The sequence below is a fragment of the Aotus nancymaae genome, unplaced genomic scaffold, assembly GCF_030222135.1.
Source record: "Aotus nancymaae isolate 86718 unplaced genomic scaffold, 86718_ANA_hifiasm-v0.15.2.pri h1tg000062l, whole genome shotgun sequence".
Lineage (NCBI taxonomy): Eukaryota > Metazoa > Chordata > Mammalia > Primates > Aotidae > Aotus > Aotus nancymaae.
The window spans coordinates 6,659,610-6,731,698 of record NW_026988476.1 but is presented as its reverse complement, the minus strand read 5'-3'; the positions used below and the strand labels follow the sequence as shown (position 1 = coordinate 6,731,698).

Sequence of the window (72,089 nt, the reverse complement as noted above, 5' to 3'; positions counted from 1 at the left end):
TATATATGTTTTGCTTTGAACTCATATGTGAGTATATATGAAGTCTAATTCCTAGAAATGGAATTTATGAGTTAGAAGGTATGTGCTTTTTAACTTTTCAGAGATTTTATAAAATTGCTCTCCAAAGAAGTTGTGCTACGTTATGTTAACCTAAAATATACTATCAAATTTTCAGATCTTTGTCAATTTGATCCATCAAAAGTGAACTTTCACTGTTGTTTTAATTTATATTTCTCCTGTTATGAATAAAATGATCATTACTTAATGTAGTTTAAATACAATAAAATTTCAGTTCATAAAAATATAAATAAAAATGTATAATAAATATATGTATTTAAATTAAAATAAATAGTATCTAAATCTTATTAAAGTAATAAAAATAAAATAAGCATTACTTGATGTAGTTTTCCTCTTTTCTGTGAATTGACTGTGCTTTTCTATTTATTTTATTTTATTTTTGTTTTTTAAATTTTAATTTAATTTAAACTTTTTTAGAGACAGGGTTTCACTGTCATCCAGGCTGGAGTATAGTGGTGTGATCATGACTCAATGAAGCTTGAACCTTCTGGGTTCAGGTAATCTTCCAGCCTCCGCCTCCCAGGTAGCTAGGACTATAGACTTAAGCCACCATGCCCAGCTAACTTGTTATTTTTATTTTTTTCAGATTTAGGGTCTTGCTATGTTGCCCAAGCTATTCTCAAACTCCTGGCCCCAAGTGATCCTCCTGCCTTGGCCTGCCAAAGTGTTGGGATTACAGACATAGGCCACTGTGCCCAGCCATTTTCTCTTTATAAATGTCACTTTGGGCCAGGAGTGGTGGCTCATGCCTGTAATCCTAACACTTTGAGAGGCCAAGGTGGGCGGACCATGAGGTCAGAAATTTGAGGCCAGCCTGGCCAATATGGTGAAACCCCGTGTCTACTAAAAATACAAAAAAAAAAAAAAAAAATTATCCAGGTGTGGTGTAGTCCCAGCTACTCAGGAGGCTGAGGCAGGAGAATCACTTGAACTTGCGAGGCGGAGGTTGCAGTGAGGCCAAGATCATGCCACTGCACTCCAGCCTAGGTGACAGAGGGAGACTCCGTCTCAAAAAAAGAAAAAAAACTGTCGCTTTGTTGTTCTATTTCCTATTGATTTGTTGGCTACTTTATATATTAGGGAAATTAGTCCCTTAGGTGTTATACTATAGGTCTTACAAACATCTTTTTCCTTAATTTGTCATCATTCTTTTGATATTGTCTATTGTATTTTAATGTTTTTATTTTTACTTTTAAATATTTTAGTCAGAAAATTTCAAATATATACAAAATAGAAAGAATAGCTTAATAAATTAGTCCAAATACCTACCCAGAATTTCAAAATATATAAAAAACTTAATTCGTTTAATACCCATCTCCCCCCACCGCACTGCTTCTCTTCCTCTGCCCTGTTGGATTATTTAAAAATAAATATATCATTTTATATTATTTTTGTCTTTGATCATTATAGTCCTGCAGTGATTTTAATTTTGTGCAGTCAAATTTATTAGTCTTTGATTTTATGGTTTCTGGCATTTAGATCACTCTGAGAATATCCACAGACACGACAAACTTTTGAGGTGAGTAATGTGTTAAAATTGAGCCACAAAGAAGTTAGGGTAACTTGCCTAAGGTGGCACAGCTTGTAAAGGGTAGGAGTTAGGACCACACCCTAGAGTCCAATGCAGGGCTCCTTCTCCTGACCATCACACCATACCTCTGCCCAGGGAGGTCATAAGGGCCAGGCTAAGCAAGACAGACCTTAGGTTGTCACTCACATTCATTCATGACTGCTGAATGGTGAAATCATGCAGAAGCAGTCTGGCACAGTGGCTGCTTCCATAAGCCTTTTAAGTCAGTGCACTTTGGAGGGGGAAGGGGTCTGCACAGACCCTCTTTAGGATTTCATGAAAGCTCCTGGGTTCTGTCCATAGGACAGAATCTTATGCATATTTACGCATATAGACACAAAACACACACATGCACACACACATACACAGTCATACACCAGCCTGCAGGGACTTGCTTATCTTCATTCTGTCATTTCTGTATTAGGCAAGGAAATAGGCCTGGATTGGACACTTACTAGAGTTTTTTTGCCATTCAATTCCCTAGAGAACAGTGCAGTTTGATTATATTTGTATTTGTAGGCAGGTGAGGATGACCTATTTAATCAATACATCTAAGGGCTAAGAGATAAGCTATATTATTCAGATTCTGCAACAAAGCTTATGCTAATTTAACCTGACATGTAGCATGTTAGGTTAATATGATTTGGATTACATGTATCATTTTTAGAAATTGATGTTTATGTTGCTGGTTTCTCCTGACATCTTTGAACTATAATATGGAATGCAATACTTCTCCAACAAAGAAGGTAATTCTTCCCAGTGAAGGTAATTAATGGTTATTTGATCATATTACAGCACAGAAGTGATGTTTTTGTCACACAATAGGTTTCCTAATTGGTGATCCAAGGATGACCACGTTCATTTTCTGCCCATAGAGATTTCCCACTGTGCATGGCATTATCTCTTAATATTGTGATAGCAGCAAATAATGCTTATAGCCAGTAAGAAAATTAATTTACAATGCTTCAACAATCATTATAAAAGGCCTAATAATGCTAATTTAGGTGTAGGATGAGTCGTCTAATTAGTTCGTTAAATAGAACCGTGCTGCCAGTCTCCTACGATGGAGCACACTGTTGTAGGTGTTGATAGAGATGAGCAACACCAACGGAAGGTAAAAGAATACACACTGGCCCCCATAAATGTATGCAATGTTTATACTTACAAAAGCACAAGCAAAGGTCATCACTTTGCCCAAAATCAGAACCACACAGCCAATTTTTAAATAGTTATTTTGCTCTTATTTTATGAAGAAAAAATTTCGCTGGTCTATTTGTTAGCTTTATAACTCCCAAGAATGTTTTTAAATCTTGATTTGATTTCTCAACTCCAAAACACTATCATAAATTTATTACCCTTTGGTTTTTCTTAAAGAAAATAATAAAATCACTGCCATTTGGTGGAACACTACCAATGTCTCCATCTATTTAATTTTTTTTTAGTTGCAGTAACTTGTATCTAATTTATAAAACTTGTATGCACGTGTGGGCCATAAAAAAATGGGGGTTGCAAATTTTAATTAGCTTGTCTAGCTGGTGGTCCCACATAGCTTGGGATTCAGAGGTCCTAGTTATTTCTTCCCTTTCAGCTTTTGTTATTTCACACTAATAGGTTTTTGTATTTTTAGTCTGTCTTCATGTGAGAAGTACCCTATCCCTTCAGTGAGTTTAGCTGCTTTTTCCTAGGCATTGCCAGATGTCCTGATCCTCTTTGCAGGGAAGAGGGGGAAAGCATTGGTATTACCAGAAATCACATATTTCTCATTTGAATACAACGTAATTGCTCAGAAAGAACATCTGTCTCTACCAAGAGGGTGAAATGCTCCTTTTCTAACTGCCAGCTTGTAATAACTGATTTTAAATGTTTTGTGTTATAAAGTAGAAAATGTTTTCTTTTTTTAAAAAAAAGGTATTGAACATGATTACAATAAAAGCTATCTAATGATTGAATGGAAGTTCAACATTTTCTTGAAGAGTTTACAAAACCACAATAGATTTTCTTCCTGTCAATTCAAATATTCATAGGTCACACAGGCTGGCCTTCTGTCACAATATACCTATAATTCCTTATTTTAAAATACTAATTAACTTTTAAGCATAAGTCTTTTAGCTCTGGATACAGTACTGCCTACATGAAGGAAATAACATGACTAAGGTGAGAATGGTGTTTCTTGGAATAGGTATTGTTTGCCAAGCTGTATCCAAGAGCCCTACAGAAAGTAGAAAAAGACATTACAGAAGAGTAAGCAGACATTTTTACAAGGTCACTTCATTCAGACTGGAAAGTGGCCAGCACAATGTCATTATTTACAACAGGATCTGGGAACACTTGAGGAAATTACAGACCATTTAGTTTTGATTCCATTGTGGGGGTCAAAGTCTTAGGAAGTATTTTAGGAGATTAAATGGGGAACACTGAGAAAAGCACAGCTTGATTAAGGATAGCCAATGCAGTCTCTGGAATGAAAAAGTCATGCTTCGATAATTTTTTGACTTCTTTTAAGGAAGTAAATGCCAAGAAAATCAAATGAATGCCTCAAAATTCTCCATTCTAAATTTCCAGGAGGTGTTTGTTAAAGTTTTGCTTGACAAATTAGCACACACAAAGAAGTAGTTCTTAAAACTGGAGAAATGCAGGGGACAAAGATTAATTGTGCATTAAATTGTCTTTAAGATGAGAAGTAATCACAGGACCAAAAGAATTTTACTGAGACAAAGACATTATAATAGTCTGAGTATTTATGATCAGCATCAGCATCATGTTCTTGTGCCTTTATTGTGTAATTAGACATACCTTTCAGAAGGCAATAGAAAAAATGGAAATCTTTGACTTTCAAGAATACGTGGTCTAATAAAGATAACACTGATCCAGGTTTATCTAAGTAGGCAGAGAACTAGACAAACTAACAAAAATTTAGTAAGACTAACTCTTAGATGGCTCATAGTGAGGAAAACATGTTGGTTTTTAAAATTCAGGACAAGCATTCATAGAACTTCTTTTCAGGCAAGGGAGGCAAAGCTGCTATATTTGCTGGAAGGACAAACCTTGTAACCATCAAAGGAACAGCACAGCAGGGTCTTTTCTGGGCACGAGAGGGCTCTATCTAGAGGGTTATCCAGGTAACCAGTCTAGGTGGCTGGTAGGAGAAAGATAATCAGAAGTTAACTGAAAATGAAGAGGGCGTAGACCAAAAATGAGCAAACAAAATTAGGGCACTGGATTATAAGACATTTAAGTCCTTTCCTATTCTAAAATACTGTGATCTCCCAGGGGATCCTCAAAGAATCTTTTCAGTTTAGATAGGAAAGATTTGCTGCTGAATAAAGTGAACTAAGGATGTACATAAACATCCTCTAGAAGGCAAGATTGCTGATATAATAACAGGGGAGAAGAGTTCACCATATAGCTGACATTTATTGAGTACTTACTATGTCCCAGGTGCTTTGCTAAGTATTTAACAGACATTATCATTTACTTTAATCCTCTCTAAAATCCTAACAATATATAGGTACTATAATTATCCCCATTTTGCAGTTAAGGAAACTAAATTAGAGAACGGATGTAAGTTACCTAAGACTCACATGTGGCTGGGCACGGTGGTTCACACCTGAAATCCTAACACTTTAGCAGCCAAGGCAGGAGGGTCACTTGAGCCCAAGGGTTTGAGACCAGCCTGGGCAATATAGTGAGACCTCATTGCTGTAAAAAATTAGCCAAGTGTGGTGCCGTGCGCCTGTAGTACCAGCTGCTTGGGAGGCTGAAGTGGTAGGATTGCTTGAGCCTGCCAAATAGAGGTTGCAGTAAGCCAAGACTGCACCACTGCACTCCAGCCTGGGTGACAAGAGTGAGACCAGTCTAAAAACAAACAAACAAACAAACAAAGAAAAAGAAAGAAAAAAAAAGATTCACATGGCCAGTAAGTGTAAGTTACTGCAGCCAGTTATTTTAAGCCAGCATATGAAAGTGTTCCAATTTGCCTGATCATAAGACTTGTCTGAGGTGGTTGACAAAAAATTAAAAAGATAGTACAGGCCCCTCCCATGCAGTTTCTTTCCAGAATAAGGCCTGAGATTTAAAATTTTTACAAGCAACCAAAGTGGGTCTTATGATCAATCTTATTTGAGAAACAGTGCTGTAATAAAGGCCTCCCAGAAAATCAGAGTTGGATATTTCAAACCCTGGCAGATGCTGGCAGCTAAAGGCTATATGATAGAATGCATGGAGTACTCGCCCTCCAAGAGGGCCAGGAGCCTACAGCACCCACAGCAGCATCACTCTATGAGACTGCAGTCCTTCATTTGCCTGTAAGGCACACACAGCCTCCTGGCCTGATCCCATACAAGGAAACTCTCTTTGGCTTAAAACAGATCCTCTTGATAAACAACAGTTCAGAGAAACAGACCCCAACATTCTTTTTCAAATTCTTACACAAAGTCAAAACAATAAGAAAAGCAGAACCACGTGGAATTATCTAGGAAGGAATCATGTCTAATCAAAAGGAAAAAAAGGAATATGAAATAGAAGATCTTAAAATATCTATTTTTTGGTTGACTAGAATTGGTTATTATTTGGAACTCCTGTTATTTCTCATCTCTGGTGTCTTTGTTAACTGAACACTTAAACAGATGCATAGGTCTTTTTTTGGAATGAACAACGAATACATAATAATATGCAATCTATTTTCTTGGTACAAGAACTCTAAAAAGATAACACATTTAATTAAATGCAGCATAACTTCAAAGAGCTGCTAAGGTATCAACACACTCTTGAAGGGGTCCACGGGGAAACTACCAATTATACATCCAAATAAACACATTCATAGCAGACTCGGGCTTTTTAGTGTTTACACTTTAATCAATTCTACAAACATTTATTGAGCCCCCTACTATGTGTCACGCACTAGGTTTCTATGGGGAATACAAAAATGAATACAACAGCCTCTATCTTAAAGAAACTTACAATCTAAGACATGAGATAAAATATATACACAAATGACCCTAATGCAAACTCTATATGTGATGAAAGAATGTAAGCATTCAGTGAGTTCAGGTTGCTTCCAGTTCTGAAAATTCCTCAGGAAGGAAATGACATTTGCAAAAAGATTGAAAGGATGGGCAGGATTTGAGAGCTTGTAAGCTTCTCATTTTGAACCATTATGTTCTTAATTGTAAAATAAGGATAACAATATTAATACTTATCATCAGGAACTCTGCAGTACTGCTTACAGGGTCAATCGAATGTCAGGAACAGTTCATCAGCAGGAATAGTTACTGCTTAAGAAATGCGTACACTTGCTACCACCTATTGTTAATTCCTCCTTAAATGTTTCCAGTGTCACCTTTTAAAGGACTTCAGCATGATAAAGCATAAGCCTCATGGTGGAAAGGTTACCTTTTGTGAACCTCACAAAAGTATACTGTAAGTATGAATGTGCTGTGCACCTGCGTATGAGTCCCTGGTTATTTGTATGTTGACTCTGCTATGTGTTGAGGTGAACCAGGTAAGTAAGCTCTGTTCTGAGTACCCAGTAAAGAACCTTTCATCCTCTTGACTTGTTCAACAATATGCCTCTCACATCTGTCTTGACTTTTCTGGCACCACTGCCCTAGTTTGGTTCAGGCCCTTATCACTTCACCTCTAGAGTACTGTACATTTCCTTCAGCCTGTCTCTTGTGTCTAGGCCTTCCCTCTGCTGTTCTTTTACACAAACCACCATCAGGTTAATTTTCTTAAAGTGGTGCTCTGTTCACATCACATTGCTCAAAAGTCCTTCAGTGGCTCTCTCCTGCTCTCCAGAGAGAATTCAGACTCCAGGGCCTGCCATTCTGAACTCTACAATCTGGACCTAACACACTTCCCTAACCTTAAATCCCATGGCATTCCTATGTCTGTGCCTTTGCTTTTGTACCTCTTGCTGACCAAAACACCCAGTCTGCATCTCCATATGTCAAAATTTTACCCATCCTTCAGTGCCTGCCCTACTTAACTCTAGCCTTCCACCAGCTTTCTGTACAGATTGCTTGGTATTGTACATATTTGAATACAGGGCTATATTTATCAAGATAAGTAACATCAGATGCTTATAATACAATATACAATACAACATAACAATATTGTTTCCTGCACAGAACTTTGCCTACTTTAGGCACTCAATAACTTGTTTAATTGTACATGACATTTAATAATAATACTTAACATTTATGAATAACAATACTTAATATTTATTAACCATGTTTCAGGTGCCATTTAAATTCTTTACATGCATTACCTCATTTTATCTTCTCAATAACCCTCTGAAGTAGGTACTGTTATTATCCCCATTGAAGGCAGAGGAAATAGGTGCAAAGACTAACCTGCCCAAAGTTACATAACTAATAAGTTGGACTCAAGTAGTTTTACTCTTGATGTTCATAATGAATATGCAATGGGGACTGCAATGTTTTTAAAGGTCTTTTACAATCTATAAAACCTTATATTTACATGATTTTCATTTTATCTTCACAACAAATTAATGAGGTTGGAATGATTATCCTCACTTTCCAGAAGTGAAAACTGAGGTCTAGTGACAGGCCCAAAGGTATCTGTTGAGTCACAGAGTCAGGCTTTGGGCACTAAAGGTCATTCCTCCTCAGTGACGTTCTGGATCACAGCAACATGTCCCCACAATAAAAAGCAAGGATAAGTACATGCGAGTAACTACGAATGTGATCTAGATGCTTTTCAAGATCAGTGTGTGGCACTGGTGCATTCCTGGTGCCAAATGGCCATCTGGCAAAGTGACACAAGTAACAAAAAATGCCTTTCTAATCTCCCCTGCCATGTTCAAACTGATAGTGGTTTAAGAGAACTTATTCGTTCCTCAATTTCTGGGAAATGCCTCTGTCTTTCTTAGTTTGGGTTACTGCCTAAGAAGTATTAGGGTACAGGTAGTTTACTTGGGAGGTGATGCTGGGAGGCAGGAGTGAAAGAGTAGAGAGAGCAGGGCAGGGAAGTAGAAGCTATCGGTAAAAGGTTTTCAAGGCATTTGTGGGGCAAAGGTGGCTCCATCACACCTGGATCTTTGAGAAATACGTAGAATGCATTGAGAATGGCCTATCCAATGGCAGAAAGCCAGAGCATCTGCCCACTACCCTCATGCCTCACTGGTTGAGAGTGCCATGGAGGCATTCACTTGTCCATTTCCATGCTTCCCTTGCAAGTGGGTCCAGCAAGCTCCCATATCTTTGGAGAAGACTCTGGGGCAGAAGGCTGAAAAACATGTAGTACATGTTTGAAGTAGGACACTATCAGACTAAGACTGAACTTGCATCAGCTGTATACCACAGTCATGGCTGTAATCAGAGATAAGCTGAGCAGATACAACATGAGGTACCAGAGATTTCTCTTATACCAAATAAATTTAACTTGAAAAATTTTCAAATCCCCATAAGCCATTAAGGATTTAATTCTTTGGATTATAACTCTTTGGCAATATCCTAAATAATTCTCCCGGAGTGCTAATACTGTCTCTTTCTCATTTAAAAAGTGTAAGCAACATACCCTATACCAAGATAGCTCAGTCCTAAAGTTACCAGTATGGATATGTCAAGTTTATTAGATTTTATGATAAATGTCCAAGAATACTATTAAAAGATGATGGTTTAAAATACATATATATATATATATATTATATATTTATAAATACATATATACACATATATAAATATACATAAATGTATAATGTAGGAAGCAAAAATAAGTTAATCAAGACACTGAAAAAATTTCAATTAATTTTTTTTACATTAATATTTTTCATAACTGTAGACTGAATTGCATTATAGTAGTGTAGTAAGTATAAAGAGGACAAGTTTTAAAGTGAAACAGACCAATTAACTGAAAGTATGATTTTAAGCCAGTTTATCCGTCAGCTATTACTGCAATAAGATTGTGTAACAACTCCAAAGTTTCAATGGCTTGTGACAATAAGCATATATTACTCATTCACCAAGTCTTTGGGTGGATTGTAGTTCTGGGCTCAGCTTGGATTGGGTTGAGTTGGCTTGGCTTCAGGCTCTGAATTAAGTTCAGGTTTACTCCACATTTTTCCTTATTCTCCTCAAAATAGTAGCAGTGCAGGCATATTCTTTAAATGGTGAACAGCAGAAACACAGGATGAAAGAAGCTAATTCACACAAACATTTAATCTATGGTTCAGAGTATGTCTGCCCACATACACTTAGTCAAAGTAAGCTGCATGACCAATCTCAACATCAATGAGATGAAGAAATGGACTTCTCTTCTCTTGTGGGAAATACTGGAATGCCTTTTCTTGTGGGAAATACTGAAAAATCACATGGCAAAGGGAGGTGGTTAAGAATTGGGAATGAGAATCCTATCTACTTGATCTATAAAGGAGGGATAGTTACATTTATTTTAGCATGTGTTGTGAGGATTGAACTAGATAACTCATGTGACCTAGATATTACAGTTGTGGCACATAGTAACTCATCACCAAATATTAATTCCTGCTATCTTATCCCCCTCTCTAATCATTAGAAGGAAAGTAGAAGGAAGGAATGCTTAATTAGCTCTGTATATAGGATACATTATTTCTTTAATTAATCAGAGAAATGGTCAATCATATTGGGCAAAGTGTAGGAAGAAACACTTTCACTAAATATTTTTCATCCTTGAATACTTCTATGTTGCTTCCTGTCACATTTTACTCTACATAATTGCAAAACAACCATCAAAATCAAGAAAATAACATTAATATACTGCGACCATATAATACTCAGAACCCATTCCAGTTTTTCCAACTGTCCCAAGGATCCAGTTCAGAATAATTAAATACATTTAGTTGTCATATTACTGTAGTTTCCTTTAATTGGAACAGTTTCTCAGTCTTTCATTGACTTTCTAACTCCATTAATTTTCTATACTTCATAACAAATTGGCACAAATTTAGCAGCTTAAATTTATTATCTTAAAGTTTATTTGACATAAAATTTAATACACATTTATTATCTTAAAATTTCTGTGGATCAGGCTTGCCAGGGTTTATTCTTCAAAGTCTCACCAGGCTGAAGTCCCTGTGTCAGCCAATGCTATGGTCTCATCAGAATGTTGACTGAAAAAAGATCTGCTTCCAAGCTCCCTCAGCTTGTTAGCAGACATTTCTTTGCTGCTTCAGGACTGAAGTTTTAGTTTCCTTGTGGACACCACCCTCAGCTCATAGAAACTGTCCACATTTCCTTGTCATGTGGGCTTCTCCAATATAGCCACTTACTTCAGCAGCTTATTTCTTCAAAGACAATAAGGAGTTGTCTCTCTAGCGCCTCTGTTAGTAAGCTAGAGTTATATATATAACTGTAGAACTATATATATAACTTCCAAGTAAGGACTATATTATATACATATGCTGTAGGAGTTGAGTGCTTGGTGTTGAGGGTCAGCCTGAGGTCCTCTCAACTTGCCTGGCATGGATTCACCACTTCATATAACATCTCTATATATGTTATATCTATATCTCTATAGAGTTTTATACATATATATATTCAGGAATGGGATGTTAACAGTTTTAAAGCATATATATATATAACTCTAATGTATAAAATATGTATTATATATATATACATATATATATACATAAAACTTTTTATATGATTTTACATATATAAAATCATAATGTAATTATGGGAGTGACATTTTATCACCTATGCCATATCCTATTGGTTAAAAGCAAGTCACAGATCCTATCCAAACTGAAGGATAGGAGATTATACAAAGGCATGAAGATCAAAGGGCAGAAATCACTGGGACAGGTCAGGGAAGCAAGGAGGAAGGGAAGACTCATCATCTTAGGTTTTATCCACTATAGCGCCCTTGACATTTTTGAATTTTACCTTCTAGAATCTTCCTTAATTTGAGTTTCTGTAAAATGTTTCTCAACTTGGATTTGTCCAATGTTTTCTCATGATTCCTCATACCCAGGTAAAGATTCCTTTCCCAGAATATTATGAAAAATGTTTAGTTCTTCACACTGTATGGTGGCTTGTGATTTCAGTTTGCCCTATTATTTGAGTTTACATATTTCATTTAAATTAAGTATTATCTGCCAGGGTTTATTCTTTTTCTTTATGTAATTAATAAATGTTTGGTGGAAATGTGCTTTAAAACTGTTAACATCCCATTCCTGATCACACTTCCAATCCATCAATAAATTTATCTTGAAGTTTGGAAGATAGATCTGCTGAATATAAAATTTTTGGTTGACAGGTTTTCTGTTTTTTTTTTTTTTTTTTTTGGAGCACTTTGAATATGTTATCTCATTGCCTTTTGGCCTCCATTGTTTCTGCTGATGAATCAGCTGATAATCTTATTGCAGTTCCCTTGTAATCAATTCATTTATTTTATCTTCCTGCTTTCAAGATTTTCTTTCATGTTTAACTTTCAGCATTTTTACTGTAATGGGTCTATTTGTGAATCTCTTTGCATTTATCTTAATTTGATTGTTGAGCTTCCTGGATGCACAGGTTATTATTTTTCAATAAATTGAGAGAGCTTTCAGCTATTGTTCTTTGAAAATTTTTTTGTCTTTTTTCTCCTCTCCTGATATTCTCATGACTTGTACATTGTTGTGCCTAATAGTGTTCCACATTTCTTTGAAGATCTATTCATTTTTCTTCTTTTTTATCTGTTCTTGACCCTCTATAATCTCTATTAATCTCTATTCAAGTTCACAAATTCTATCCTCTACCAAATCAAATTTAAATCTACTTCTGAGCCCTTCTTTGAATTTCTATTATTAAATTTTTCAACTCCAGAATTTATTTTGTTCTTTTTTATAATTTCTTTATTGATATTTTCTATTTCATGTGACATTATCATCATACCTTCTTTCACTTCTTTAATCATGCTTTCCTTCTCTGGAACTGGGGGCAGGGAGAGAAAAATAGAGCTTCTCTCTGCTTTACACTCTTGCTGTAGGAGTTGAGTGCTTGGTGTTGGGGGTCAGCCTGAGATCTTCTCAACTTGCCTGGCATGGATTCACCATTTCAGGAGCCAGAAATAGGGCTATCAGGGTCCCAGGAGTCTCAGCATGCCACACATAAAGTAGAGCCTCTGTCTGTGAGAGAAAGTCCCCAGTTTTAAACTGCATGCCTAGAACTTAGCCTCAGCAACAGCTGCTGGGGAAATGATAAGGATAAGAAATGCCAAATCCCTGGTCCTCTCAGGATGGAAGCACTCTTCCTGAGAGAGAGAGCCCTGTGTTCTTGGCTGGAGTAGAGTCTCTGCCTCATTAATTAAGAAGAGGAGAGGGAGGGAGCAGTCTGTTCAAATACACAGATTCTCACCTTTCTTACCTACTTTTCATAGATTTTATTTATTCATTTTTCTTGACCACCATTGCATCTTTATTTTATTTCAATGTATTCTCTCTCTCTCTCTCTTTTTTTTTTTCACTTTTATTTTAAGTTCAGGGGTATATGTGCAGGTGTGTTACATAGATAAACTTGGGTCATGGGGATTTGCTATACAGATCATTTCATCACCCAGGTATTAAGCTAGTCCCCATTATTTTTCCTGATCCTCTCCCTCCTACCACCCTCCACCTTCCAAAAGGCCCCAGTGTGTGTTGTTTCACTTGATGTATCCATGAGTTCTCATCATTTAGTCACCACTTATAAGTAAGAATATGTAATATTTGGTTTTCTGTTCCTGTGTTAGTTTGCTGGGGATAATGACTTCTAGCTCCAACCATGTTCTTGCAAAAGACATGATCTTGTTCCTTTTTATGGCTGCATAATATTCCATGGTGTATATGTACCATATTTGCTTTATCCAGTCTATCATTGATGGGCATTTAGGTTGGTTCCATATCTTTGTTATTGTGCTGCAATTCACTCAAAACCACACAATTACATGGAAGTTGAATAACCTGCTCATGAATAACTTTTGTGTAAATAATGAAATTAAGGCAGAAATCAAGAAGTTATTTGAAACTAGTGAAAACAAAGATACAATGTACCACAATCTCTGGGACACAGCTAAGGCAGCACTAAGAGGGAAATTCATAGCACTAAATGCCCACATCAAATAGTTAGAAAGATCTCAAGTTAACAACTTTAATATCACAACTAACAAAACTAGAGAACCAAGAGCAAACAAATCCCAAAGCTAGCAGAAGACAAGAAATAACCATAGAGTTTATAGAGTATTTGCTTCTTTACTTGCCACTTGCCCTTAGGACCATTTCCAGATATTTTGACTGGCTGATTTTTTTGTTTTGTCTTAAAAATTTTAACCACTTTCACTGGAAAGTGGGTCAGCAAATCTCCTCATGCTATCATGCCAGTTGATTTTCCTGACTCAATGTTTAATGTCTCAACTGGCTGCATTCTTCTTAAGTAGTCATGGCCCATAGCCCATATACATTTCAGAGTTTCTAAATATCAGAGTTCTTTTGCATTATCCACAGTTGCAGGTTTTTCAGACCTTTGCATTGTCTCTTCTCTCTGCATAGAACTCCCTTTCCCTAGATAGTCACAGGGCTTACTCCCTCTCCTCCTTCACATGATTGCTCAAGTATCAGCTTTTTAGCAAGGCTTTCTCTTCCACCCTATTTAACATTGAACTGTATTTCCCAACTGGCATTCTTATCCTCTTTTGCTTTCTTTTTTCCTGCTCCACAACATTCATCACTATCTATGATACTGTATATTTACTTACTTGGTTACTGTCTTTCTCACTCCAGCAGAATACAGACTGTGTTTGGCCAGAGGCTTTTTTCCCCTAATCTCTTTTGCTCCCTGCTGAATCCTTAGCACCTTTAAGTGCCCTGCACATAGTGGGCACTAAAAATATATTCAATAAGATAACATTCTTGGTGCCTTACATGTATTAACTCATCTAATGCTCACCTATGATCACTAATAGTAACAACAATCAATGAAAATAATTATGAATAATGTTCCCTGCTCTTCAGACATGGAAACTAAGGTACAAAGAAGTTAAATACAGCCAGACTACAATAGAGGCAGGATTTGAACCCGGGCCACTTGACTATTAAATTTTCATTCTCATTCTCCTTACTCCCAGAAATGGGTTTCTTTTTCAGAGCACTAACTCAACTATTTCCAGTTTACATGTTAAGACATTGGTTGATATTAGTTAGGGTTATTAAGATTTCAAAGTACTCACATTTTAATAATTCAATCTTAAGAATCAAACCCCTTTAAATATCAGGTGAGTCTCTTTTTTTAAGTTATATGTCAGACAGGAGGTAAGGAGAATTATTTTTTAAAGAAAAGGAATTTGATTGATGCTTGTTAAATAAGCAGTGGCCTATTTGCCCTGCTCATGAGTATCCAGCAATTAAATTAAATGAGGTATAATAGCTGCAAAATATACAATTAGTGCTCACTCTTAGTTTCTAGGAATTATGTTAATGTAGCTGGATGTTGCATCAACCAATCTCAATGGAAATTATTTTTAAAAACCCTATAATATACTGACAAGCAACTCTTTGAATCTAAATTAGAATAGAAACTCTATAATGCATTAAAATCAACATTCTCATATTTGAAATAAGTAGAGAAATATAACTCGCTGGTATTACTGATCTACCTAATATAAATTAAAATTATAAGATTATACCATGAAATGGATAATAAATATTATCAACTGATATATGTGGATGATGGAATTATGAGTAATTTTTAAATTTCCATATATTTTATATATTTAAAATAAATGTATCTTCTCTGGAATCAGAAAAAATAGTGGTTAAGTGTTAGAAAACACTAAAGAGCTTTGTTTTCATGAGAAGAAGCTTTCATTGCTAAACATGTAAATAAACCCATTTACTGCCGTGTTATGGATGTTTCTGCATATGTAAATATTTTAACAACTTGTAGATTCATTTTACACAGGTACAATTAAGTGGATCTAGCACTTCTGAAACTTACTATATAAACAATTTAATATGATATATTACATATGGTAACTATACTTTCTCTTTAATTTTTTGATACTTAACAATTATACATATTTATGAAGTACATGTGATATTTTGTTATATGCATGCAATGTGCAATGGTCAAATGAGGGTATTTAGGGTATCCATCACCCCAAATATTTTCTTATATAAAGACTCCTTATTATGAAGTTTGAGTCTTTAGTACCAGAAAAGCAGAGGTTAAGAGCTTGGCCTCTAGGGCCACACACCTCAGGTTTTAAACTCTAGCTCCATCATTCTTGAACTGTGGGACAGTGGACAAGCTACTCAGAGTCTCTGTGGCTTAGTCTCATCTTTCATAAAAAGAAGGCAATAATTGCTCCTGTTTTACAGGATTGCTGTGGGCATTAAAGGAATTGACAAGTTAAACTTAGGGCAATGCCCTGACATGCATTTGCTAGCATGGTTATACTAAATTGTAAGCCTCTTAAAGTTAAGGGAAGCTACTTTATTTACTTCTGCTCCTTACACATGGAAAAACATCAATAAATGATTATAGGACAAATGATGGGATTCATTAATTTGAGAACTAAAATAAAAATGAGAATTACACAGTCACTAAAACAAAAATTAGAATGTTTTGTGGACTGTCACATGTGAGATCTCTGTCAGTATTTCTCTTTGGCTCCCAACTAAGAGTTCTAGGAAGAGAAAGTTCTAATTTTTCACTGTAAACTCTAGAGATTTTTCTGAAGTTAGACAAATAAGAAATCTAATGTTTTAAAGCCAGGACTTTATATGAAAGTAATAGAACCTCAATTCTAATTAGTTTATGTAACACAAAAAAGGAGATGTGCTTGGCTTATGTAGCTCCAACACAAGAAGAGAGGCACTGGAGCTGGTCTTTGGAATAACTAGAATCAGGTGTGTCCATCTACAAGCCGCAGAGCCCAGCTGTTTCTGACATGCTTTCTCTCTTGGTCTTGCTCCTCACCCTTTGCCTCTTGCTCTATTTCTCCCTTGCATGTTGGCTATGTTCTTTCCCACTGCAGGAAGTTTCTGTGTAGGATGGGGGTCATGGCTGCCAGCAGCCCTAAGCTCCATTCCCAGATGCTCTCAAAAAGAGAGGAGAGAAATCTTACCCAACATATCCCATCATAAAATGTGCCAGGAAAGGCTTTTTTGGCCCTGCTTTGGTATTTTGCCCATCTCTGGATAAACCATCATGTCTAAGAAGGAGGATCGCATAAGATACATACTTGTCTCCCTGCTCTGGGGTTTGTTATTGTTATTTACCTCTTCATTTGGACTGGCTAGATGATTTTAGTGAATTCCTTCCCGTCTATGCCCCAGTGTTCAATCTCTGATGTTGCTCTTCAGGGAGCACACCTCAGGGTATGTACACTGTTAGTCTTTCCATGACCACGCTCAGATGTTAAACTCCTCTAATGTCTAGAGGTGAGGAAGAAGTGGCTCCCCCAAAAAAAGTTACAGATAGATAGACCAGTCAGGCTGTTGCAGAAATGCCAAGTGATCGTCTCAATTTGTGCCTAGTATATGAAATAACTTAGATTTGGGGATTAGAGCCTATATTAAATTAAACAGCCTATATTAAATTATGGAATTACTAAGGTAGGACATAGAGGCTTAACTGAAAATATTCCAACGTAGAAATGTCTCAGCTCTCTATGAGGGTTAGGGCAGGATTTATATGATCTGCTAACCTCTCCCAGTTTTTAAGATTAATGATTATGGTTATATTACCCTACCTGGAAATATTCTTTCCAGGTAGGGTAATATAACCATAATCATTTCCAACAATATTTCCCAATATCACTTACTATCCCTGATTATTCCCAACAAATATTCCCAACAATATTTCCAACATCACTTACTATCCCTGATTTTCTATTAAAGCAAAAATATTTCATATTTTCTTATCAGTGCAAAACAAATGAATGCCTTTAGTATCTCTAATTCTAGAGTCTTCTTGGATTCACCTGGGAAGGAAGGCAGATTTAGATTAATTATTGTGTGAAGCATGGTAAGAATTGATGTACCAAAAGAATCCTAAGTCACAGTGAAGGCCAATTGAAACTGGATGGCTTAAATTGGAAATAGTTCAAGTCTAATGGCCTTTTCACTCTTTAAATGACCATATTAAAGGCATAGTACTAGTTTAAAAATATATACATAATACTTAAATGTGCATCAGAACTCTTGAAATGTATATCATTTAAATATATACCAGAATGCTTTCCACATAAGGGTTTAAATAATGGCCCCAGTAACCTTGGATATTTACACTGTGCTGCCAGGCACTACATTTTTTTTTTTTTCTGAGATGGAGTCTTGTTCTATCACCCAGGCTGGAGTGCAGTGGCACCATCTTGGTTCACTCCAACCTCCGCCTCCTGGGTTCAAGTGATTCTCTTGCCTCAGCCTCCCGAGTAGCTGGGATTATAGGTGTCCGCCACCAAGCCCTGCTAATTTTTTGTATTTTTAGTAGAGGTGGGGTTTTACCATGTTGTCGAGGCTGGTCTCAAACTCCTAACCTCAGGTGATCCATTTGCCTCAGCCTCCCAAAGTGCTGGGATTACAGGGGTGAGCCACCGCACCCGGTCCAGGCATTGAATATTTTAAGTGCAGTGTATAGATCCTATTTATACCAAAAATCTTATGGCTACAGAAGCCATCTGTTTTTCAATTAGATAAAAACTGATTGACTTCCTAGTTAGACTGAAAGATCTTATTTTACTCACGATTTAGTGTTTTACATGAAACTCTTGACTTTTACTTAAAAGTCTATCAACAAAATCTCAGACCTAGATGAAAAAAATTAAAAGTTTCATGCTAAAGTTATTTTCTTTTTTTTTTTTTGGCATTTTCCTTCTTTATGAAATTTTCTTAGAATCTGTAGCTTCAATTAAAATTGCACGGGTCATTTGATCCAGAATTTCCACTAGCACTAACAAGCAAATAAATAATCATAGACTTGGGGAAAAAAAACTCTAGCTACATGCATATTCATTACAGTGTCATTTATAGTAGCAAAAAAATTGAAAGATAAATGTGCAATAATAGGAAAGTCTAAAATATGACAGAAATAAAGTCTGGCATATTCATCCACTAGAATATTATGTAATCACTGAAATTGATGTTGAGGAAGAATATGTTCTAAAAAGATATTATAAATATATCATAAGATTTGTTTTAAAAGATTATAAAATAGTAAAATCCCATTGTTTAAATAGCAAAGCAAAGGTGTGTTTAAAAATAATCTTTTTAAATGGGATTTTATATGTATATAAATGGAGGGAAAAAACCACGATACACACCAAAGTATTAATAAAATGATTTGAGCCTAGGTAGTAGAAATGCGGACTGTCTTTTTTGTATTTTATATGTTTTGTAAATTTTCTATTTAAAAATCTTATATTTATGAAAGAAAAATAAGAAATAAAAATTATTATTCACAATTGAGACTTTTGGTGTTAAAAATACTTGAACATTACAAGAATGGGTACTATGAGGAAACAATTTGTCATTAGCAGATTACCTATGCTTCTTTGGAGTGATTTCTCTGTGACTTTTCACAGTATTTCACAATTCTGTCCAAGGCTTTATCAAAATCTATGGATATCCGATCAAAACAAAAATTAACAGAAATCTACAAAAGAGCTATTAGGGACATTACTTTTGTGAATAGATAGCACTCTGGGGACAGTCACTGTGTTATCTTTTTCATCTTAATTTCACTGCTAGGCTTAACAGTGCTTTGTGCCTACCAGTGCTCAATCATTGGATCAGTGTTGAATGACTGTTAAACTCCTTGATGTCAGAGCTAATTGCTGATAACACCCTACAGGGTTTGCTATGAGAGGTACATAAATTGCACCTGCCAAAATGAGAACCCAAAGCTGCCTCTGGGGATCAAAATTAAGGACAACGCACCTTTGCTTTGCTAGCTGTGAATTTGATTTAAAAGGAAAAACAAACAAGAAACAAAAAACCCAGAGTTGATTCCAGAACGGAATATGTGTAAAGAGTTCACATTTTTTGTATCTTAGTTGGTATTCCACAATACAATTTTTAACAGGTCCTTCATTTTGATCTCATCTGCTATGAACTAATGTGACTACAATAGGTCAGATAAACTGTCACTCTCCTAAAAGAATGGAGCAGTGTAGTACAAATGTCACTATTTTAAAGTAACATTCTTTTTGCCTAACCCATTGTCCAGTTGTATTTCAAGTGAAGACATATTTTCTAAATTAAATTTATCTTTTAATACTATAAGGAGTCCTTATCTCCAGGCATGCTTTTGTACTTACTATCACTTCAGTAATTTGAATCACCTACACAAGTTCAAGGAAAGCACTGTGAACATAACAAGTCCTTATGCAAGTCCAGGGTATTTTGTTCACCTAGTTTACTGCCTTACCATCTGCCCTTTACTTCTGGAGGACTTTCAATAAAGCAGGAGCCAAAGTAAATGCAGATACCCCACTGCTATCTATTTAACTTTCATTAAGTGAGTTGGTGCAGTGCTCAGGCGCCTTCTCAAAACCAGCCCATCATCTAAGAGTATTTACATAAGACTCTTTGCATTATATTCCAACCTCTGCAACACTAGTATTAACTACTGACATCTGCCAACTCTGACTGGTAAGTGCTTTACAGTATCAATTCATCCCAAGCAAAAAGCATTTCTGAGTGCTCCAGTGCTCTTGTTAATGCCAATAAGAAGTATCAAGGCTCATATGACACCTAGAAGAAATTAGTACCCACATTCAAAGAAAAGTCTTTGTTATTTCCCAGAGTATTATGTGGACTTTATTGAGATGACTGCATCTGACACCTGCTGTAATATAAAATGCAGCTATAATTAGCCAACTGATGCTCACTGCAGTTTAGGTCGAATCCCTTCTGTGGGAATTATGCTTTAAAATATTCAGAACTCCAAGTGGCTCTCATTACATTTAATTTTAACTTAGAATTAGGTGGTCTAGAAAAAAAATTTAGGATTGTAATAGCCCCCTGCTGAATGCCACACAGCAACGTGAAAACCCATAGGGTTTTTTTCCCCTTCTAAAAAAAAAAATGGGAACAGCAGACTACACTACAGCCTTCAATTGAAGTCTGGCTTTGCTTAATTGTACTTTTTGCACTCATCAGTCTCTCCTCTTCAGAGCAAGCTACAAAAATTGCCTGAATAGCCAAAGAAAAGTTTCCCACAGTCACTGGCCACAGAAAAACACTATTGTCCTTCCTCACAGTTTGATGGACAACATTTCTATAAATGGGTAGCCAGGCTGTCAATGGTACCCTTGCTGAAAAGGCAAAAGAAGAGAACAGATTCTGCCAATATCTGACAAAGCATGTTAACACATAATCAGGCATTCACTAGTCAGGCAGCTGCCCCTGGGACCTTCATCACACAGGTGCCTTTAAGCCATTTCCTATTCACAGATAAAGGAAACAAACAGGAGATACCTGGGAAAGGAGCAGTCTATTATAGTTTGCCAAATGTCCATCTTCTGGGCTGTGTGTAAAAGTAGAAAGAGAAAAAAAAAAAAAACCCTGTAGTTTCAACTGAGAAATCATAAAACAGCCAAACACTTACAAAACCTTTAAATTAAGCTGTGGAGGTTTTTCCCTTTCCTTTTCTCTATCTTTATTTTTGTGGGGGGGACGGGAGTGGTGTGTGGATTTTCTGTTTGTTTATATGGTATAGCAGCACTCAAGTCTAACAACAAAGGCCATCTTTTCCTTGGTGGCTTATCAAATGCATTTGCCCAATTCCTGTGAAATGCTAAGGCCAAAATAAATACTTACTTGGTCCAACTGAGTCACAAAAGGGTTTACTTTGTCACCTGAAGCCATTTTTCCTAAACACTCACACATTCTCTCACTCTTCGTTTCAAGATTTGGGGTCAGTAATGCCAAGGGGTAATGGGGTGGATGATTCTCCAGGAAAGCAGAAATTCTGGACTATTTCTTGAGGAACCACCAAAATAAAATGGTTAGCATTGTTTATTTCTTCATAAGTGCTCAGACTAAGGACATTATTTCCACATTGTGCATATCTATCCAGAGGAAATATCAGAACTCAACACTCCATTAAGCTAATGGCCCCATGACCATATATGACATTAAAACATGCATACTGGCAAATGGCTATTCTTAAGACATTTTCAAATTAAAATTTAATGATTACTACCTTTAAGTTGTTAAGTAAGAATTTCTATTTTCTTTCTTCATTTTCATTTTACTGATTATCATACTGTCAATTCTCCTATATTTAAAATGTGGTACACATATGAGGAAAGAACCAGGAATGCAATTTTGTGAGGTGATGAAGTTCTTAGGGATCTCAGATTGACTAAAATGTAGCTGTTAGGATACAATTTGAAAACTGGCACACTCAAAACCACAACTTTTAACCTAAAAGGCAAGTACTACAAAACTACTGGAGAAAAAAAAAATCAAGACAATAATTAATCCAAACCAGTGCCAAAAGTTGAAACTATTGCTTTTTCACCTAACTTTGTAAATAAGCAATACTTACCTTACATAGCTTCCTCATCTGCAAAATAGGAGTGCAATGCTTAACATTACTATTTGTTGAATACAATGCTCAACAAATGGAACAAAACCAATAAACGATCACAAATACCGTAGAAATATAACACTGTATTCTCTAACTTAAACTTTATTTTCTTCTTTATTTCTAACAATTTATTTAATAAAATATAAATAAAATTATGAGGTCAATTTTAGTTATTAAATAGATTGCAAATTAGGATTTATAAAGTTTATTATCCTTACAAACATAAACACATTAAGAAACCTTTCCTTAAATTTAATTCAATTGAATAATATTTAGAAACTGCCAATATATAATCATTGCCATTACTACCAGTATGCCTACTATGTGACAGTTATATTATGTGCATTTTATTATTTAATCCTTACAAGAACCATCTGAGTCAGGTACAATTATTTTCCCTATTTTACAGGTAGGAAACTGAGGCTTTGAAATATAAAATGAATTAAACTTCTCTATTTTTCTACTAAGTTTCAGAGCTTGGATTTGGACTCAGATCTGTCTCCTTATAAAGACCATACCTGTCCTATGAAACCATGGTTTATGTTTTAATAAGTAGAACAAAATAATTTTTTATTAATGATTTGAAAATGCAACATGCTCTTTTATTAGGTAGCATGTGTACATTTTCTATTTTATGATATATGTGTGTATTTTTGTCATTATGACATAAGTTAGAACAACATCTTATCTCCAGGTAAAATAATCAAAACATTTTTTGGATAGTTGAATTAGGATTTTATTTTTCTTAACTATTCAAAGTGAAAGAGTGTCTCTCCATGACCAAATTTACACTTGAAAATTTTTACTCAAAGACTAAACACTATCTTCCCAACCAGACTGAAGTTCTTTAAGGTTGAAAAGGAGCCCTGTTTTTAGCTTTCTCAAGATTTATGGTAAAACACACCCTCGTAGGAATCTCTTCTTTAGATGTAGCCCATAAAACTCCTACAGCTTAAAACACTCTGGCTTTGGTTGAATCCAGAGTTTGTAGCGTTGCCTACCAAATCCAATCTTTTCTAAACATCTAAACTTTTTAGCCTCATGTTTCAATTCATAGAAATCTTGCCACTTCAATTCTAATCTCATCCTCTCTCCAACTGAGCAAATCTCATCTCTCCTTCTTCCTTCTTCATTCCCATTTCTGGACTCTAAGTTACTGTGTTTCTGACTAGAAATACCCTCTTTCCTTCTATCAGTCTAAATCTAGTATTTCATGTCTATCTAATGGTGCACTTTCTCAATAAAATGTTCTTAACTCACTCCACTTACCGTTAAACTTTCATGTAATTTCATCTATCCTCTTTTTTTCTTTTTTGAGATGGAGTTTTGCTTTTTTTGCCCAGGCTGGAGTGCAGTGGCACGATCTCAGCTCACTGCAACCTCAGCCTCCCGGGATCAGGCAATTCTCCTGCCTCGGTCTCCTGAGTACCTGGGCTTACAGGCGCCCGCCACCATGCCCAGCTAATTTTTTTTGTATTTTTAGTAGAGACAGGGTTCCACCATGTTGGCCAGGCTGGTCTCAAACTTCTCACCTCAGGTGATCCATCCGCCTTGGCCTCCCAAAGTGCTGGGATTACAGGCATGAGCTGTCCTTATTTTTTCATTTATGTGGCCTATCACCTTTCACTTGATTGATATGATGGCTAGCCTCATCCTCTAATTGATTAATGGAGCCTAGACCTTTATTTTCTACCAAATTACATACTCCTTGGGGGCAAAAGAAAGACCATGAATCTATAAATAAGTGAATGAATGAATGAATAGTAAAACAGTTGACCCTAATGCTTTATATACTATTGTGTCATAAATCCTTGAAGAGGGTTATCATCAATTGATATACTCCTAGAGTTCTACAACTAGAAAAGGAAGAAATCTCACACTGATATCTGGCTTGAACTAAGAATGAGTTAAAAGAGTTGCCAACTCTAATCTTTCCTGTGGAAATTTCCTGTGGAAATCATTAAGGCCCGAAACATTCTGGCTTTTCTCCTTCTAGGCACATGAGGGGATTGCTCTTCTTGACCCCATTTGAAATTAACCTGGTGATTTGCTTTAATCAATTAGTGTGATCAGAAATGACAAATAGTCATTCTAGGGAGAAACTTTAATAGTCTGTGTGCTATTTGCCATTTTACTTTTTCTTTGCTGCAGTAATTGTGGAAGAACGAAGATGGAGTCCCCTCCTCAGCCAGGGTCCTTAAATAAGGAAAATGTAGAGCAGTGTCCCTGGCCAACTTATGGTCACCATGTAAAAGGAGTAAGAAACAAAGTTGTCCTGTTTTTTTGTGTGTTTGTTTGTTTTGAGACATTGATCAACATATGTAAGATGTACATTGATTCATTCTGCAAAGTTGCCCTGTTTTAAGCCACCAAGATTCAATACTGCAGCACAGCCTCTCCTATGCTTACTAATAACTTCTTAATGTCGAGGTGGGACACAGTATGCCAAAATGGGAGGAGACTGAAAAACAGAATGACTGGCTAAATTAAAGCATCTTCAAATATGATCCAGAAGTATATTAGATTAGGTATTTCATTTCTGAAACTGGTGGGTAAAGAATTAAGTTCAATACATCCTTCAAATGTCTTCTTACTGAGTTGTTCACAATTACATTTCTTTCTCCCCTTTGGTGTCCATTGTCCCTTCACGCTTGGCACATTATTTTGAAATTTTGAAATTTTATAGTAATCACAGACTTCACTAAAATCTTAACCACCAAAAAATTTAATGGTATATTTCTATAACTTTTATATGTAATATTTCTGATTTAATATTAAAATATCATTTGTGTCCTCATAGATGCAGCTGTAAAATCATATGCCTATTTTTGGCTTTATTTTGCTGTTGGTATGTCCAGGTAGTCAATATAAGAAATCACTGATCTGGCTCTACTGATCTATTTAAGAGTTATTTTTACCTATTTATGGCATAAATATATAAATGTTTTCACGTGTTTCAAAAAAGAAACATATATCTAAAGTTTCAAATATGAAATATGAGAACCTACTGACTATGCTTATTTTGTTTTTACTTTCATTCTCTTTTATATAACAATATGCTGACAGATACATTCCCCTATGACTACATTCTTCACTGTACATAAGTACTGTATAGTTATGAATAATGAAATGATTAAAAAGCATAATGAAAGAATGGCACAACTGTTTTTTTTTTTTTAATTTCTCACTCTTGAGGGCTCATTGCAATATTTCCTGCTCCATATTAAACTTGAGAGCTTCTGAGAAGTATTCTTAGAATTCTGATCTTTTGGAAAGAATAATGATTCAATTAGAGTTTTTTTAATCATGATGATTACTTTATGATAATGATCTTACATGGCTAAGACGTTGCACTTACATTGCACTTAGATGCAGCATTTCATTTTAGCAAATTCTAAGAACCATTCATGACTTCATTATTGTACCTGATTTTTACAAGTTCTTTATCCAAGAACCTCTTTATTTCTAGTCGAAATGGGGAAGCTATTTGAGAGGTACAGTGATACCAGCACCAACTGAAAAACATAACAAAATGAGGACCATCAGAACCATTTGAAAGCAAACCTGAAATTCTCATTCGTAGTCTTAAGTAGTATGTCTTGGAATTGGTTCAGAAACCAGTCTTTTAGAGGTCCTTTGAAATTGTCTTGGGGTTTTATTGGCTAAATTGAGTCTTCTGTACCACATTTTATATTATGACATTAGTTTCCTCTCACAATAGAAGGAGGGAGCTAAGATGATATCACCTCATCATTTCTAACAATGTCTTGCTAGCTAGGACTGAAACTAGCCAAATTTCTGAAACTTCGTTCATTCAAGTGGCAACACATGAATAGAAATGGCATTAAAAATTGTTTGTTGTAGTTATACAAAAATATTTATATTGTAAAACCTTAATAACTTTTTTCTTTTGCCATCCTCTTTTAAGGTATTCAGTTTATTAATGCTGATTCAACCAATATTTATTGAACCCTGATTATGTTAGGGAAACGAAACCCATGACATTGCATGGAAATAGAAAACAGATGCTATGTTTGAATGTCCCCTCCAAAACTCATGTTAAATTTTAATTGCCATTGTGATGGTATTAAGATGTGGGACCTTTAAGAAGTGATGACACATTATCACAGGAGTGGGTTAGTTATCACAGGAGTGGATTCCCTATATTAATAAAAGGGATGAGTTTGGCCCCTTTCCCGCTTGCTTTTGCTCTCACACTCTGTGCCCTTCTACCTTCCACCATGGAATAACACAGCAAGGCCCTCACCAGGTGCTGAGCAGATGCCAGTGCCAGCCTCCAGAACCATTAGCCAGATAAATTTTTCTTTATAAATTACCCAGTCTATGGTATTCTGTTACAACAACACAAAACAACTAAGACGGTAGGTAACGATATATGTCATAGGAATAGCACAGACCATACTGGCTCTCTTAAGGAAGCTTCCAGTTGTCAGGGGGTCAGAGAAAGCCTGGTGGAAAGGCTGAGTCTCAAGCTGAGTCTTAGAAAAAAATAGGGAGATTTTACCTATTATAAATAGGAATAATGAAGCAGAAGTAAAAATGCAGGGGGACAATATGAATGGCAAGGAAATGAGTCTACTGTAGAAACTGCAAACCACTTACACAAAGTAGAAGTGTGAAAATGGGATGTTTCCAGTCAACAGGGCATGGTAAAGTTTTAGTTGTTGAAGCTGGTGGTGGATGGTGTGTGAGCATATGTATTCAGGTATAATGAAGATGTCCTTCTTTGGGAGAGACGAATCAAGTTCACAGAGGAAGCATAAAGGGATGATATGAGTTTAGTCTTAGAAATAAAAAACACTTCTTCCTTTGAGACAGCAACAATCCTACTTTACCAAGAAAGAACATCTGAGGAGGTCACAACACTTATTGTGTGTTTCCTTACTTTCCCTCTCCTCTAAAGAAAACATCTCAGCCACTAAGTCTATTTTTTCATTCACAGGTACTTTCATTTTAACATTTATTGAACACACCTACTATGTGCTAGAAACTGTTCTGATGGGTACAAAGATCAATCAGCTACTTCACTCTTGGCATACCATTGCCTAGCATATGGTTGATGCTCGATAAATGTTTGCTGCTTTAAGATAGAGATAACAGAAATGAGAAAGTACACACTAGTTATCTGTGAATTTCTCAGTAAAGTAGGATGGTTATTATCTGGTGAGAATGGAAAGGGTAAGAAGTGAATTAGATGTGTGAGCAAGAAGAGATATGAAGCATCTGCTAAGGGAAGTGTGCTGGGGAATAAATGGGAGATCAATATCAAGATAGCCTAGCAGCAACAAGAACCCAGTTGGAATAGGAGAGATTGATTTTTGTAGTAGGACAGGGTACACATGGTGGTATGACTTTCTCCAAGAATACTATTTTGACAAAATTCTCTATCATACAGAAAAACGATCAGGGGAAACACATAGGTAGTGGTGGTGGAAGGTGAGAATTGGCCTGGAGAAAAGATAGGGATTTAATAAATGCAAAGTGGAGTTTTGCATTTTGCTAAAGGCAAGTCCTCTGTCCCCCAAATAGCTTGATGTTACATGATATTTCCCCCATATTCTTAACCCATAAAAAATGAATTACTGTCTTCTAAACTGTTCTATTCTAAATTGCATTTCAACATGATTTGTGAAATAGCTGTACCATTACTAAACCTGTTGTAGAATTCTCTATTTTTATCAGGATATCCACAAAAGTGTGTTTTCATGATAAAATCCTACCCTGAACTTTTGTAAAAGTATAGAAATGTTAAATGCAGGATCTTACAAAAATTAATATTAAAGTAATAAATAATATTTACTTCTTTCATTGTAAGATTGTGGAAATTCCACACAACAAACGCTATAAATTCCCTTTTTGAATAAATGAGACCCTTTCAGAGAACATTAAATCTGTAAAAATTAAAAAACAGCCTCCACTGATTTAGCTACTATGATTTTTATTTATGCTGTTTGTTATCTACTTAGATTTTACATATTTCATGTGTCTCCATATTTGAAGTTACTGTAAGAACATATGACAATATGGCATTAGCTCATTCAAAAATGACGTTATTGAATATAGCACAATTCTAAAACTCTTTATAGGAGAATTAGTATCTTTTATTTTAACCAATCTTCTGACACCAGGATTTTCCTCAGCTTAAATTGATTCCTAGTTTTAAATGAAAAGAAGCTGACTGACTCTGACTGTTCTCAATTCCCCTCTCTTAGAAAACCAGGTAGATAAGTCCATGTAAGTTGCTGTGAAGTTCTCAGGAAAATACCACTCAAGAGGACAAAAACTCAGAAGCTCTTCAAGCATCTGGAGTATCTTTTCCTTTAAAATTCTCAGGATGGGGCCGGACTCACACCAGACACTCGAATATTTGTGTGACTAGACTCTCTACAACCCTAGAGTAGGGCTGTATCTGACTTATTCACAGTTGAATCTCCATTGCCTACCAAAGCATCAGACATATAAAATTAATGTTGAGGAGAAAGGAAGCCTAAAGGCCCAAGATAGTTAGCTTCAGTTCTAAGTAACAACATTCTCCTAGACAGTATACTGAAAGGGTCAGGCACTGAACAAAACATCTGCACTTTAACAACTGTCTTAATAATAGCACATGTTATTAAACACCAAAGAACTTTTGGAACTACTCACATTAAAAAAATTTAGAAAATTGCATTCAAATTACAGGTAATTTACATATGAAATTGCTTGCAGTTAATGTGTTGCTTAATAGGCACACATTTGTTCGTATAAATTTTAGTATTTTCTTTGCCCATGATTTAACTAACTTACCTTCTCAAGAAAGTTGCTGTAAAACCATACTTTAAATCTCAATAGTTTTTGCTTTTTTCTTTGTAAGGGAGATGCTGCTGCTGTTTGGGTGTAAGGACAGGAGGTAAAGCCAGCTGAAAGGGGTTTAAAGCAATAACAAAGCAGATAATACCGTTTATTTTCTTCAGGGAGATTTTCCAAGTGTTTTGGAAACCTATTTGTATTGACAAAATAAATTAGATGAAATTGACAGAAAAGAGAGCTCTCATTATGAAAGTTCAAAATATGAACTATATTACCCTTCAGTTATTGATATCAAGAATTTACCTTACTGATGCTGGGGCTGTAAGGCGCGCGCAGTCAGCTGTTTGCGGTGCAGGGAGCACGCCGGGGCTTGCTTTCTCTCCTCTGCCGCCGCCGCCGCCATGATTCCGGTGTCGCTGGTGGTGGTGGTGGTGGGTGACTGGACTGTCGTCTACCTGACCGACTTGGTGCTGAAGTCATCTATTTTAAACATTCTTACGAAGACTGGCTGGAAAACAGTGGATTGAGCATCTCCCCTTTCCACATAAGAGGGCAAACTGCTGTTTTCAATCGTGCATTTTACAGTTGGGGACGGCGGAAAGCGACGATGCTTTACCAATGGTTCAATTTTGGAATGGTGTTTGGCGTAATTGCCATGTTTAGCTCATTTTTTCTCCTTGGAAAAACGCTGATGCAGACTTTGGCGCAAATGATGGCTGACTCTCCCTCTTCTTCCTCCTCCTCTTCATCCTCTTCCTCTTCGCTTCACAATGAACAGGTGTTACAAGTTGTGGTTCCTGGTATAAATTTACCTGTCAATCAACTGACTTACTTCTTCGCTGCAGTTCTTGTCAGTGGTGTTGTACATGAAATTGGACATGGGATAGCAGCTATTAGGGAACAAGTTCGATTTAATGGCTTTGGGATTTTTCTCTTCATTATTTATCTTGGAGCATTTGTTGATTTGTTCACCACTCATTTGCAACTTATATCGCCAGTCCAGCAGCTAAGGATATTTTGTGCAGTTGCCTACAAACTGCAGAGGAGCCAGTAGCTAAGGCTGCTACCTAACTTAACTGTCAACCATGGCCTCAAACGAAGATTTCTACATCACACAAGACCTGGAGGGCCCGGTAGATCTCAACGACATCAATGTGGAGCCCCTTCCTATGGAGGACATGCCAATGGAAAGCATTCAGTTCGAGGAAATCACTGGCAATTGGGTCCACGGAGGCCACAACCACCCGCCTCTGCTCGTGGTGCAGCCGCTCTTCGGGAACACAGGCTATGGCGACCACGACCAGGAAAGGATCATGGTGCAGACACAAGAGGAAGTGGTGGACTGCTGCGGTTCAGGCAGCGTGCCAGGCAGTGACTCCGAGGACCAGTTGGTCATGCCGGATAGCAGTGAAGATGAGCGCTTCCGGCAGACCCTGGCCTCTCTGGCAGGCTCGGCGGCGTTGACATCAACCCAGAGCCGCAGCAGAAAGCGCAGCAGAAAGCCCAACCAAAAGGCCAGCGACAGCTGTGCCTCCAGCACTGAGGCCAAGCCGGCAGGCAGCAGCCCCAACGAGGGCAGCAAGAAGTGGGAGCAGAAGGAAGTGCAGATCAAAACGCTCGGGGGTGAGTTTTCCCTGACTATGTGGTCCCCTGGTGATAACAATGACAGAGGGAGAGTGGGTGAAGGCTGGGCTGATAACTCACCTGATTATTCGAGTACTTGAAAGGGAATAAACTTCCTCCTGAAGGATTACCAGGAATCAATCTCTCAGATCCCAAACAGCTGGCAGAATTTACTAAAATGAAGCCCAAAAGGTCCAAAGAAGAACCTCCCAAAACAGTCCCTTGCGCTCATATTGGCTGCGGAAAGATGTTCAGGGATTACGGCGCCATGAGAAAACATCTCCACATCCACGGGCCCAGAGTCCACGTATGTGCAGAATGCGGCAAAGCTTTTATTGAGAGCTCAAAGCTGAGACGACATCAGCTGGTTCACACAGGCGAGAAACCCTTTCAGTGCACGTTTGAAGGTTGCGGGAAATGCTTTTCCCTTGATTTCAATTTGCGCACACGTGCGTATCTGTGCGTATCCACACCGGCGACAAGCCCTTCGTGTGCCCTTTTGATATTTGCAATAGGAGATTTGCCCAGTCAACCAACCTGAAAATGCATATGTTAACGCATGTGAAGAACAAAAACAGCCAGTGAAAAGGAGAAGACCTCTCTCAGACTTGGGAATCATCTTCCAGGCTTCCAGGACTGTGGTAGGGAATAAATATGCCTCTCAAAGCTTTATATGTTTTTCTAAGAGTTTTAAAAAATGAATGCTACACACCTAAGGTTTGTGTTTTCTTAGAGTAGTAAAAATGCAATTTAAAAGTTTTTTAAAAAGTAAGACTTGACTAAGATAATATTGCTAAGATGCCGTAGCTTGTTCTGTAACAGTGTTTTTGTAAAGTTTGGTCCCAACAGGAGAAAAACTTGTGGACTTCACATCAAGAGACAATTCTTACAAACTGTGTTTAAAATGGGACTTTTCACATTCTTAGAAATAGGAAGTTCGTTTATTGTTTACGATGTTTTAAAAAAAATATTTTTAATTTAAAATTTTCATGTTTATACTTTTAGGAAAATGCTTAATGAGTCTGGTTTTTCTGGAGGTTGATAACTTTGGGAAAGATTTACGTTAAAGGAGTGAATAATTATATGCATACACGAAATATTTTCCTGCTTAAAAAAGTTATATAGGTGTTGCTGGTTTTAATTTTGGTTGTATTCTTGGATGTTAACATATTTTGCATTTTAGCTGTATTGGGTTAAGTAGTATTGATATTAGGGGATTTAGTAGTACTACTTTAAACCTATTTTAGTCATTGTATTTTCCCCCAAATAGTACCAGATGTTGTTGTTTAGTGTAATTTCTTTGCCTGTTCAATTAAAGTAGTGCCCAGTTGTAGAATAAAAAAAAAAAAAAAGAAAGAATTTACCTTACTATTTCAGTTTATAGTTTACAACATGCTTTCACATACTCTATCTCAATGGATTTGAAGAACTAATAAGTTGTCATGCAGCTAATATTTGCCCATTAAGTTTTTCCATTTCCTTGATTATTCAAGCAATTCATAGTCATTACAGAAAGTTAAAATATGAAGAAACATACAGAAATAGTTCATTCTAAACCAATCACAATACTTTGGTGAATTTCTTCAGTCTTTTAAAATGTACTCTTACTACATTTTAGTTAACAGTCTATGTACAGTTTATTATTCATCTTCTTCTTTTGACAGTATAACAAGCATTTTCCCACTTTGAGTGTTCAAATATCATTTGAATAACTGCATATTTGTAGTTTTAAACATGCATAAATAGAAAGATATTGTGGATATCTTTATGCTAAAAAGTTTTTGTATTTCAGAATATTTTCTTAAATAAATTAAAAGATTACATTTAGCAAAGAGTAGAATCAACCGCAGAATCAGAAAAGTTTTGATTTTATGTAGCCAGTCTTAATGCCGTTGAGAATAATTTTATTTTTGCCTTCCTTAAAAATCTATAGAAAATTTTCCTTCCATCTCATTAAAGACAGGATTTAATTCAAATCACAGTTCGCATTATCTCTTCTCATTATGTTCTCCAGTAAAGAAAGAAAACATCTAGTGCTATCTTGGTATAAAAATATATTTAGGCCAGGTGCAGTGGCTCACACTTGTAATTCCAGCACTTTAGGAGGCTGAGGCAAGCAGATCACAAGGTTAGGAGTTTGAGACAAGCCTGACCAACATGGTGAAGCCCCAGCTCTACTAAAAATACAAAAATTAGCTGAGCATGGTTGTGCATGCCTGTAATCCCAGCTACTCAGGAGGCTGAGGCAGGAGAACTGCTTGAACCTAGGAGGTGGAGGTTGCAGTGAGCCAAGATCACGCCACTGCACTCCAGCCTGGGCAACAAAGTGAGACTCTGTCTAAAAAAAAAAAAAAAAAAAAAAAATATATATATATATATATATATATATATACACACACACACACACACACACACACAGACACACACATATATCTATTTAAAGAATATCATCAATATTTATATCATTCTCTTTTCAAAATGTTTTTTTCTTAAATCTTTCTCCATATGTTGTTTTCCCATTGTTTTTGAGGGTTTCTTGTGCATGAACTCTTCTGCATGATTTATTACATAACAAAATGCAATGCTTAAACTATGATAAGTACTATGATTTCATTATTTTAAAATAGATTTATAAATAGTAAATTTAAACATTGAAAAATTTCAAGAAACAGAAAAAAATCTGAACATTAAAACTATAGATAAATATGATAATAATAATGATAGCAGCCAACTTAACTGAGAACTCCTTATTTATCTGGCAGAGTATGCTAGCATTTTACATACATTAACTCAGTAGAGATAATGACATGATTGAGAAAAAGAAGATAATCACTTCAACAACTAGGAGTGAACCAACTTACCATCATGGAAAGTATGTTTAGCCTTCCCTTAAATACATGTATATAGAATATTAAGAAGAACTTCTGCTAGTCAACAAAGAGATATACAAAAAGATACTTTCTGATCTTGAGGGTTGCTGTAGCAGCTATACTTAGAGTCTATTTAAAATGCAAAACAATTGTCAGAAGGAACGTGACTACTAAGTACACCTTTCCTTTCTTTTTAAAATAATAGGTGGCTGAAAATAAAAGAGTAACAATGGGAATATAAATGAGGATGATGGCCAGGCACAGTGGCTCACACCTGTAATCCCAGCACTTTGGGAGGTTGAGGCAAGCAGATCACAAGCTGACCAGCCTGGCCAATGTGGTGAAACTCCATCTCTATTAAAATTATAAAAATTAGCTGATGTGGGGTTGTACACCTGTAATCCCAGCTACTCAGGAGGCTGAGGCTCCAGAAACGCTTGAAGCTGAGAGGTAGAGATTGTAGGGAGCTGAGATCATGCCACTGCACTCTAGCCTGGGTGACACAGCAAGACTCTTTCTCAAAAATAAAAATAAAAAAAGAGCTGGGTGTGGTGGCTCACACCTGTAATCCCAGCACTTTGGGAGGCTGAGGTGGTGGATCACTTAAGGTCAGGAGTTTGAGACTAGCCTGGCCAACATGGTGAAACCCCCTCACTACTAAAAATACAAAAATTAGTTGGACGTGGTAGCAGGTGCATGTAATCCCAGCTACTCCAGAGGCTGAGGCAGGAGAATCGCTTGAACCTGGGAGGCAGAGGCTGCAGTGAGCTGAGATTATGCCACTTCACTCCAGCCTGGGTAACAGAGCAAGACTGTCTCAAAAACAAACAAACAAAGAAATAAAAAATAAATAAGGATCAAAGAAAGGGAAACAATAAAATGTCTTGGAAAAAGTGATTAAAAATAGTAGGCTTATTATATGTGCAATCACTATGCTGCGAAGTTTTTTATGTTATCTAATTTTCACATTCACAATGCTATGAAGTAAGCAAAATTATTCCCACATAAACCAGGGAAGAAACTGACCAGTAAATGCATTATGGAGTGTAGAAGTCTGGGTTGGGAAGGGGAAAAGATGGCTGGGTAAAAGTGAGATAAATGGATATATGAAATTTTTATTAAAAATAAGCAATTAAGGGAGCACTAAAAAGCTAAGCAAACAGAAATAAATCTGTCTTTAAAAACTGAATAAAATATAGAAAGCCATGAAAATTGTTTGACCTTACTTAATACCTGTTTATTGTACGAGTACTTTTTTTTTCTTTAACTCTGGTAGTCACCATGGAAAAAGAACAACTGAAAAAATGACATGATCCCTGATGTTATACATCTACAATCTTTTAGAGAAATAATAAAAACAATTATTTACTTACTTAATTGCCCACTATTATACACACATCTCATTGAATCCTTAAAACATCTCTCTGAGGCAGGTCTTATTGCTCCAATCCAAATAATGGGGAACCCGTCCCTTAAAGAGACTAGGTAAAGTTCCTAAAGTCACATAGGAAGTTAATGCAAGAGCCAGGACTCTAATTTTAAAGCCCTCAAACACCATTAACTGTCTTCTAGAAGAATTTCAAATGTGAAATATTTAGAAAGGAAACAAACACAAAGTAGAAGATGAAATACATCATATTCATTTATATCCTGTCTTGTTCCTCATGCAATCTGATAAGACAAAACAAACAATATAAATAATAAGTTATTTTGGTACATTGCAAAGGCCCGTAAGAATTAGTTTCTTCTTATATATGGACCTTTAAAAGGATTGCAAGTCTTGGATTGGAGAAGAGTGGAACATTCAAGACTTCAGGGCACAGCAGAAAGAAAGTCCCAAAGAGGAAAATAAAAGAAAAGGAAAAGAAAAGAGGGGAGAGGAGGGGAGAGGAGGGGAGGAGAGGAGAGAGCAGGCAGGCACAAGCAGTTCAGTCAAGCTACACTTGCAAAAATATTTTGAGATAATGAGTGTACAGGAGGGTACTTGAAGATTGGGTTGGAATGGCACTAGCAGTAAGTCAAAAATGCCACAGGCTATGCTTGTCTGGGCAAAGCTGAGAAACTAAATGTATGACATCCATGGTTTATTAATGGCATTACCAGTCTATAGAAGCTAATGTATTTTACTAACAAAAGATGGCCTGAGACAAAAAAAAAAAAAAAAGTCATACCATGGTTAAGCCAGTGGACTTGAAAATAAGTGTTTTTAAAAATTGAATGTCATATCCACATAAGATTTTCTTAAATTCTTTTAAAATATGAATTTATTTTCATGCCGTAAAAAGGATATGCATAAAAAATGTGAAGATTAAAATGTACATACATAAGTTAGCTTCAGATTCAAATATGCAAACGTGAATCAAAGATAACCTACACATTTAGAGGAAAATCAATCTATCTTCTTAATTGAACTGCTAGTCAGTTCCTTGGTGCCACTGCTCTGCCCTTACTGATGTGCACCATTAGGAGTTGCAGGAATGAGAGACAATCAGGGGTCTGGTGGGTGAAAGATAAAGTATGTTGAGTATTGAGGCTATATTTAGGGGGAAAAAAAGAGATGACGATGTACCTAGTAGGAGTAAAGATACCCATTATGTACTGTGTTGTTTTATAGTAAGATTAGTGGCAAATGGGGACTGTGTTAAGGCGACATTTACCTATACCCAAAAGGAGCTGGCTAGAGATCTGAGGAAAAATCAAGAGGAAGAGAACAACCAGGTCTGAAACTGAGCCTGTCTTCTGAACGTAGGTAAAAGGGGAAACTTCTATAGTCACATCTAGACAAGGATAAAGTACTGTGTTGGCAACGTAGAGTTCTCATATCAAACCAAATGCCTTCTGTATATTCTCTGTCATATCTAAATCCTCAGGCAATGGCTTCAGGAGAGAGAATTGCAGAGCAGAAAAAATACCACTTTTACTACCTGAAAGCAGGACCTCTCCTCCACATGGTCATTTACATGTATTAGATGATGCACAGACAAGGTTAGGGCTGAATAGACTAGGCAGATGTTTAGTGCTTAATAAATGTTATTTTATTGTTATTATTCCCCAGGATTACCACAGTGATTTGGACCAATGCATTTGAAGGACCTGTCAGGTGACTTTTTTTTCATCACTAGGACTAGCATGCCCACAGAAACAAGTTATGGCTCCAAGATTTAGGGGAGTGACTTTGCCCTATGTTCTTTTGCTGATATAGCAAGCTTAGCTTCATCCCATCCTTACCACTGTCACACTAATCACATCCCATAATGAGCACACCCCCTTTACATATGCTCCACCATCCTTAATATTCCAGGCAAGATTTTCCCAGGATGGCCATTGCCTTGAAGACAACATCATTCAACACATTCTACCTAGTGAACTCTGTGATAAATTCATGATTAGTTTCCACTGCTATTTTGCTTGGTTCCAGATATCTTTTGCTCTGAAAATACACACCATGCTTAACCTGTACAATTCCTTTCTTTATCTACCTAGAAAGATTACTAATCCCATAAAGCAACCCTAATCAGATATGACTTCAATTGCTACTCCCTGCCAGATGAACTTGTGATTGCTGGTCTAATTACCAACATATTTTACTCTTCTATCAGAAAATTCTTTCCCCAACCTTAACTATGATTAGTCACATATATCTTAAGAGTTCTCCAAGAAGGAAACAAAAAGTCACAGCTTTTATTGGTGATTTTCGTGCAAAGTGTTAGTTTCCTAGGTCTGTTGTAACAACTTACCACAAACTGGTAGCTTAAAACAATATAAATTTATTATCTCACAGTTCTGGAAGCCAGAAGTCCAAAGTCAAGTTGTCAGCAGGGTTGGTTCCTTCTGGAGATTATGAAAGAGAAACCATTCCATGCCTTTTGTCAATACTTGGCATTCTTTGGTTTGTCGCTGTATATCTTCAATCTCTGCTTCCTTGTTTACAGGACTGTCTCTCTCACTGTCTTCTCCTTTTCTGTTCCTTATAAAGATACTTGTCATTGGATTTAACACTTGCCCTAATCTAAAATAATCTCATCTCAAGATCTTTACCTGAGTTAGATCTACAAAGACCCTTATTTCAAATAGGGTCACATTCTGAGGTTCTGGGTACACATCTCTTAATTCAATCCACTACAGTTAGACTGTATTTTTCACTATTAACTGCTGTAACAAACAACCATAATATCTCAGATGCTCAACCAACGAAGACTTATTTTTTGTTCACATCACAAGTCAACATGGGTGCTATGGGCCCCTGGGCAGTCTGGTGAATCCTTTGGACTTGTTCTCAGAATAATTTTTTTAAAAGTATAAGTAAAATATAGATAATACATAAGATTACAAATAAGATACATAAAATTATAATGAAGAAAACATTTAGGATTACAAATGAAAACAATTTTATTGAAATACAATTATCAAAGTAACAAAACTGCAATATATGCTTCTTTATTAAGGTATTGCAATAAAGTAATTGAAATAGAAATGAATTGAAATAAGGGTATTGAAATAGAATTGAATCTTGTGATTATGATAATTTCAAATAAGTAATGAATAAAAATGATCTACAACTTGTAAGGCCGGTAGCCTCGCAGGGAGCATGGACACAGACCCACCCTTCTTTTTTCCAAAGCCCAGACGAGCTTGGGCAAGCTCAGACATGCTCAGGCATGTTCCCTTTTCCCATGCTTGCACAGCCTGACATTCCCTTAAAAAGCCCAGTATGCAAACAAGGTGCTGCAATACAAGCCTCTTTCTAGTCAATAGCAGCCAAGTCTTAACAACCAATAGCAGCCGAGTCTTAACAACCACTAGCAGCCGAGCAATTTCAACCAACAACAAGCCAAGTCCTAGGTAAAGGCTTGTAACTTACCCAATAGCAGTCTTGCTCTCCCAGAACCAATCGAGCTCCTTCACTCCCTATAAAAACCCATGTCTGAGGGGAGTCCGTGCGACTTCTCCGGCCCCTCCTGTTGGACCACAGAACCTCGTCCAGGAGCCTGAATAAAACCCTTCGCATTGGATCTTCTTGTGCTGGCCTCAGTTTCTTTACTTTAAACTCGGCGAGAACAGACCTTACACAACTATCCTGTGATTAAGAGAATCTGTGAATTCTGTTGATATCAAAGTCATTGGTACTAATTTGGTGGTTTTTGCCTTCAATCATGATTGAAGATAATGCTAAATTTCAGATAAAAGGTAGTGATAATAAATATGTGATTTTTCTTCCATAATCAAGTTTATGGACTCCCTGATTTCTATCTGTAAACTGTTTAGCGGGGGGTCTGTGGATCCTAGAACAGAAGCTCCTAAACTGGTGGCTGTGGCATTTCTTATACCTCAAAGTCCTGCCCTGGATTCTCTACATCTTATCAGCAAACAGGGAAGAGGAAAACACATCATGTAGCAAGTTTGAGGAGCCAGGCCTGGAAAAGGTGCACGTCACTTCTGCCCACATTTCACTGGTCAAAACTCAGTCATATACCCACACCTAACTGTAAGAGAAGCTGAAATGAAATCTCCAATACTGGAAGAAGTCCACATGTCCAAAGTCTGATAATATACCTCCGCCTTTTTCCCATGCAAGATGGGGCTAAATCCCCTGAGAGACAACTGAGTTTTCACAATTTTTTTGGGAAAAAAGCTGTTAAAGCAGATGTCTTCACAATCAGAGATTATTTCACAATCAAAAATAGAAGACCTAGGGCTGGGTCCTGTGGATCACTCCTGTGATCCCAGTACTTTCAGAGGCCTAGGCCTAGAGTTCAAGAGCAGCCTGGGCAACATAGGAAGACACAGTCTCTTTAAAAACCTAGCCTGACATGGTGGTACATGCCTTTAGTCCCAGGTGCTTAGAGTCTGAGGCAGGAGGATCACTTAAACTCAGGAGTTTGAGGTTACAATGAGTTGTGATTGTGTCACTGAAATCCAGCCTGGGTTGTACAGCAAGATCCTGTCTCTAAAAATAAATAACCCAGTAAAATCAAAGTACATCAGCAATCACATACAAAAAGTCCAGTTAAAAAAAAATAGAAGACTAATATCACAAAAAACAAATACATTTAGTAAATAGAAGAACTTTCTTCAGGAGAAAGGTAATTCTCTTTTCCCCTTGAATTTGAGTTATTTTCTTTTAGTAGGTTTAGTCCACTAAAATTAGCAATTCACATACTGTCTTTCTACTATTTCTACCAATTACTGAGAGAAGAGTGTTACAGTCTCCAAATATATAGGTGGAGTTGTATATTCCTCCTCTTTCAGTTCTATCAATTTTTGTTTCAAGTATTTTGAAGATCTGTTGTTGATGCACATTTAATATTAAGTTTCCTTTGGTGAATTGGTGAATTAACTCTCTAACATTATATTATGCTCTTCTGAAAACTACATTGTCTAATATTAAAATGTTTACAGTTTTATTTTTACTGGTGTTTGCATAGTATATCTTTTCCATCTTTTTATAATATTTTTAACTTACCTCTGTCTTTATATTTAAAGTGGGTTTCCTTCAGTCATTATAGAGTTAGATCTTAATACTATACGTTAATTTTAACATAACGTGGCAATCTCTGTTGAGATCATTTACATTTAATATAACTACTGATATGGCTGGATTAAAATCTACTTTCTTTTCTATTTGTTCCATCTCTTTCTGTTTCTATTTCTTTTTCTGTTTTCATTTCTTTTCTAATTCTCTTTTTCTGTTTTTTTTTTTAAATAAACTAAGTATTTTTGTGATTCCTTCTTATCTCCATTATTAATTTATAATTTGTACCTCTTTAAAAATATTTTTAGTTACTCTAGGTCTTACAATATACATCTTTAGTTTATTAAACTACCTTCAATTAATATTATATTGCTATATTGTAGAAACCTTACAACTGTGTGCTTATAATTCCTCCCTCCCAATTTGTGTGCTATGCTGTAACACATTTCTTTATGTAAGCTATAAATCCACAATAATTTGCCACTATATTTGCTTTAGACAATCAATTATCTTGACTGGCAAATAAAAATAAAAATAGATATCTGTGTGTCCCTTTATCATAACCATTTCTTAAGATTTTTGTTTCATTATATAGACACAGATTTTTTTTCCTTGTATCATACCCCTTTTGCTTGAGTAAGTTCCCTTAACATTTCTTACAGGGCAGTTATACTGGTAATACATTGTATTAGTTTTATTTTGTTTTAAAAATCTTTATTTCTCTTTCATTTTTGAAATGGAGATGTGAAGTCTAATTTCCATTCCCTTGAGTGTCAGCCAGACACAGTTATTTGCTCCCAACAAATAGAATCCAACAATGTGTGACTTGAGAGACTAGGTCCTAAAAGATATTATGGCTTATGTCTTGTGGGGTTTTTTTTCAGAGTGGGTTATAGAATACCAAGCAAAGCCATGCCTGAATTTCTGACGCACAGAAACTACAAGATAAGAATGTTGTTTTAAGCCACTAAATTTTGAGGTGATTTATTGTACAGTAGTACCTAACTAATACTGAGTTTCTCCAAACTTCTTGGATCTGTGGTTTGATGTCCTTCATTATTTTTGGAAACTCCCGTTATCATCTCTTTAAATATTTCTTTGCCCTATTCTATCTCTAGTCTCCTTTTAGGACATCAATTACATGTACCTCAGACTGAATAATGTCCTACTGTGCTTAGATGCTCTATTTGCAGTGTTCAGTACTTCCCAAATCAGCCTTATAATACTTCCCAACTTACCCTTAAAACCAATCAAATGCCCAACCACCTTTAGCAGAGCAACACTCTCCACTCTGAGGGACTCCAGAGGGGTGTTCTTCTAAATTCCTCGATTTTAATAATTCCTCTTTCTTTTGTTCCACCAGCCCTAGAGATTAGCTGCTTCCTGAATGTACTACCTCTGTGATATTTTGTTTTCTCATTGCCTTTTGAGTTAATTACCCACTTACCATAATTAACAATGTTTATAGTAAACTTTTTCTGTTCAAATAATGTGTATGGCTTCTGTTTCCTGATTAAACCGCAACTGATACAGAAATTGGTATGAGATGTATTTATCCCAGTAAGTAAATCCTCAAAAATGGGAGTTTAAGATTGGTTTAGTTATGTCCTTGGGCTTGACTGCACTGCTAAACTCCTTGCTAAGAGGAAGTAGAATGTTGTGATCCATTGCATAAAATAGCAATACAGTTTGTCAATTATTATCCCAATTTAGTTAATCATAAACTATTTAGTTATAATTAGCACCTTATAGATTAGCATTCCATAGAATACACTTTAGGAAGTGCTTGCTTAGCCATATTTCTCTATTTAATGTATCCTCCCTAAACGTATTAAGCATGTTTGAGTTGCTGTTCGTGTTTTCTCTAAATTGAGAATTCTTATTTATAAATTCATATTTTGATATTGAATTCGTATTTTTGTCAATATCAATTCATATTTTAAGTGCTTAAGCTTTTCCTGATTCTTTTTTTTTAAATTTTTTTTAAAGAAAGAAAAAAAAGAATGAAGAAGAGGAGGAAAAAGGAAGAGAAAGAGAGAGAGAGAATGGGAGTATTGCTTTCTTGCCCAGGCTAGAATGCTGTTTAGTGATGGGTATTGAAAACCTCTTTTATACCAATAATTATACTTGATGTAGACAGGAAGGAATAAGGGAAGAAAATAACAAACAAGCAGCCAACCAATATTTCATTTAAACCTATGAAATGCTATGCTATTACTGAGGAATGATTTACTTCCAATTATGTAGTCACTTTTGGAATAGGTGTGAGGTGGTAATGTATGTTTTGTGTATTTGAAGTGGAGAGTTCTATAAATGTTTATTAAGTTTACTTGTTCCAGGTCTGAGTTCAAGTCCTGAATGTCCTTGTTAATTTTCTGTCTCGTTGATCTATAGAATCGTTAGCTCTTCTTGTTACATTAATCCTTTTGCCATTATGTAATGTCCTTCTTTGCCTCTTTTGATCTTTGTTGCTTTAAAGTCTACTTTATCAGAGGCGAGAATTGCATCTCCTGCTTTTTGTTTATTTGTTTATTTTTACTCTCTGTTTGGTTGGTAAATCTTCCTCCTTCTCTTTGTTTTGAGTCTTTGTGTATTGTTGCATGTAAGATGAGTCTGGATGCAGCATACCGATGGGTTTTGGCTTTTTATACAATTAGAATATATATAAGTTTAATACTGATATTTGATGTTAGCTGGCTGTTTTGCCCATTAGTTGATGTAAATTTTTCATTGTGTTAATGTTCTTGCTTTTTGATATATTTTGGGAAAGGCTGATATTGGTTGTTCCTTTATATGTATAGTGCTTCTTTCAGAAGCTCTTGTAAAGCAGGCCTGGTGGTGGTGAACTCTCTAAGTACTTGTTTGTTCGCAAAAGATTTAATTTTTCCTTCGCTCATAAAGCTTAGTTTGGCTGGATAGGAAATTCTGGGTTGAAAGTTCTTTTCTTTAAGGATGTTAAATATTGGTCCCCACTCTTTTCTGGCTTGTAGGGTTTCTGCTGAGAGATCTGCTGTAAGTCTGATAGGTTTCCCTTTATGGGTAACCTGACCTTTCTCTCTGGCTGCCCTTAGTATTTTCTCCTTCATTTCAACCCTAATAAATCTGGCGATTATGTGCCTTGGGGTTGGTCTTCTTGAAGAATATCTTTGTGGTGTTCTCTGTATTACCTGGAGTTGAATATTACCCTGCCTTGCTAGGTTGGGAAAGTTTTCCTGAATGATATCCTGAAGAGTATTTCCCAACTTGGATTCATTCTCTTCATTACATTCAGGTACACGTATCAAACGTAAATTAGGTCTTTTCACATAGTCCCATATTTCCTGGAGACTTTGCTCATTCCTTTTCATCCTTTTTTCTCCAATCTTGTCTTCTCGTTTCATTTCACTGAGCTGGTCCTCGACTTCTGATATCCTCTCTTCTGCTTGATCAATTCGACTGTTTAAACTTGTGCATACTTCGCGAAGTTCTCGTGTTGTGTTTTTCAGCTCCATCAATTCACTTATGTTCTTCTCTAAATTGTCCATTCTCGTTAGCATTTTGTCAAACCTTTTTTCAAGGTTCTTAGTTTCTTTGCATTGGGTTAGAAGAAGTTCTTTTAACTCACGGAAGTTTCTTATCACCCACATTTTGAAACCTGCTTCTGTTATTGGAACACACTCGTTCTCCATTAAGCCTTGTTCCGTTACTGATGAGGAATTGTGATCCCCTGTAGAGGGAGAGGCATTCTGATTTTGAGTATTCTCTGCCTTTTTAGGCTGCTTTCTTCCCTTCATTATATATTTATCCCTCTGTCGTCTTTGTGATTACCAACTTTCTAACTAGGTCTCTGAACCCAACCCGCTACCCAAATGAACTAATTGGCTGTACTACTTTATACATATCTCTAATATAGTCATTGTCACATTATATGAATAGCTGTTTGTTTATGTTCATGTATCTATCTATCCCACTAGAACTGGAGCTCTTTGAGGAATGGTCCTTGTCTGATTCATCTTTGTAGCTCAATGTCAGTTAGAGTGCCTGGTGTATACTGGCTACAATTAATTTGTATGGGTAAAATTCATGAGAATGGTTATGAAGGCTAGCTATATTTACTCCCTTAAGAAAACTTAGAGCACTTTGAATTTGCTGCCACAAAAGAGAATAAACAGGCATGCTTCATTATTTAAAATAAATTGTTTATAGCAGTCTATATGTTACAATTTTCCTTCAACAATAGGCATTTGTTTCCTTTTTTCCATTTTATAAATCTGTTCACTTAAGAAGGCAAATAAATTCAGCTCAACAGGCATGTACTGAGCAATTACTCTGTGCCAGAAACTATGCTAAGCTTTATGTACACCAACATATAGAGAGACAGATATAGTAAAATAAATTCAAGTATCACTGTGATAACTACAATAATGGAAGTATAGACAAGTTATAAAAGTAGTTTAGCAGAGGAGAAATTAAGCTGTTTATGAGGAGGGATATGAGGAGAGATTTCCCAGAGAAGATTTTCTAACTGGAGTTTGAAAATGGAAAAGGAGTTTCTCAAGCAGACAAGAGACACAGGGTAAAAATCAAAGCATGGAGACAAGAAATAGTAAAGTGTTGAAGATGTAAAAGCAGCTTCAGAAGCGTTAAGCACCAGATGGTTTGTGGCAGAAAACAAGGCTGGAAATTTAGGCAAAGTCCAGATCATAAGAGCATCAATGTCATCCTAAAGAACTTGGACTTGTGCAGCAGGTGATGGGGAGCCAGAGATGATAAATACCATTTATTTTTCCTTTTCTGCATTGAAAAGAAATCTCTGTATTATCATACATGCAACAAACATCAGTTGAGCCCTTATAATACCTCAGGCATTTTGCTGGGAACTGGATTACTTAATAGAGTTGTGCCATTAAAGATCATCATAAAAGACATCTTTGTTGATAAGGTAAATAGCCTAGATTTCATTTATAGTCTCTATCCTCTCAATTGATTCTTGGCATAGGCTTGCAGGACAGTATTTCTAACTCTGTTGCTAACGCTAACACCAACACTTTGAATCATTTCTGCCAGGCAGCAGATTTTTCAGTAACCCACTTTATAAACTGTAATTAGTTTTCCATAAAGAGCAAATTATTCCCTTTATTCCCTTTCTAAATTTCATAGCTTGTATTATACTTTTGTTATACATACATACACACATACAATATCTACAAATTTCTATTTTGAGTTAGCCCAATGGAATCCAAATCTTTTCAGGCTACAAACTCTTCTATTTAAAATAGAATTTTCTATTATAAAACAAGAAAATGAGAAAATTTTCCAAAATGAAGGTAATAGACATTAAGAAGAAGTAAGAAATGTCCTTAGAAAGAAGAAAAAATGCACAAGAATTAACAAATTCTAAGTACTAGTGGTTGAGTACCCCATGTGAAATACTTGGGACCAGAAATGTCTCAGACTTACAATTTTTTTAGATTTTGGAATATTTGCATACATATAATAAGCTATCTTGGGTATGGGGTCCAAATCTAAACACGAAATTCATTTATGTTTCATATATGCTTTATAAACATAGCTTGATGGTAATTTTATATAATGTTTTAAATAAATTTGTTAATGAAACAAAGTTTTGACTGCCTTTGGACTGTGGTCTGTTATGTTGGATCAGGTGTGAAATTTTCCACTTGTGGTATTGGTGCACAAAAATTTTCAAATTTTGGATTATTTTGGATTTTGAATTTTCAGATTAGGAATGCTCAACCTGTACCTAAGTAAAGAATACCAAGATAGAGGAGCCATTCTGGATATCAAATCACAGAATTACATGGAGAAGCAATACACTAGTCAAATGACCATCAGTTAATTCTTTATTAGAGGCTCAAAAGAACAAGTAAAACTTGAAAAATCAGAATCAATGATGGCAAAGAAAGGAATGAGCAGCACCTTGTTAAAGACAGTGTTCTTTTAATGTACAAAGCATATCCCTAAATGTGTTGCCTCTCAGTGTTCTCCATATTTGAAACAAATCTGAAACATCTCAATGAAAACAAGTGATCTGAAACTGATTGCCAATTTGGTAGAGAAAAAAAGCTTACAGTTATCCCATTACAATTGTTCTCCTACAAGAGAAACAGAAGCGGCTGGGTGGGTGGCTTATGCCTGCAATCCCAGCACTTTGGGAGGCTGAGGCGTTTGAGACCAGCCTGACCAATATGGTGAAAGCCCATCTCTACTAAAAATACAAAAATTAGCTGGGCATGGTGGCGGGCTCCTGTAATCCCAGCTACTTGGGAGGCTGAGACAGGAGAATCGATTGAACCCAGGAGGCAGAGGTGGCAGTGAGTGGAGATCGCACCACTGCACTCTAGCCTGGATGACAGAGGGAGACTCTGTCTGGAAAAAAAACAAAACAAAACGAAACAAAACAAAAACACCCAGAGGCAAAGAAAATATTCTAACATTGCAAAGAATCATTAATTTAGGCTAGATATGGAGATGAGCAGCTTGAATAAGAAGGTTGCTCAATTTGAGACTGGACATCGTGTAGTATTTTTCTGCCTCTAGACATAGGCTGGATATCTTGCTGACAACAAGGGAATAGAAAAGATTTCCCAAAATTCTGTCAAGCCTGATGATCCCATTTGTTTTTGGAAATGAAATCCTAATTAAGAGACTCCCTAGGGACAGGTCAAATGAGTTCTTTTATTCTCACTGTCCTTCTCCTATTTCCTTGATGCCTTAGTCCTTCCCTCTAATTTAGTCTTCCCTAAGACTAAAGAATGCACATTGTGCAAGTTTCCACCTTTGCTTCCTCTACTGTAAATGCATTGACTATTAACAGAATTAAGAGTTTTAAATCCCACCTTATCTCTAAGCTGATGTTTATTTCTTAAAGTGTTTTTGAATAAAGCTTAACAATAAAAATTCTTGTAATACTCGTTTTTTTATTGCATAACACTTTTTTAAAATATTGGAGTCTGACTAAAAGATTGCAAAACCCACAAGTATCTTTATAATAAAGTTGTATAATACTTTGTAAAATTTCAATTCGGTTTTATGTCCTTCTAATTTCAAAGATTGTGGTTGCATGATATTACTTATCCAGGTTAAATTACTGTTGGAATGATACTGACAGTGTTTCACATAGTCTCCTCCCAACATTCACAAGGAGCATCCAGGAGTCAAGGTAAGCTTCATGATGCTAACCCTTAACAGACCACGACTCTAATGACCACCCCAAAGACAGCATTCTAGCCTAGCTTAGGTCTGCAATTCACTTCAGAGCTTCGGAGCAATGCCACAGCTGCAACTGATTGGTGTACGTGCTTGTCAGTCACATAGAGAGGGTGGAGCCTCAAAGCCCGGATCTAAACGAGACGCCGTATTGTACGTCATCACCGAGCGACTAAAGCTGGAAAGGGAGGGGGCGGGCTGTGAGCAAATCTTGGTGGTGGGGCGGCCTGAGAAGGTGTCATGGCTGCTGCTACGGAGCTTAGTCGCCCGAGCAGCGGTGACAGGAGTCTGGAGCGAAGATGCAGCCCCAGCCTCTCCCGAGAGGTGCTCTGCGAAATCTTTCGCTCACTGCACACCCTGGTTGGACAGGTGAGAAGTGGCCTCAGGGATTGAGGGTATGGAAACCATCCGGCCCCTCCCCCTCATTCTTTTCCTCTAGCGGAGGCCGGGGGCAGCGAGGGCTGCCGAGGTGTGAGGTGCAGCCCCTGAAGCCGACGTCCTGGAGGAGCCCGGGCCGAGTGGTCTCGGTCGGAGTGAGGAGGATGGCGGTACCGGTTGCCGAGTAGTTTACCTTGCAGCTGTCCTCTCCAGGAGTGGGTGAGGATGGTTTAAGTGAAAACCCGGCTCCGAGAGGAGCAGGCTTGGAGAGAATGAATGTGGAAAAGCTTAACTGCGGATTTAGGAGGCGCCTCGCGCTCAGGCTCCTTTTTCTTCCAACTTACTCAATTATGGGAATTGGTTGGTCAGTAGGCCTGAGATTTATAGAAAGGCGCGCGCTTATTAGCTTTTTTAGGGGGCAGGAGAGAGTAATTTGTTCTTATGAGTCACTTGGTTTTGTTTATTTCTTCTTTCCTTCAGGCTGTTTTGTGCATCTATTACCCTTTCAAATAGAGAGGAAAGTAAAAGGAATTCATTTAAAATACTTCTAGCGTAAAGTTGGATGAGTTATCCCTCTTTGATGCTGTTTGCGATAGAACTGTCGTTATTTAACTATTAACTAGTCTAACTGGCTGATAAATCGCTTTTGCAGAAATGTAGTAAAATTGGTTTTAAATTTAAATGGACTTTACTCTCTGCGATCAAGTCACTGTTTCGTTTCATGGTGTAAAATTCAAAGTAAATTTTAAATGTGAAACAATTTAAAAGTATGCTTCTTCACCTGCCTTTTAAAAGGAAATATTTTCTATCTTACATAGACCATTTTCTAGCCGTAAAAGTTTGTTTTGGGGCTGGTACTAGCGCATGTGGACACAACAGGCATTTGTGTCAAAGATAATGGTAAATTCCTATAAAAATAGAACATTTGTCTGATTTGTGAAAATTATTTTTAAAGCCTTGAGTAGATGGAGAATCAGCCTTTTAAAAAGTTATTAAAGTAGTTTTAAAAATTGTAGTATGTTGTGTCTTACAAAGAACATTACTGTAAGTTAAGCGGTTTTATGTAATGACGCAATTGTTAATGAAATCTGCTAAAAGATACAACTTTTAAACTCAATTGTTTGCCAAGTACTTACCAAAAACATTTTTTAAACACTTGGGATCTTTTGTTATTAACATTCTAGTCTTAAGAACCAAAACCTTTAAATGGTTTAAGTTAGAGAACTTTTTATGGCAACATCGGAACTTAAGTTTATTTTCTAATGTCAAGATAAAAAAAGTTTATGCTCACCTATTAACAGAAGATGGAATTTTTTTAAAAAATTATTGAGCAATGATTTAAACGTTTCTTCTGAAATATTTTGCATAGTGACTTTTTCAAACTCATTAGAAAATTTTAAGCGTTCAAGTACTCTAAAGTACAATTAAAGAAATGATTACAGTTTACTTATGTCACCTGTCAAAAATGTTGACAGTAAATATTTGGTGACTTTACTGTGACACAGTGAAGGGACCTCCTACACAAGTGTCAAAAATATGATTGTTTCGTCAATTAAATGTAAATCATTTTCAGAATACTCTATTTTGAGAAGTGTTTTTTTAAGAGTGAAAGCCAGAGTTCCATACTTATAAAATTGCCCCCCAGAGAAATCAGTATTTTCTTTTGCGACCACTTTAAAGGATTTTTAAAATGTATGTTGTAACATGCCTAACTTCATCCTGTGTCATCCCTAAGTATCATTGTATTATTAGATATCCTCAGTAGGAAACACAAAACTGAATGTTAAAAAGAATTTTTTACTTCAGATCACAAAATTTACTAATTTTAACCTTTTTGCTTGCCTCTGGATAGCCCATCTTACCAAGCTGAACAATTACTTATTTTTAGCTTGGATTTTTATATTAATTTAGTAAAGTTATTAATTAAACTACATATTTAAATAGTGTATATTAATAGCAGACCAATAGAGATTTTCAAGTAAATGGTTTACTCTTCCAAGTTCTGTAGGGCAAAATGCGTAGAATTCATGTGACTAATAATGAATGTGTTGAATGAATAGTTGGATGAATTAGGATAGTTTTATAATTAATTTGTGACATTATGTGGTTTTCTTAAAAGACCGGTTATTCTTAATTGCACTTGAAGGTTTATGTAATTCTGCTGAATTGAAATGAGAATATGAACCAAACATTAAGACTTATTTTTCTATAAGTTATTTTCTCTAGAAAATGTGATACTTTGCTTTGGTTGAGGATTTGCCTGCTTTATCCCCAAGCTGTATTCATAAGTTTTCTATAATAGAGTATAGATCTCTTTGAAGACTACAGAAGTATATTAATGGGTTACTTCCATACATAATATGGGTTGTTGTCTAGCAAAATCTTTATAGGCATTAAAGTAATATAAATTAATGCATTAACTTTAATGTAAAGTCTTAATATATTCTAATCTTTGCCAGTGCAGCCTACATGAACTTTCATATATCTTTACACTTGTTTAATATGGACTTTTAAATTCTTCTATTCTCATCTTCAAAGGGCAGTAAATTTCTGTCACATAGTATTTATTCAGTATATTATCTTTTTATTGGTAACCTTACATCTTTTTAATCTTTGTACAGTGATTCATCCTTTTATTATAACTACTAAAATCTGTATTTGAACTCATGTAACACCTTAATTTTGTAGAAAAGATGATGAATTTTGAATAAATTATGTTAACTTGATTCTTTTGTGGAATATATTCTTATGCTATATTGTAAACACATGTCCCTAGAAAAGTTTATGATAGTTCACTTTTCACTCAAAAGACTGCAGATGGGTGCTCTCACTGTAAAATTTTCACTCATTTTGATAATAATCTTATATTCAGGTTCTTTGTAGTTTTCTGGGTATGATTTTATTCTGTTAGATCATCAACTGATACAAATTTCCATATAATGAGGCCTCACATCTTAGCATTTAGCAAAAGATCTGGCCATTTCATCCAGTCTGGCAACTTATTTCACTATTGTGGAGAAGTCTTTGTTTTTCAGCTTCAGACTTCTATAGCTAACTAATAGTTTTTTATTTGAAATAAACATGTTGCCATTTATCCCTGCTTTTAGTATGTATGAATAATCTTGACTTTTAAATTAGTTTAAAAATTGGTTAAAGGTGAAAACAATAACAGTGTGATTTGGAGGACATCAGAATAATGATATATTTCTGGTATGTATTTGTGTATGTACTTAAAGAGAAAAATACATGTTAAAACTTTCACAAAACTGTTGTGCTTCCTCTGTTTACGGCTCTGAGCTAGAAGTAGTAGGATTCTGAATAGGGTAAGCCTATTTTGGACTCCATCCAAAGGTTTGTAGATATTGAAGAATCAAAAGAGCCTTCATCTTTTCATCTTTCATGAATGGTTTCACCTCTAAAATGATCCCATTACACAGACCCAAGAATAGAATTTGAATGACATGTCATTTTGTTTTTGTTTTTTATGAAAATCTGCAGCTTTCTTGGCCTTTTAAAATGGTAACTGGGTAGAGCATTTCATTGTAAAACTTGATAACTTTGAGCAAAATAGACACGTTACTCTAGAAATCTTGGTTTTGTGACAATTCCATATGTACAGCTTAATCTTGTAATTTTTGTGATGTTGCTGGTTTGCCTTTTTGAAGCTTAACCTCAGAGATGATGTGGTGAAAATTACAATCGATTGGAACAAGCTCCAAAGCCTTTCGGCATTCCAGCCTGCGTTGCTCTTTAGTGCACTTGAACAACACATTTTAGATTTACAGGTAAATTTCTTGTTAGAAATGATAACCCGATATTGAAAACAGAAATTAATTGTGGATAAATTAGTTGGAGTATTTGTCAGTTCTAAACACTCTATTAATAGTGTTGCTAATAAAAGGTTACTTACATCCAGATTGGATCTAAATCTGTTAATTTCAGTAGTGATCAGGACAGTTAAGGGAATATAACCCAAAAGACCAATGTGGGTATGAGAGTGAATGAATGCAATTCTATTCAATTCTAGACCTGCACTGAAAATTCAATACAGTTCCATCTATGGTGGGTTATAATTAAGCAATAAGACACGGCAGGTGTGTGTCATGCTATGATAATGATTCCATGCCTTGGGTGAGTTTGGAGGCTCATGGAGTGCTTTCAGTGGTTCAAGAAGGGGCATTATCCCAGCATGACACATCCTGGAGTGTCTATTGCAATTAAACAGTTTCAGCATAGTTTTTAAAAAGAAAGTAATTTCTGTGACATTAATGTCTCATCTTAGTAAGTAGCCAGTCACTGTTTTCTTAACAGTTTGAAATAATTTATTCTTTATATTAGAAGTTAATATTGAACCGGTATTTATAATAGCATTGTTATATTTTTAAATATTTCATGTTAACCGAACAGTATTATGACCTTGCTGGTTTGTAATTGAACATCTTTCCAATTATAATTGATGTAAGTTTGCAGTTTATCTCTAATCAAAGTGTAAAATGCGAAATGTCAAAAAAATAAGTGGAAGAACTGTTTGGATTGGTCAGTTTACTGTGATTAAGGTGTTATACGGTTTCAGGAGAGTATTTGGTATAGCAAACAAGGGAAGCAAAATTGTGGGTATGAAAAAAATAATTGGAACGTTATTAGTGTTAGTGTGTTTTGACTAATGGAATAGGCATTAATTTTCAGCTCTCCATTTATTGACTTTGTGGGAAATTTTAACTGTTTCATGTTAAAAGTAATAGTTAACCCTGTTTTTAAAGGGCAGAGCAGTGAGCTATAGAACTCAAATGAGGCCTAATTGTGTGGAATGGGGGAGGGGAACAGTAAATGGGTAATATCGTTTATATTCTACAATAGGGATTTTTTTCCCCCTGTAGTATAGTGATAGGCCTCTGCCTGTTTTCAGCTATAGATTTTTTTTCTTGTTAGTTTTCTTTTTTAAAATTTAATTTTATGGCCCAAGAAGATATTTGCCATGTCAGGAAAAGTCTGAGTGTTCACTCAGCCTAACACCTATATATTTCACGTCTATGCTTCCTCATTCACATTGGCCAACTGCAGTTTCAAGTGGAGAATCTCCAGTGATATAGTGATAATGCAGGGCTTTGCTGAGTGAGAGCACTGGCTCTCCTGTTAAGGAGGAAAAATACTAAGCCTTAGTGTTCTGAGGAGGCATTTGAATGACATGTTAATTAAGTGGCATTGGTGCCAGAGACTGAAGGCTTTGATTTGGCACAAAATAAAAGATAAGTGACAGAATGATTCTCTCAAAGAAAATTTTAAATTTCCTTAGGTTTTCTAATCTTTTTTCTTTTTTTCTCTCTCCTTTTAAAATTTATAGCAAATGATAATGGTTACAATAGCAAAGAATAGTAAATATAATAGTAAAGATCTGATTAGATCTATGCGTCCTGGTGTACTAACTCTTTATATTTAGTAATTGATATTAAATATTTCATTTAGCAGAAATTTATGTAAATATATTAAATGTGTAATTAATTTTGGTCAGTTTGAATCTCAGCAGATGGAATTGTGTTGTTCTCAGCCTTTTTTAGCAAAACTTCAGTCTCCAGTTAAAGAGGAGAATACAACTGCTGTTGAAGAGATAGGAAAAACAGAAATGGGGAACAAAAATGAAGTAAATGACAAATTTTCCTTTGGCGACCTACAAGAGGAAGAAAAGCACAAAGAATGTGATTTAGGAGATGTGAAAAAGCCACAGATCCATTTTGATCCAGAAGTAGTTCAGATAAAGGCTGGAAAAGCAGAAGTAAGAAGTTTTTTTGGTGGGGATGAGAAGGTATTACTTTAAAAAATCTTATGTTTACACTGTTAAAACTTGTTGTTTGTAGATTGACAGACGAATATCTGCATTTATTGAAAGAAAGCAAGCTGAAATCAATGAAAACAACGTCAGAGAATTTTGCAATGTTATTGATTGTAATCAAGGTAACTACCTAGAAATTAATTTTCATAGGGTTTTAAGTACAATTTTTATAGTTGCTCTAATCTTTTATTTATTTTTTAAATGAATGGCTTTAAGAACACAATTCAGTTTATTTCACAGGTTTAATTAGTAACTAAGGCAGTAGAGTTTTCTTCTGCTTAATAATAGACTATATTGCAAATTGGCTTTGATTTTGGTTACACAAAAATCAAATAAATGCAAACATTAAAAGTGTTTCCACAGGTGAAGATTATTTTAAAGTTCCTTTAGGAAATGGAGGTGAGGTATGAAAGACAAGGTTGATCAATCTCAATAGTAAAAGGAACTAAGCTGTATGAATTTCAAACCTATAAATGTACTATGAAATCATAATGTTAATATATAAGTGAACTTAGTAGAGATAATATTCCTCCAGAGGGAGCAGTTTTCTTACTACCCTTGAGCTGTTTGAAATGTCCTGTGTCAACGATACAACCAATTCATCATGAAGACCATAATGTCTTGCTTTTTTCCTTTCTGTCGTAGTGCATACATTTGCTGCTCTTCATCAGATTCTCCTTTACCTCTTCACTTGATGCTACAGTACATTTACAAATCTGCAGGTATGCTGCAGAATACAAAATATTGTAAAGCAGTGCCATAGATCATACTCAGGCATCATAGTAATAATCAGAAGAAGTAGTTCTTAGGAAAAATTATGGAGAAGAGTTCATAATTGGAATGAACATTTTTCTTGTTGCCTCTAATAACTCATGGCTAAAATTATTATGAACATGTAATTGTCAGATGAACCTAGAAATGACTCATATCACATTTGTACAGTGATTCTCTTAATAATGAAATAATATAAACTGGTCCTGAATTTAGCTGTGTGCTACTATTAACATTATACATGTGCATATCTAAATTTGGTATATTTTCCTAGTAGCTTTTCAGAATAGGTGCAACAATGGCAAAATCTCAGGTACTACAACCAACTACAAGCGACTATGAGAAAGGATTTGTTGAGAGAGCAAGCACATGTGTCACTAATGTTATTCCTCTGTTGTCCCTGCTAACTCTATTATTATAAACCGCCAGGGGATAGAAATTGACAAGAATTGAAATGCTCAGCAGGATTCCTTGGCCCATTCAATTCCTTGCTGGCTCAAAACAGTGCTAGCAAGAATTGCTGTGGAGAGTGACTAGCACTCATACATTCACACCATGCTGAATTTCTCACTGATGGGTCAGTTAATCTATATGTTTGGAATATAGTTCTGGAATAGATGATAGCTTCTTTTTTTAACCCTTAGCCCCATGAAATGATAGGAAGAGAATGGAAAAAGGATGACCATTTAAGCATATTTTGAGGTACATCCATAAAAAAAAAAAAAAAAAGAAGAAAAGATGACTAGTGTCTAGGTATAAAAGCTAAGTGGATTTGGAATTTTATTCATACTATTTGATTTATCAGCAGAATTACTAAGGAAAGTTCAACTGAAAAAAATGTATTTTAATATATTAGTGCATTCCTCTTAATAACCTATGAATTTAGCCTAAATATAAGCAGTGGAATTTTTAAAATTGAAATTCCATGGGGGAGAAAAAAGAGTTTTTTAAAATAATCTCACCAGCCATTTCTTACAAAATATTCAAGGGACTTTTACAGAATATTTACTGTCAATGTGTGGTTTTTAAACATTATTTCAAACACGAGTATATATTATTACTATGTAGTATCATATATATACTATATATTAATATATAATAATTATGTTAACATAATGTTAGTCGTATTCTATGTTAACATTCCAATTTTCCCCTTTTGTAATTTATGCATTGATATCTAATTTGAAAGAAACATTACTTTTCAGCAAGTGGTAGGATGAGAAGTAGATGACTTTTGTAATGAGGGGTTTTTAAAAGGAGCACTGGAAGTCTAGGTAGAGTGGAAATGTATGTGTACTTGAGGCTTCGAGGTTGTCTTTGTGTGGAGTTTCAAAATAAAAATGTGTTAAATATATAATTCTTTTTATTGGGTGTTCACTAATTTGGTCAGTAAAATAAAAAATGCTGGATTAAAAGAACTGTAGTAAAAATGATGACTTTTATTTCTACGATGAAGTAGAATTTCAGTACTCTATAGCAGATTATTTTTTCCAGCGGCCCAAATGGTGACATTAGTTTTCATTAAAAATTGTATTAAATTGCGCTGCTTAATGTTGATGGCTTTTCTGTATTTAAATATGAACATTAGATAAGAATATTAGATATGATAAATTTTTACAGGTAAAAAAGGTCACTAAATTCTATCCTGTGTGTGATGGCAATTTATTGTTATTTATTAAAATTACTATGAGTAAAATGTTGATATGAATTATTGGAAATTTATTAAAATCTCATGCATTTGAAGGGAAGAATATATATTTAAACTTATATTATCTAAATTCTCCTTAGAAAACAGTTGTGCAAGAACTGATGCGATTTTTACCCCTTACCCCGGATTTAAAAGTCACGTAAAAGGTAAGTAACCACCACATGACATCTCAGTCACTGACAGAAGTCTAGATTATTAGCAAAATGGAATAAAAGTAACCTTCCCATCTAAATTTTATTTTAGAACAAAAACATCTTGCTGTCCTTCATACTTGTGGTTAGGTAGTCTTTACGAAAAAAATATAAAGTGCTGTTAGGGAATAAGAATTTCTGATTTTTGAAGCATAAATGTACATAGGCTCAAAAGTTTCTTAATTTAGTTTCTAGAGTTGTGAATACATACGGACCACAGACTAGACCTGAAGGAATTCCAGGGTCAGGTCATAAACCTAACAGCATGCTTCGAGATTGTGGTAATCAGGCTGTGGAAGAACGACTACAAAATATTGAGGCCCACTTGCGGTTACAGACAGGTAAGCAAAGTGCTGAGTGGTGCCTCATAACATACCTTTGCAAATAGTTAAAGAAGTTCAGTTCATTTAGTCACCAAATTTTCATTGCGCTCCTAACATTTCTTAAACAGTAAGTGCCTGTCGCTTAGAAAGTGTTAAGTATATGTCAGTTCACTTAAAAGTTCATAGTACCCTTTTGAGGTGTTGGTGCTGTTATCATTGTACAGATAAATAAACTGAAGTTTAAAGAGCCCAAGCAACATGCCTAAGTTAGTAAGTGACAACTCTTTTAAAAAAAAAAAAAAAAGAAAGAAGAAAAGTAAAAGAGATAATCTCACCATCTTGCCCAGGCTGGACTTGAACTTATAGGCCAAGCAATGCTCCTGCCTCAGCCTCCCCTGTCAGCGATACTACAATCATGTGCCACTGCATCCTGTTCAAACCCAGATCTTGACTGGGTGCAGAGCCTGAGTCTCCCTCCCCATTTAGTTACCATGTCTGTTGATTCTGCCTTGTAAATAATTATCTCTCAAATCTGCCCACTTCTGTCTTATTTCTACTGCTACTACTAGAGTTGAAACCACTATGATCTCTATTCTAGACTGATGGAAGGATATTTCCTGGTTTCTTTGCCACTAGACTTCTTCCTTTAGATCATTCTCTGCCCTGTGGCCAAATTGCTTTTTCTAAAGCTCAAATTTGATTGTGTCTCTTCCCAGCTAAAAATTTGGAGTTTGGGATTGGATGGGGTTGTTGTTTTAAATGGTATGGTCCAAATCTGTAGTTCCAGCTACACCTCTGGGCTTTCCATCTCCCATTTGTTTTGCTGCTTTTCATGCCCTTCTGTCCATGCTTTTTCTTCTAATCCTAGACCAGTGCAGGTTCACCTTTTGTATAATCTCACAGAACCTGGTATTCCCCACTGTCTTTTAAAGCAGTTATCATGGTTCTGTTTGTTTAATGTTTGTCTTCTGCTAGATAGTAAAGTCTATGAGAGTGCAACTGTGTCTGTCATATTCATTACTTTGTATCTATTACAATGCCTGGCACAAAGCAAATGCTCAAATGTTTATTGAATGAACAGTTGCTCATTTCACCTTTGCAGATATATGTACAGAAGGACAGAAAGTTAGTGTTTGACTCTCACAGGGTAGGTGAAGGGATGATAGCATCCTAATTAAGTGACATTTGAGGCCTTGAAAGATTAGTAGGAATTTTCCCAGAGCAAAGCATTCCAAAAAGAGGGAATAGCATTTGCAAAAAAGGACAGAAACAGAAAATATGGTTCAGGAGATACTTGAGTCCAGTACAGCTGGAGTATACTAGCTATCTGAAGCTATACTGGCCAGATGAAGGTAGAAGAAGAAAACAGAATGAGTAAGTCTTTGAGTAATAAGACATTAGCGTTAAGAATTAATCTCCTCCCTTAGAAGTGGATGGGCTTAAAATGCCACCATATAAAAGGATTGACTGGTTAAGTCTCTAATAGTATCAAATAGTTAATTTTTTGGAAAAATATCTGTTGAATGCTTACTATGCTCCAAGCACTGTTTTAGACACAAGGGATACTGATATGATGTAATCATAGTCCCCAGCTTCAAGGACTTTATAATCTAAATGGGAGAAAGATTAATAATGAAATAGAATTTTAAAGGACTAATGAAAGGCTGGGTGTGATGGTGTGTGCCTATAATCCCAGCTCCTTGGGAGGCTGAGGTGGGAGTTTGAGACCAGCCTAGACAACATAGTGAGAGTCTGTCTCACAAAAACTAAAGATCACTGAAAAATGGTGGGGGCACAGGGAGCCTTTACGTGAATGAAGAGGATTAGGCAATGCCTGCATCACCCAGTGAAGCTTGAACTGGCTCTCGAAAGATACAAAGGTAAGGCAGAGGACATTGTAGTTAAAGGGAGCAGCAGAAGCAAAGCCAAATGAACAAGTTACTTTATTCAAGAACAAGAACAACCAAGGTCCTAAGGCTTTTTAAAATCCTCAAAAAAAATTCTAGAATTTTTATATGTAACAAGTTGACAATTTTGGTATAAAAATTTACCCATATTCTTAAATTGTGTAATGATTGGCTAGTCATGTATTTATTCAATCAGTAAATATTAAGCACCAGCTCTTTGCCAGGCACTGTAGTCTATGAACTGATGCTTCCTAGGTTTGTGCAGTAGATGAGCTGCATAGCCCTACCTAATAACAAAACAGATAAAACTCTCTGTCCTGTTGTAGCTTACATTAGAATGGGGAAACAAACAATACAGAAAGAAAATATACTGGATGTTGGGTGGTAGTAATGGAATGGAGAAAATTAAGGTAAGGAGGATAAGGGAATGCTGGGTATGGGGAGATGGTAGTACTGGTATTTTTAACAGGATAGTCAGAGAAGGCGTTGCTGATAAAGTAACTTTTGAGGCAAGACCTAAAATTGATTTGGAATTATGGAGGTAGAGGGAACCTGCTAAAGCTTGCAGGGTGCTTGGCCTAGTTGAATAACAGAAAAAAGTAATCAAGTGGCTGGAACCATGTGGGTATAGGGAAAATGTCCAAATTGTCTATGGCCTTGTAGGCCATCGTGAGGGCTTTGGTGTTTAATCTGAGTGAAATGATCACGTATTGGAAGGTTTGAACAGAGAAGTGATGTGATCTAACTTACATTTTTAGAGGCTCACTGGCTGCTGTGTTGAGAATACACACTATGGAAGTATGGCAGAAACAGGGAGACTAGAGTTTGAGGGTTGTGATAATCCAGGGAGAGGTGGAAGTGGTCTGGACACAGTGTGGAGGTGGTGAGAAGTAGGATTCTTGACATAATCATAAATTTAAAATGTGAGTGGCCATAATTTACTGTTCCCCTCCCCAGAAGATTTGTTAGTTTAGAATTGTCATAAAGCCCCTTTTTGACATTCTTTTAAGTCAAAGGAAAAAATACAGCATGTAGGGAGACAAGTTGAAGAAAATAATGATATGACATATTGCAACCACTGCATTGAGTTATTGTCGTTTGTCACTATGCATTTTTAACCTATCATGTAGCTATCAAAGCATATCAGAAATACAAATTGTTCTATATGAAAACTATTCAATATATTGTAAAATTAATTTAACATAAAACTCCTAGCAATATAGGAAGCATCAATGGGGTTTAGAGAGAGGAGTGTAGTACAATATGTCTGATAATACTATATGAAAATATGACCTAAGGACTTCATTCTGTTTCACTTTTGTTTTTTATTTTCCTAAGTATTTTCCATTCATTTGCATAAGTGTCTTTGCATGGTATTTTAAGAATAGAAATTGTAAGAAAGAATGATTCAATAGTGTCTCAGAATTTTTTTTAATGTATTTAGGTGGTCCAGTGCCAAGAGACATTTATCAGAGAATTAAAAAACTTGAAGACAAAATCCTTGAATTGGAAGGCATCTCTCCTGAATATTTTCAGTCTGTAGTGAGTATAAGTGTCTTTTAAAAATAAATAAAAATGTTATTTTATCCAGATTCTTTGTGGTTTAACAGTCATCAACTTAGGCCATTTTTATGGCATAATAAGTCAGCCTGGATGGTGGTTGGGCCTGTCACTCTGAACTTGCTACCTTGTAAAAAATAGAGGCTTCCTCTGGAAACTTCCTCTGTCAGTGATCCCTCTGTCTCTTTAATATCTCTTCCCCAACAGGCTCCTTCCCTCAGCTCATACACAGTTAATACTAAACAAACACACACCTCAAACTGCCACTCTTGTTCTTTACCTTAACCACCAGACTATCTATGTTTTTGTAATTCTTTAACTCTAGCATTCATTAATTCTTATCCTTTTGCCGAGAACATTAAGAAGCAGTGTTGTGCTGGTAAGTATCTTTGGCACATCAGCATTTTTCAGAAAAATTATCCTGAGCCCTGTGTTTTCCTTGGTCTTCTGAGGTGATTATATATAATACCTGCCTTCTTTATGTTGTTTTTTTTTTTTAAAGCAGTGACATATTAGAACTAAAATAATATCAAAGTGAGATTATACCAAAACTCCTATTTCTGAAAAATTATGTAAAATAGCCCATTTTTGCATGGATCATATAAGTTACTGGTGAAAATATATTTAACATTTATTTTAGGTATGACAGCAATCTTCAAAAGTTACAGATTAGGTATTAGATTGAGTTGTAGAAAAGAAATATTTCCAGAGGAAGAAGGCAAGTCACATAACAAAAGGGAGCAGCAAGTCCTAAATGACAGCATTTCAGAGGAAGAGCTTTAGTGATTTACTGTAATCAAATGTAAAACGAGATTTATAAAAATACTAAGGGCTGAAGCAAAGATCAAATGAGATAATGCCATCAAACACTTAGCATAAAGAACTATGAAGTAGTTGTATAAATGTTGAAAAGTCACTCTATTCCTCTGGCCTTCAGATGTCTAATTTAAGAAAATGTCGGTTGTACTACATAATTACAAAGATCTTTTCACTTTTAGGATTATTCTTTGAATGTCTTCCTAGGAAACTTAATAAAGATTTTTATGACTTCTTAAAGTAGTCTACCATAAGTTTTTCTCATTCAAACTGCCTTCATTAAAGAAGGCAATGACCTAGGAAGGTTATTTTTCTAGTTCAATTTCATACTTTGTTAATATAGTTGTTATTAACAATAGAACTGATCTTATGGTAGAGTAAGGTAGTATCAGATGCCTCCAATGAGACCTTGCTGTATCATCATTTATCTCTTCTCTCTGATTCTGATTTATAAAAACTTAACATACAGATTTGTTAAACAAAAGAACAAGCCCTTCATATCATAATCTTTTTTGTTTTGTTTTGATCTGTTACACATAGGATAGAGTGGGTAAAGAGGTAGAAGTGGTCAGATTGTATAGGACCTTAAGTGCTATGCCCAGAAGTTTAAAGTCTGTTTTCCAGGCAGAGAGCAGGGGGAATCTATTGAAAGCATTTGAGCAGAGAAGTGATTTGTGAACGAGATATTTAGAAAGATGTATCTAACACAGTTGTGGGAGACAAATGAAAAGAGAGAAACTAAGCACAAGGAGACAGTATTATGCTAGCTTAGATGTGAAGCTAGATCCTGAAATAGGGACATGAGTGAGAATGGAAAAGATTAATGCAAGTAGGAAAGAAAAATGGACAAATACTGATGATTGGATGTGGAAAGAGACATAGAGCAAGGATAGAGTACAGTTTCTGGTTGGAAAAATCATACCATCATTGATAGAAATCAGAAAATCTAGAGATACTTTTGTGGGAAATGTGAATTTGAAGTCAGAGAAGGATATGAAGTTAAAAATATCAGGTAAGCTTTCGAGATACAGCACTTATACTTGGGACAATTGGGAGAGTCTCTGTAGTGTTGACAGTTCATCTATGGATAGGAACACTGAGATTGAGGCCTGAAGTCTGAAGCTTGGTGACTGCCTAATTTCAGGGGCAGGAAGCATTTGTAAATGTAAACAGAGGATTGGCGTATATGTATTAAGCATTCATAAAAGGATGGATGGTGGCAACCTGTGATGAAACATGTGCTTTTTAAAAGTATTCCCAAATTTGTTAAAAAACTGGATTAGTATTGGAAGTGACATACCAAATTAGTAGTGAGCTACCAGGGAGAACAAAACACTGGAAAGGTTTAAACATACAGACTCATTCTGTCCTTCAGGCCTGTGAACATATATGGCACAAGCCCTATGGGAAAGAAGATTTCATACTCATCACCCTTCTATAATAGGATGAATGAGCCATCTTTAGGAACCTCACTTGGAATAAAGCCAGCTCAAAGATTGTCCTTGCAAATAGGAGGAGTTGAGCACATACCCTATAGAGGACATAGTACATTATTCATCACCCTTACCATCCTCATGCTGGGAGTACATACATGGTAATTGCATAATTTTACATATTATCCCTCAAAAGTATACAGAAGAAACTACATATATAGTACAGTCTTATACCTTCTAAAGATAGAAGAGGAAAGTTGAGCCCATTAACTTTATTAAGGAGTGAACTTTTGTTGGAACTTCTAAACTCTGAAAAGATTTTCATTGAAATGTGTTTATTCAGATTCACATGTAGATGTATTCTAAATGGGCGGAGCTTCTTACAGTTGGATAGAGATTGATTATCATGGGTAACATTGAAGCATAGCATAGAAAAACAAACATGGTGAAAAAGATGTCATTTGTATTTGTTTTATAAAATGTGATCAGATTATGTAAAGTTCTTTTCATTTTATGAGCCAGACATAAAACTCCACAATAAGTTATGTGTATAAAGCAGGATTTATGACAAAAGTTAATAATACTTGTTGGACCTTTTGATGTAAGACTTCTAAAGATCTTTATCTTTCACATTAACTATGGAAAGCTTTAAATGTAATGTTTTCAAAAGTTTAAGGGCATGGCCTTAACAATCTATTTAAAAGATAAGATCTATAAGTATTTCCAAAGACTTACTGATTTTAAAATTATGATACTTGAAAACATTAAGTATGAACATGCTTTTAAAAGTATATTGTTCATTTTATAGCATTTATCACTTATATCTTTATACATCTGTTTTTCACTTTATATTTTGAACCTCTCAAGGGCAAGAACTGTGTCTTGTTCATCTTTGAGACCCAGAATGTAGTAGCTATCGAGTAGATGTACAAATGAATGGATAGGACTTGGCTGATAGCTAATTATTGGACTTTGAAGGTGTGTTAACTTTGTTCAAAGCACTGACTGGGTGTAATTTTTAGTCTATAACAGTAACTCCTGGTTCTTAGGGGAAGTATCAGGGGAGGGGTATGCTGAAAGCCAGGTCAACATCATGTATACAGGCCACATGTGAACATGTTTTGGGCCTGAAGCATGAGTGAACAATTGGATTCAGCTGAAAAATCAGATGGTAAACACATTTCAGAGGGCCTTTAAGGTCACACTAACCAGTTTGCACTTCCAGTGTCATTGGAGCACAATTAAGTTTTTGAGAAAGAGAGAAACCTGTAATGTAGGTCCCTGTCTGGTAGCATTATAAAGTCTGAGTTGGAGAGAAATTGGAGTCAAGGAAACCAGTTTAGGAAACATGTCATTATCCAAGCCAGAGAGAAATGAAGGTCTGAATCAGGGCTCTGGGACTGGAAGGGAAGAAAAACATTTTAGATACTGTACATGTAGAATCAATTGCCTTTTACAACAGAAAGAAAGTAGCTAGTCATGGAAGAGGCCTCCTTACCCTTGAGTTTCCTTAGAGCACTGATTCCCTGGATTTGTGTATGTGTGAGCATATGTGTGTTTGTGCATGTGTGTATGATAGTCATGCTCTGTATAAGGATGTTTCATTCAACTGCAAATATTACAGTTGTCCCATAAAATTATAATATGGTATTTTTCCTGTATCTTTGCTATGTTGAGACGTGTTTAGATACACAAATACCATTGTGTTACAGTTGCCTACAGTATTCAGTACAGTAACATGTTTGTACACTAGGAGCAATAGACTATATCATATAGCCTAGGTGTGTACCACCTAGGTTTCTATAAGTATATTCTATGATGGTCACACAATGACAGAATCATCTAACGCATTTCTCAGAATATATCCCCATCATTAAGTGATGCATGACTAGGAACCTGCTGAGGTAAAATAATGGGTGAGGAGAGACAATTTTGCATTACCTTTCTCCAGCTCTTTGTTTGGTGTGCTGTGCTCTCAAATATTTTCTCTCAAGTACCAAAACCTGTTAAAACATCCACCTTTTATACCTCTATCAGATGGGGTTATAACCCAGTAAACGCATTGAAAATTGAAAATATCATTAAGTCTAAAATGCTTTCAGTACATCTAACCTACCAAACATCATAGCTTAGCCTACCCTACCCTAAACATGTTCAGAATGTTACAGTTGAGGAAAGTCACTTGGCAGCACAGTATGCTGTGCAGTATCGGGTGTTGACCCTTATAACCACATGGCTGACTGGGAGCTGTGCTCACTGCCACTGCCCAGCATCTGTATTGAGATTTCCTTATACCTAAAACAAATAGTAAAGTTAATGTAGTGTATCCACAATAGATATGGTATTTCTAAGTGTTCTACTTGTCAAAATATTCTGCTCAGACCTAAAATAAGCCCAAAAGGCCACATTTTACTGTTTTTAAGTCACTGAGCCACTGATGACCATATTTTCCTCATTTTGATATTTCTTGTTTTGGTTCCATGTTACAGTAATAATCCAATTGTTTAATAGCATAGAAACTATCAATATACTACATGTTAAACTATTAGGAGAACAGGGAGAATTATATTTGCATCAAGTGTATAACAAGCCACCTCTTAAGAAATTAGGACTGATCCATCGCCAAATTAAACGTTGATTCCTTATTTGCCCATAGGCCCTACTACAGGTATCCAGCTTGGTTTGGCAAAGGAAGGAGCATAATTATCTGAGCTCTATTATTTCATAATTACTAATTCTAATACTTAAATGATTTCCCATTTATTGTAATTGTTGATAAGCATTCCTAGATGTTCTTTGAGTCAACTTTTGACACAAAGGAAAATGTGAGTTTTAATGCTGTCTTCAAAATCTCAATAGTCAGAAATGCTCATGAGAACATTTTGCCTCCTACATTCAGTTTCTTTGTCAAATATACTCATTTACTAATTTGCCATTCAAAAGCTGGTGGTGCGAAACTAAGAAAAAGTCTAGAAAGAATTCATGAGGTCAAGGTTTAAAAGACTCATTAGTGGATCAGTGAGAATGTTGTTAGCTTCAACTGTAAGAAATTTGTACTCAAACTGGCTTACACATTATGGAAATTATAAAACAGAAGTCCATGGTAGCACAGGCTTCAGATTTAGTTGATTTAGTGGCTAAATCATAATTTTAAGAAAATAGGTTTCTTTCCCTTCTTAACTTTGCTTGGTGTTAACTTCTTTCCCAGACAGATGGCAAGATGCTTACATCACTTTCAGGTGTCTTACCCAGATACAGCAGTATCCAGAGGAACTGCCTTTGAGTGCTTTCTCTCAAAAGATGTGAGGAAGCTTTTTCCAGAAGCTCTCCTCTTAATCTCCAGCAGACCTCTCCTTTACTCATTGGCCGGAACTGGACCCATGCTCATTTCAGTCACTGACAAGACTGGGTAGCCATTGGCTTGGGCCACACAGAGAAGCAGTGGATAGGTAGCTGCTTGCAGAAACAATCCATTATAGTCAGTTGCGGGTGTGTGTGTGTGTGTGTGTTTTTTCACCCTTTGGTCTCATACACCAAATTCTATTTTTCCTTTTTCTATTGTCGTTTCACTTGTTCAATGTTCTGGGATGGAAAGGTTATTTAAAAAAAAAAAAACTAAGCAGAAAATTCCCAGAGCACCTCTTTCTGCAATCACTCAGGCTCATTAGAAGCTGGTAATTGATGGGAAAATATGTATTGCCAAGGATGAGCATGTTGCTGCAATATTACTATTATGTATTCTTGATGTCATCCTCTTCAGAGGGTAACTAGCAGAATATAAGAAGGTAGATGTTGGTTACAGATAATACTTGGTAAATTGGTTGGCTTTTCCATCAGAGTTCCCAGGGCTATACATAATTTGTACGGTATTTTATAAAGAAAAAAAATGATGCTTAGATTTCTCTAAACATTGATTACTTTTTTTTTTTCTTCAATCTAGAGCTTTTCTGGAAAAAGAAGAAAGGTTCAACCACCTCAAGTAAGTTACTGCATTTTCATTTTGGCTTCTGAAATAGTTTGATTAGTTTTATACCTTTCTTATTAATAAAAGTTTCTATTATTGTTGCTTTTAGGTCATACCCTGGTAAAATTTAGGACTGAAGAAAAGGGCAGTATAAACTAATATACTTGAATAGAAAAATTATTTTAAGGGCATGGAATGACTCAAATAGGTTAAATAAATAAAACTTTCATCCTGCTTTTAGTAGTACAAGGATGTGTCATTCAGAGTGCTTAAAAATAGTAAGTGCTCAAGTAATTTCAGTCTCCTCCCATTCCTGCCTTTTGTGAACACTTATGATCAGCAGCACCTAGATCAAAATATTTGGCAGAGTCTGACTTCAGCCGGCCCTGTCTAAAGTGCTACTTTACTAATTAGTTGAATCTTAAATAGTAAGGCTTTGCTAGACTTCAAAGTGGAAATATGAATTTAAAGTTGAAGAAAACTTTCTGATTTTTAAGAGTAGCATATTTTTTTCTTGTGAAATTCCGAGTAAAGTTTTTGATAGCAACTTTTTTTTCAGAAGTAAGTGATTGTAGATGATCCCTCAGAAGAGAATTTCTAGGTATTTTAAGCAGCTAAGCTAATCTTAAAGTTAACTATTTTTACTATTGATTTGAGGACAAGAAGGTTTTTAAAAGTTATTCTTTTATGTAGTAAACTATAACACTTTGTTGCTGCTTTAAAAATACAATTCACATAACGTAAAATTCGTCATTTTAAAGTGGCTGCTAGTGTATTCACTGTGTTGTGCAACCATCATCACTAAGTCTAGAACATTTCCATCACCACCCCCAAAAACCCTGTACCTGTTAGCTCTCAGTCCGAATTTCCCCCTCTCTTTACCCCCTAATAGCCACTACATAATACTTGTGTCTAAATTAGAAATATTAATATGTGAGAATATGTTTACATAGACTTGAACAAATACAATTTTTTTTTTTTTTTTTTTTTTTTTTTTTTTTTGAGACGGAGTTTCGCTCTTGATACCCAGGCTGGAGCGCAATGGCGCGATCTCGGCTCACCGCAATCTCCGCCTCCTGGGTTCAGGCAATTCTCCTGCCTCAGCCTCCTGAGTAGCTGGGATTACAGGCACGCGCCACCGTGCCCAGCTAATTTTTTGTATTAGTAGAGACGGGGTTTCACCATGTTGACCAGGATGGTCTCGATCTCTTGACCTCGTGATCCACCCGCCTCGGCCTCCCAAAGTGCTGGGATTACAGGCTTGAGCCACCGCGCCCGGCCTACAAATACAATTTTTATTGAAAGATAGAAGTGTTTTCTTCATTGTTTTCCACTTTAGGATAACTTCAGTAATCAACATACAAAGTTTTCCATTAAAAGGGATAGCTGATGTCGCAAATGATTTTTTTCTCCTGGTAATACTATAATTAGCATTTTTCTTCCTTCCAACTTTTATTTTAGGCTCAAGGGGTTTTCAGGTTTGTTACACGCATAAATTGCATGTCATGGGGGTTTGGTGTACAGATAATTTTGTCACCCAGGTAATCAGCATAATACCTGATAGTCACTTTTTCAGTTCTCCCCCTCTCCCATTCTCAAATAGGCCCCAGTGTCTAATATTAATCAGGGTTTTTTTTTTTAACTTATTATTCTTTCAAAGTATAAGAGGTTCAGGAGTGCTTAGTCATTAGAAAAAAGAAAAAGATTTAAGCCTTGTTATTTTATGCCTTTAAATTTATGATATAGTCAACATATATAGTTGCCCAGTTCTAAGATTATTCTCATGAGGGAAAAAACCATTTGATCATGCTTCTGAATATTTTAAATATTTATAGTTCATTTGGCACTTTATCTGCATTAAGATACTTCAGAATCTTATTCAGCAATTTGTGTCCTTATTGTTTACAGCAGAACTATTCACTGGCTGAACTTGATGAGAAAATTAGTGCCCTCAAACAAGCCCTCCTCAGAAAATCAAGAGAAGCAGAATCCATAGCAACCCACCACCTTCCATGAAAAACTCCTCTCCTTGTCATTTTACTTTTTTATATACATATGTGTAACTTACACTGTTATTAATTCAATGGATATGTATTTATCAATGTAGACTTCTCTGTGAAGTCAAGGTTTATTTTCACATGAGTCCAGCTTGCAGCAGGTAATCTTCAAATATTCCAGTAAGTTTTGAAATAATGAATGCATTGAAAACAGCATTGTTGGAATTTATTCCCTTCTGTTTTAAAGGAGGTATTTTGGAAATTGAAAAACTTAATTTAAAAGTGCTGGTACGTCTTTTTTCTTTTGTTGACCCCAGAAAGGAAGATTTATTTTGATACTGATATTTTAAAAGGACTTTATATTTGTAACATTGGTGTTAACCAATTTATTAGTTTAAATTAGTACTTTGCATATAATTGGCATTCAACAAAAATTTTTTCACTGAAATGAATTTTAAATGCATGTATAAACTTGTTTTTCTTAATTTTTCAGATGCCAGTATTAATGCAAATAAACAATAGCTCCAGCTTTATCTCTTTATTGATTGTGTGACTGAACAATTTACTTAATCTTTGTCCTTATTTCCCAGTCTGTGAAATGGGAATGACAATAATAGAAACTACCTTATTGATTGTTATGAAGAAGAGGTGACTTCATGCATGTTTGAAACTGTCTGTCCCAAGGGAATTGCTCAGTAAATGTTAGCTATTATTATAAAACCAGGTCTGTCTTTGGATAGCTGTTAGGATGTTAAAAAGAAATTATAGTACCTCTCCTTTGAGAACCTCACCTTTACAATACCCCAGTATATTAGGCAGTACATATATTGCCACAGTTACAAATTAAACATTTGAAAGATGAGCTACAGTTATGTAAAAATTCTTTCATGGAGCAGTTGTTGAGGTCAAGAATTGTTTGGTGGCTCACACCTATAATCTCAGCACTTTGGGAGGCTGAGGCAGGATTGCTTGAGCCCAGGAGGATGAGGCTGCAGTGACCCACTGCATTCCAGCCTGGGCGACAGAGTGAGACCCTATCTTAAAAAAACAAAAAAGATTTGGTTACAAGAATCAGAAATCTAGCAAATAGCTTGGAAAAGAGGAGTTGTTAAAAAGGAGCAGATATCTGGAACTTCATTGCAGGAAGTACAATGAAACATTATAGGATCTAGAAAGTCACCAGCAATTAATCTCTTTCTGCGTCTCTGACCGCCTCTCACTCTGTCTCCGTCCTCTACTTACCTTGCTTTCTGCTCTCCCTCTCCCTTTGTCTCTGTCACTCTGCCTTTCTTGTTTTTTTAATCTTATACATAATCATCTATGTACCTACTATATTATCTTTCTGTGGACTGGTTTCTCTGAAGACATGGAGTGACACGTTAGTCCTGTCTTCATAGCCTCAGCTTGTTAATGCATTTGAGCTGCTATGTTGCAAACTCTGAACTCAGCTCCAGAACTTCACAACTTCAGTGACTGCTGCTTATCTCATGTTTTGTGTTTCTTAGTTCATATTCTCCAGAGATTAAATCAGACTCAGTGTGACCAGGCATCTCAGTCAGTGTGGCCAGGATGATGGGGCTGAACCTCTTTGGAGGAGTTTGCAATGTACATACAACCTTGTACAACCATTTGTGGCAGCCTCGAAATTGTGCTGACCTCATAGAAACTGTAGGCTTTGGAATCATTCCCAAGAAGATGCGGGCTAGGTGGAGTCCACCAGTAACTTACCACTATAATTTATTTCTGCAGAGCAGACTTATCCCTCAAGGTAATCTTTTCTAACATGATCCCTTAAGTACAAATACCTATTCCCCACTCTCCATCTGGTCCATGTGATCACCATCCTGTCAGAATGACATCCTCCAGGTTAAGTGACACATTTTACTCTCAGCACAGCACACCAGCCATTCTGTAGGGAAAATGAAAATTAAAAATGAACAATCAGAAAAGGAGGTTGACTTGGTGGTAGGGAAAGAACTTAGAAAACAGGATCGTATACTGATCACTGGTCCAGACCAATAAATGCCATGAGTCTGTTTCTTGCCTGGGTAATAGAATAACTTCCTAAGTCATGCCTGGGGGTCCTAGCATCTGCTCACTAGGATTCCCTCTTTCCATTGTCCTCAGGCCTACCCTTCTGGGGGACCTAAGAGAGGAGTCCCCTCTCCACTTGAGTAATAATTGTCTGGTGCTAGCAGCCTCTTTTACTTGAGTTTGGAGCCTACAGAAGAGACTCAAGATTCAACACCATGTTGATAGGAGTTGGCATAGGTACTAGTTCAAGACTAAGGTTCTTCTGGTGATAACTACCCCAGAACATTAGTGGGCTCTCAATCATTGTCATTGAGTACATCTTTGAAACGTGATGCCAGGAATTTCTATGGGGTAAATTTGCTCCCTTCATCACAAGGCTGCCTAATGACCTTTCCTCCAGGATTTTTGTTATTCAGCTCTCTATCCCCATTGTTTTTAACGGCCTTGTCCTCAAGAGAATAAAGGAGCACAAGTGATTGGAAAGAGGCTTGCTTGCAGGAACTGGAAAGCATCTCTTCCTTAGGCTGCCCTATAGACTTCTCCCTTCCACAGGTTACATTCCAGTCTATAAAAGTGTTTTACAAGGGGTTAGTGGGGGCTGGGGTTGGGCATCAACATGTTATCCTGTGGGAAAGGCTTAGGATTCCCACACTAGTCTGGGTAATGTTAGATATTCTCCTTTCAATTGCTGGCCTCTTGAGCTTTTTCAAACTCATGAATAATATCTGGACCTGGTCTCCAGCAATCTCAGCAGAAAAGATTTCCCTTTTGAAACACAGGTAATTTTCCCTGCCTTGCCTTATCTGCTTTTAGCCAGACAACCTGCACATGTGATTTTCAGCTATTTTGTCGTCACTTACTTTCAAAGCACCAGTTTTCCATAGACTAGGGAATCCACTCTGTCCACCCACAAGCCATATCTCTCCTCTTCGCTTTAACTCCATGGTTAGTTTTACATTTTCACTGAGGATCTGTTACTTGAGCAATCCTATTCCTGGCACTAGTTTCTGTTTTACAGATTTGCTGTTTTCAAGAAACAGGAGCCCAATTCTAAAATAAAGGGGTAATGGTTTAAAGAATGTGAAGAATCCAAACTGCAGGAAGTTTAGGCAGGTTTTGTTACCCTTTATCCCTCCCTGGGCCAGATTGTCTGGATTCTGCACACCTGCTTCTTTCCCTTTGTACCTTGGCTTCTCTGAAGATTTCTTCCTTCCTGCTTCCTTGCAATTTAGGGTTGCTCAGGGCTTTGGGCTCAGTGGAGTTATTTCTGACCTAGCTCTTTGTTTTCAGTTTACCCTGTCTGTTCCTTATGAATCAAAATCTGGAAGAGGAGTTCATATTCTCAACTTGCGTCAACTATCCACCCCAGAACAATGACCTGCGACTTGAGTGGTAGAATCTCCAAGAACAAAATTGCCAAATGTACCCAGACCTTTGGGAAATGAAGGGCACTTCCAACAAAGAAAGCATGAGCCGAGACCCCTGACTCTGTTATCTAGACTGATGAAAATATAGCCGGCCTTTATAAAACTTTCAGTTCCATAAGAAATACTTTTTTTTCAGTGACATTAACTGGAAATATTTTATGATCCTAGAGATAGCATCCAGGTACATTGTGAAAAATTTTAGTTTGGGGTTTCTTTTTTGAGCAGTTCTAACTGCAAAAATTAATATTTTACAACTTTTACTCTTTCTTATTCTCCAAATGGCAAAGAGAAAATTTACTTTTTAAAAAATTAATAAAGCTCCTATCTTGTAAATCTCATATGGGTTCTTTGGATTCATAAATCTAAGACGTGATCTTAGAGATGTTATTTTTTCTGTATCTTTCAAAACTTACTATCTCATTATCCTAGGAATTCTTTAATCATTACTAATCAAATATTCCCAACTATGCTATAAAAATAAAGACTAAAATAAAAAGGAAATGGAACAATGATGGAATTACCTAAAAGGATAATGTGATAGGAAAATAAATGATCATTATTATATCATT

General features: G+C 36.0%; 2 protein-coding genes and 1 pseudogene across 4 annotated transcripts; all 3 read left to right on the top strand.

Moving 5' to 3' along the window:
* The first annotated feature begins 29,411 nt into the window (after nt 1-29,411).
* LOC105729480 (membrane-bound transcription factor site-2 protease-like) lies at nt 29,412-30,064 on the top strand (annotated as a pseudogene).
* A 31-nt stretch (nt 30,065-30,095) lies between these two features.
* On the top strand, nt 30,096-31,218 carry LOC105729469 (transcription factor YY2-like). The gene is given in 3 exon segments (XM_021674833.2): nt 30,096-30,720; nt 30,723-31,090; nt 31,093-31,218. Coding segments are annotated over 3 exon segments (1,119 nt in total).
* A 16,147-nt stretch (nt 31,219-47,365) lies between these two features.
* MBIP (MAP3K12 binding inhibitory protein 1) lies at nt 47,366-68,592 on the top strand. 3 transcript variants are annotated; one of them, XM_012469103.2, is made up of 9 exons: nt 47,366-47,553; nt 51,228-51,347; nt 53,108-53,332; nt 53,415-53,511; nt 55,949-56,014; nt 56,248-56,400; nt 59,734-59,831; nt 66,039-66,077; nt 67,974-68,592. In XM_012469103.2, exons 1-9 carry the CDS (start codon nt 47,425-47,427, stop codon nt 68,076-68,078), a joined length of 1,032 nt encoding a protein of 343 aa, XP_012324526.1. In that variant the 5' UTR covers nt 47,366-47,424; the 3' UTR covers nt 68,079-68,592. The 3 variants fall into 3 exon arrangements, with proteins under 3 accessions (XP_012324526.1, XP_012324516.1, XP_012324535.1); XM_012469093.2 differs by having other exon boundaries at nt 67,971-68,592; XM_012469112.2 differs by lacking the exon at nt 51,228-51,347 and having other exon boundaries at nt 67,971-68,592.
* Nucleotides 68,593-72,089: the final 3,497 nt, after the last annotated feature.

Bases quoted from the DNA above. Each gene is read 5' to 3' on its own strand.
- MBIP (XM_012469093.2), top strand. From the start codon at position 47,425: ATGGCTGCTGCTACGGAGCTTAGTCGCCCGAGCAGCGGTGACAGGAGT. The intron at 47,554-51,227 runs GTGAGAAGTGGC...GCCTTTTTGAAG, and splicing joins TGCACACCCTGGTTGGACAG to CTTAACCTCAGAGATGATGT. The intron at 66,078-67,970 runs GTAAGTTACTGC...TATTGTTTACAG, and splicing joins GAAAGGTTCAACCACCTCAA to CAGAACTATTCACTGGCTGA.